The sequence below is a fragment of the Helianthus annuus genome, chromosome 10, assembly GCF_002127325.2.
Source record: "Helianthus annuus cultivar XRQ/B chromosome 10, HanXRQr2.0-SUNRISE, whole genome shotgun sequence".
NCBI lineage: Eukaryota > Viridiplantae > Streptophyta > Magnoliopsida > Asterales > Asteraceae > Helianthus > Helianthus annuus.
Window position 1 is genome coordinate 23,323,537 of NC_035442.2, and position 72,089 is coordinate 23,395,625.

Consider the following 72,089-nt stretch of genomic DNA (forward strand, 5'->3'; position numbering starts at 1 on the left):
CTGCATCCCATACTTTACTGTATGCCATGATCTTTCAAGACATTGAATGGATACAACAACAATAACCATACCCAGTAAATCTCACAAATAGCAGAGCTACTTATAGGGTCTGGGGAGGGTGGGATGTAGACAGACCTTGCCTCTATCCCTAGGGATAGAGAGGCTGCTTCCAGAGAGACCCTCGGCTCCAAAACGAACAACATGCCAACACATCAAGTCAAACAATATAGAAATAGCATACAACATCATTTGGACATAATTTAATGTAAATAGGAAGCCACCAATACCAAAAAAGTGATCAGAGTGACACAATATAATGTAAATCATGTATAATAGCATACAACATCATATGGACATAAACACCAGAGTGACACAATTCAATGTCTCTTTCAAGACATTGAATGGATGCTGTTACTTATCAAATCACAATATCCACGATGAAAAAAAAATCCTTTCGATGACGGATAAAACAAGCAAAATCGGACATTTAAGCATGAACATTAATGGTGAAGTAAACGTCGATTCTATAGTTGGAGTAAGCTAACATTTGAACAAACAAGTAAATCCTGTGTATGGGTCAAGAGAGTGCAGCAGAATTGAAGCAAATATAACCTTGGTTTAAAAAAGCGCGCCTTAAGCGCGCTTAAGCGCAAAGCGCATCTAGGCGCAAATCCCATCGCCTTGTGTGACATAAGGCGCACGATATACAAGAAGCACAACTAAGGTGCGCTTTTTTAGGGTGAAAATCGACCTAAGGCGCAGCTGAGGCACACACTTTTTGTACATGGGGTGTTTCTAAGCTTCTGAGTGTTGTACAACAGGCTTTTTATGTTGTACATTTATGTTTTTTTTTCATTTTAAAACATATATAAAGCTTAATTATAGCTAAATCATAGGTATTGGATGCTAAACACTTATGAGATATATAAAATAAATTATACAATCACTTTGCGCTTTGCGTACGAAAAGCTCACCGCTTTTGCGCTTCGCTTTTTAAAAATCAGTTTTAGACCTCATTGTTGGTGCACTGAATGTCTGTTTACTACGTCTTAATCGAGTCTTAGGTCTAGATAGGTTGATTAGGGTTGGAAAACAAGAAAAGTGGTTTATACATGTTATTCTGCTTGAAATGACATGTTTGTCATTTCAAGCGAAATCAGATAAACATGTGATTCCGCTCCAAAATGTAACTTGGTTATTCCGCTCGAACTCACACTTAGGTATTCCGCTTGAGAGTGTTTCAAGCGGAATCAGGGTTCTATAAATAGGTCTCGCTTGAGTTCATTTGTAACGTCTGGAGCGGAATCAGGTCATGTTGTAAGAGTCAAGGTGCTGCCAAAATTCAGTCAGAAACACGTGTAAAGATTCAGAATTCAGTAATAGAGAAGAAAATTAAAAGGAACAAGCTGTGTGACATTGTTTACTTTGATTCCGCCTTAGTAAGTGATGATGAACTGCCTTTACTGACTGTTTAGGGTCACGGAACCGATCCAACAAGTGGTATCAGATCTCAGGACGAGGAGTTCATACCATTACAGCTTGAAATCATCGGATTCTCACTCTTCTACTCTTTCTTTTCTGATTTGAACATATTTCAGCAGTTGAAATGGCCTGAATTTGACATATATCAAGCAAAACACAGTGTTAACTAATCCCTGAGAGAATTGGACCGTAAATCGATCAAAATCAATCATATCAATCTGATTCCGCTTGAATATTAAGTTTGAAAGTTTGATTCCGCTTGAAATACTCGTATATTCTCAAGCGAAATCAGATCAATATCATATTCCGCTTGAAAGTTTGGTTCTTATTCCGCTCGAAAGCTGATCTCACTTGAAAATTTCTTGTGATTCCGCTTGAAGCTGATTTCGCTTCAAACTGATTTCGCTTGAAATTTCTGATTTTCAAAATTTAAAGAAATTTTCTAAGTGTTTGCTGATTTTTCAGGTACGTGCAAGATGGATGATCTATTCATGAATCCGTTTAGCGATATGTATGCCTTTGCTGGAAATTCTGGAGATGATACTTCTTCTAGCAACACCAATGAGAACACGCCGAGTACGAAGAAAAGCTTATCGGATGCCTTGGGAGTTGAAAGTACTTTTGGAACATATAACAAACCCCCGAAGTTGATGGCTATCGAAGAGTACAGTCGGTGGGCAAAGAAGTTTGAAGAATGGTTGAAGGCCTTTGCTTATCCCAGCTGGAAGAGTCTAAAGAATGGATACATTGATGGAGGCAAAACTGGTGAAGGCTTAACATCATCTGATGAAATAAAATCGTTTGTTGCTGAGCAAAAATGGATCGCACTGCTATTTCAATCTGTCCGAGAAGACATAATATCCTTGATTGAGTACAAAAATTCTACAGATCTCTGGCAAAAGTTGAAAGTTAAATGTTTGGGAAGTGTAGAAATAGTGAAAAGTAAAAAGAAATTGCTAAGAAAAGAGTTTGATTTATTTGGTTGTTTAAAGAATGAATCAGTTTGTAAAATGATTGAGAGGTTTGGGCACCTGAAGCTGGAGCTGGCGAGACATGAAATTTTCTATTCTCAAGAAGAGCTAGTCGATAAATTGTTTGACTCATTGCCAGATGAGATGGATTGGCAATATTATGCGTTGATGTTGAAGAATACGATCAAGTCTGAACAGCTCACAGTGGATTCGTTGATTGAGAGACTAGAGAGTCACGAGCTGGAGTTAAGGAAAACACACAAAGTCAATCACTCATCATACCAGCAGAACTTGGATTTGTATTATCCAAAAAGCATGATGCCAAAGAATACATCTCCCAAGACAACTTTTTCTGCTGAAAATTCCAACACTTCATGCAAAGAGAGTCAAAGCAGTGGTTTTCACAGTGGTTCTTCGTCACATTCAAACCAATCAGATGCAAAGAACCTATTTCAATGCAACATCGCTGTAGACTTAAAGAACGCTCAAAATTTCAGTGAGGAGTCGGCAAAGCGGCAGATGGTTTTCTTAACTTCTGTGCTAGAGTCGTATGAAAGCTTAGTGGCAGGCAAGATAGGCAACACCAACCTGACAAAGGAAGATTACGATCGGATTGATCCTGAGGAGATGGAATTGATTGACATAAGGTGGTGTATGGCCAGTGTAGTTCGTCGGGCACAGCGTTTCATGGAGATAATTGGGAGAAAGTCAATTGGTGGAACTTCTACCAAGTTAGGTTTTGACAAGTCTAAAGTGACATGCTTTAAGTGCAAACAGAAAGGTCACTTTAAGCGTGAATGCCGAAATGCTTATGCTGATGAGTCTGAGAACCCATTCAGAGAAGATTACTACAAGAAAGCGATTTATCAGAACCGCCAAGAATGAAGCAGCTTGAGGATAACAAAGAGAAATCTAGAGCTCTTGCTGTGATTCATGACGATGAAGGTTTTGACTGGAGCGAGTTGTTACCTGAGGAGGATGTGGTTGGTTTTGTTTTCATGGAAAAATCTGCTGAACCTGTTCCTTTTAAAGACAACAGATCTGAAGAACAAAAGTATGCCTACAGAAAGATGATAGCTCAGAACAAAATGATCAGAATATCTGGTATCTATTCTGAAGAAAAAAGAGCATGGAGATGGGATCCATACAGAGAATGTTATCTTGACCCCATGGGAAACATTGCCATTGACCATAACACTCTTGATCTTGAAACCATAATTAAAGAAATGGATGAAGAAGATGAGTATTGGCAAAGAAAATGGTGGGGAAGCGGAGAAGAGAAAGAAGAGAAAGAAAAAGAAGAAAAGCCAAAGAAGATTGATGATGGGATCATTGACACGACACAGGAGTTGAATGCTAAAAACTTGGGAAAGATGGCTGACAAGGTGCTGGCTGCTAAGACACTTGAGGTAGACTCTAAATCCGTCTCTGAGTCTAAAAGCCAAGTCAGTTCAAACGCGTCAACGACCGAGTCAGGTAAGAAAGTCAATGGTGAGGTTGACTGCAAAAATTGCATCAAAGAATGCAAAGTTTGTAGTACAATCACCTATCTCAATGGTAAGAAGGTTGATGATCTGACTGCAAGAGTCAGAAGTGTTGAGGATCAGATCCTTGACTGTGATAAAATGTTGAAAGCTTCAACTGACAGATTAAAAGAATTAACTAACAAAATTGAAAATGATAAAATTGACCAAGAAAAGGTTAGGAAAGAAAATGAGAAGTTAGTTCTTGAAAATCGTCAGATCACTGAAAAATTTGAGAAGCTTAAAAGCACGGTTAAAGATAATGATGAAAGAAACAGTAAGACATATAAGGAAAATGTTCATTTGTCGGCAGTGCTTCGGATAAAAGAAGAATTAATCAATCAACAACTGGATGAAATTGCAAAGTTGAAGCTTAAATTTCAAGAAGCTGAAATTGAAAATGAGCGAATCCAGTTAAAGCTAAAATATTACAACTCCGCAAGCTTTGTTTTGTAACACATTGTTCCAAAACCTATAGGCAAAAACAAAGCTGGCGAAGATGTCTTTTCGGATGGAACCGGGGTGGGTTATCATCAAGTTCCACCACCAGTTCTAGACAATTATTCGAAAAAGCAATCTCGGTTGGTTAATCTTGAAGATGAGAATGAAGTGAAACTTCCTGATACGATTGATGTCACCTTTACATCTTCCGATGACGATAGTGTCCAAACTGAAGTGGTAAAAAGTGTAGTTGAGAATGTTTTAAAATCGGACAGTGACACTACTGAGGAAAATGGATGTTTCTTGGACAAATACATTCCAAAACAAAAGTCCAAAAACAACTTAAATGATGAACCTACTCTTGTCATGCACAAGATGTCGGGATCGGATAAGTTGTATTCGGATTCTGAGTTTCCTCTGGAGAATGTAAATGTTGCCAAGTTAACAAATGTGTTCAAAATGGTTGAAATCGAGTTGTCTGAAGTAAAAAGTTTAAAACAAACAAAAAGGCAAATGAATTTTAAAAAAGATAAAGCTTACTACCAGAAACCTGTTGTTCCACCGCGTTTTTATAACAACCCTCGAAACAATTGGTCGGGTGGTTATCAGGGTGGTAAGAGGTTTCAAAAAAGAAATGTTCAAAACAAGAAGTTTGTTGAGAAGAAAATGTTTGTGAACAGTTCAAGTTCACTTTCTGATGAAGAGAAAAAGATTTTTTCGAAATCAAATGAAGAGTTCTTTGAGAATAAAGCTTCACAGTCTCAGTCTGAAGGCACAAGTCGAGTAGTTGACACTCGAACATGCTTTAAATGCAATCAAGTTGGACATATTGCACGAAAGTGTACCAACTTGAAGCCTAAGACTGAAGTTGTTGAAGTTCAGAAGAAGAAAGTTGATGTGAAAGGAAAAGCTCCATTGATTGTTGAGAAAAAGATTTTGAAAAATGAAAATATCAAAGTCAAAACTGAACCCGTAAAGAATGTGGTAACTAAAAGTGACAAGTTTTACAAACGGGTTGCGTCACCTCAACAAATTTGGAAGCCTAAAACAGAGAAACAAACTTAAACTTCACAAGTGAAAAAGGTGGTGAATTCAGTCCCAATTGTGGATGATGCAAATTTTCCACCACTTCAAGTTAAAAATTTTAAGAAACAAAATGGAAAAGTAGAAGATAACAAGGTATTACCCAAGGCTGGTCAGGCTTGGGTGGATATTTTCTTCATTTGAAAAACCTAACTTGCCGGAGCTTCCTTGATCGTGAAGCATGAATCGGCATCTTTATTGAAATGTGTTTTTAAATCAATTTGTGATATGTGCAGGAACTTCCAAGATCCGTTTTGCGATGGATTATGGATAGTGGAGCGTCTCGACACATGACAGGGAAGACTGCATTGTTGTACGATGTTAGAAATTTCAATGGAGGTTACGTAGGATTCGCAGGAAATCAAGGAGGTAGAATTATTGGTGAAGGAACGTTATCCAATGGGATTGTTACGTTTGAACGAGTTAATTATATTGCTGAGCTGGAGAATAATCTGCTGAGTATCTCGAAGATCTGTGACAGGATGTATACCACTCACTTTACTGACAAAGAATGTTTGATCTTGAAGCCAGGATTTGTTATCCCTGAAGAATGGATTATCATGAGGGCACCAAGAGTTAATGATCTGTACGTGTTGGACATGAGCGTAGCTACTACAACAACGGGTCAGGCTCATTGTTTTGTGTCTAGAGCAACGGAAAAAGAATCAAGATTGTGGCACCGGAGGATGGGTCATATACATCTTAGAAAAATGAATCACTTGGTGCACAATGATTTGGTTACTGGAGTTCATGTAAAAGGTTTTCATCTGGAAGGGGAGTGCATTAGCTGCATCAAAGGCAAGCAGAAGAAAAAGTCACACCCTAAAAAGCAAGTCAATTCAGTCTCAAGACCTTTGGAGAGACTTCACATGGATTTGTTTGGTCCTGTGAATGTCAAAAGTATTACAGGAGATCGTTACTGTCTTGTGGTTACTGATGATTATTCCAGATTTTTGTGGGTATCATTCTTAAAGTCGAAAGATGAAACGTTTGACAGTTTGATGGCGTTGTTCAAGAAAATTGAAAATCTGTACCAAAGGCGTATCAAAAGAATCAAAAGTGATAATGGTACTGAATTCAAGAACAGCAAGATGGAAGAATTTTGTGATGAAAGAGGTATATTGCATGAGTTTAGTGCTCCGTATACTCCGCAGCAGAATGGAGTCGCAGAACGCAAAAACAGGATGCTAATCGAAACAGCTAGAACAATGCTTGCTGATTCAAAGCTTCCGATAAATTTTTGGGCAGAAGCAGTTTCCGCATGCTATACGCTCAACAGAGTTCTCACTGTCAAGAAATTCAACAAAACCTGCTTTGAGTTGATCAATAACCGCAAACCAAATCTGAAATATCTTGAACCGTTTGGGTCACCCTGTACTGTTCTAGAGCCTTTTGGAAAGTTTGGTCCGAAGAGTATTGAAGGGATATTCATAGGTTATGCAAGTCCATTACGACGTGTCTTCGTTCCAAGCTTGAAGCGGATTATTGAAGCTCCAAATGTTGAATGCCAAGGTTATACAATGCCGCCGCAGAATCCAGGAGATTCATGGCGTTATCATTACGACAAGTTGTGGTATTCGTTTGACATGATGGAAGAACAAGAGAAGAAGAAGATTTCTTTGATGAGTTGGATATTTTGTGAGAATATGAGTCTTCGCAGGAAAGGTTCCCAGCTGAGTATTCAATGCGACCACGACAAACTTCAAACGACGATGAAGCAGGTCCAAGCAATGCTGGTGAACATGATGATGTCCAACAAGATGAAGTTGCTCAAGATAATCGGATGACAGAGAATGATAATCAAGAATCTGAGAACATGCCAGTATTTGATCATAGTGATTCAGATTCTGAGGGGGAGCAAATTCAGCTTTCAAGTCAAACAAACCCAGTCGGTGAACATGGTGCAAATCAGAATGTTACTAATCTGGAAGGCGAAGTAGATGTTCCAGGCGAAGTAATGCCACGAACTCTTTCATACCATCCAGAGGAGCTGATCATAGGAGAACTACAATCAGGCGTTCGCACTAGACGTCAAATTGACCAAGGACTTACATGTTTTTATTCTACAGTAGCACCTTTACAAACTGAATTTTCATTGAGTTGTTTTATTTCGCAGATCGAACCGCGAACTTACAAAGAGGCGCTAACTGAAGATTCTTGGGTCAATGCTATGCAAGAAGAATTGAGTCAGTTTGAAAAGTTAGGAGTGTGGAAGTTGGTAGATTTACCTGAAGGTCACAGGAAGATCAACACAAAATGGGTGTTCAAGTGTAAGAGAGATGATCGAGGAGTAGTTGTGCGAAACAAGGCTCGACTCGTAGTCCAGGGTTTTAGTCAACAAGAGGGGATAGATTTCACTGAAGTGTATGCTCCTGTAGCTCGACTAGAAGCAATCAGAATCTTCCTGGCATTTGCATCTTGGAAAAACTTCAAAGTATATCAGCTAGATGTAAAATCGGCGTTTCTCTATGGGAAGGTTAAAGAGGAGGTTTATGTCGGACAGCCACCGGGCTTCACCGATCCAATCCACAAAAAACAAGGTTTATTTGCTGGACAAAGCGCTGTATGGTTTACACCAGGCCCCGAGAGCTTGGTACGAGACTTTGTCTCAACACCTACTAGCCAACAGCTTTATCCGAGGAAAAGTGGATGCCACTCTCTTCACCAAAGAAGTCGACGGACATCTTCTGATAGTGCAGATATACGTGGACGACATAATATTTGGGTCAACAAATGAGAATTTGTGCAAAGATTTTGAGTCTGTTATGAAGCAAAAGTTCGAAATGTCATCGATGGGGGAGATGAAATTCTTCTTGGGATTACAAGTTGATCAACTACCTGAGGGAATTTTCATTCATCAGACGAAGTACGTTCATGATATTCTAGAGAAATTTAGGATGTCAGGTTCTACTCCAGCGTCAACCCCGTTAGCGACGAATCATGGGATACACCCAGATCTCACCGGAGACAGGGTAGATGAGACACTTTATCGTTCCATGATCGGGTCGTTGATGTACTTAACTGCTTCAAGACCTGATATCATGTACCCAACATGCCTCGCAACAAGATTTCAATCTAACCCGAGAGCTTCGCACATGGTTATTGTAAAAAGGATATTACGCTACCTGTGACAACTCGAATTTCCAAGATTCTATTTCGCATTTATTGCACGTCCTTGTATTATTTAGTTGTTACTCGCACAATTGATTGTCATGGAATCTTATATGTTTTAATTGTGTGATTGTGCATGATTGTTTGTTAATGGTGAAATTGGTAAATATATGAACATGGTGGTGGAATTGTGAAATTGTTAGGGGATGGTGTACTTGTGTAAAATATAGAAATTGAGGGTGTATAGTGTAGTTAGTGAAAACTAAACCATACTTAACCCTAATCTCTTTTACTAATCATTCACTAATCATCACAAGAATCAAAAACACGTACCCACATTCCCTAATCCCCTCTACAACCATCTTCTTATCATTCTTGGAATCCAAAGTCTTTTGCACCAAGGTTGATTGCAAATTCATCTAGGATCGAATCAAGGTAATTGTTTAATCATTGTGTGATGTTAAATTGTTGATTGATTGATTGGTGTCAAAACCCTAGTTTCTCATATGATAATCTCTGCATGATTGATTGTTTCTGATTCATGAAAATGATTTGGGTTGTGGTGGAATCATTGTTTGATGATTTAGAAGCAAGATAGGTTGAATGATAGATTGATGATTGATCATTGCACTGTACAAACGTATGAATTTAGGGTTTTCATGTTCGTATGATAGCAAAACGTAACTGTTCTGATCATATTGATTCTGTGCAAATTGAAGTTCACGCATGTAACTGTCTGAGTTTAATGTTATATCATATGTCTGAGTTTATTTGAGAACATGGTCCGAGTATAATGTGCTTGATGTTGTCCGAATATAATGCCTTATAATTGGACCGAGTTAAATGATTTGCCTTGGACCGAGTTTATTAAAATGTCATTGGGTCCGAGTATGTTAATGAAAAGTTGCCCGAGTTTAATGGATTGGATGTTACCCGAGTTTAATGGGTTGGATGTTGTCCGAGTTTAATGGATTGGATGTTGTCCGAGTTTGATAAATATACTTGGTCCGAGTTTAATGATTTGATAGTGGACCGAGTTTAATGACCCTATGTTGGACCGAGTTTAATAAATTGTTAATGGTCCGAGTTTAGTGTATCATCTTTGGACCGAGTTTGTTGATCTTGTAAATGGTCCGAGTTTAATGATTAAATGGTTGGGCCGAGTTTAATGGATCCTCTTTGGTCCGAATATAATGTTTGATATTGGTCCGACTTTAATGGATTATATACTGATGGACTATCTATTGGACCGAGTTTAATATGATTGACCATGTCTGAGTTTGTATGCTGATTATATGTCCGAGGTGGTATGATTACATGTGCTATCCGAGTTTTGAACAGGGGAGACCCCCCCCCCATACTTGTCTGAGTTTTGAGAGGTGTATGATCCTGTAAATGTTCATATGAATTACGTGAATTGTATGAATGGGTTAACTGTTACGTGATACATGATTGATACATGATATTGGCTATCAAGCACTATGTGACATTAGATTACATGCGTATCATTTCGAACATGAACTGATTTGTTATACGTGCATGCAATAGGACTTGATTAATTACTTGTGAGTGCATAACCTAGCATACCGAGCAAACCAAGGTGAGTTCACACCCTTACTAAGGCATGGGATTCCCAGGGCACGGGAATTGGGATTGAAGGATTGAGATTGAATAGAACTGTACTTATACTGTTACTAGACTACCATACCACTGTCCTCGGTTGTGCAGGACACATACTATACCATACCACTGTCCTCGGTTGTGCAGGACACATACCTACCCTCTACGTAGACTTATACTTAATGCTATCCTCGGATGTGAAGGATACCTATATTCATTACTATCCTCGGATGTGAAGGATACTTATACTCATTACTATCCTCGGATGTGAAGGATACTTATGCTAATTACTATCCTCGGTTGTGAAGGATACCCATGGTTACGAGTAGTCTAGTGGTTATACAACGTGGGAAGCCCCCACCAATAGAACGTACTAACGGCCCAGTAGAGCCACCTGTTACAAACGAACTTACTATTACGCATTTACTTTCTGTGAACTCGCTCAACTAGTTGTTGACCCTCTGTTACATGCCTTGCAGGACGTTAGGTATATGGAGCTTGCACACGGAGGAGCTGGTCGTTGTGGGGCTTGGATCTTGATTATCTTGTTAAACACTTTTGATAATTGATACTTATTTGCTATGGGCATTACAATAATTCGCTTCCGCTAAACGATGTTAACTTACTTATGTTTTGGAAACACCTTTCATATGGAATTGGTTTGGATTATATTGCATTTACTTTTACTTTATACAATGTTCTGTATGATTGGTGGCTTGATCCTGGTCAGTCACGCTCCCAAGCGGTGATACTCCGCAGGTGGATTTTGGGGGTGTGACAGATTGGTATCAGAGCCATTGGTTATAGAGAACTTGGTTTTAATATGGGAAAACGTTTTTATTAAAACCAGACTATAACCAGAACAGTGCTCTCAACGATCCACAACGACGCTTCGCTCCACGTGCAAGACTCGACATTTTAGGTAATAAGGTTTATGTTTATTACCTGCTTGCTAGAAATGCATAGAACTTTGCTCGTAGTATGCTTACATTACTTTGCTCACTACATGTTAATGCTTGAGAACACATATGTGCTTACACTCTTCTGTCATCGCACTATTCGCGAACCTTTCTCACTTATGTTGCCTTTGATGTGAAGATCAATGGCCGGAAGAATCAACATGACTCAAGCCCAGCTAGAGGCTCTTGTTCAGGCTCAAGTTGCTGCGGCACTTGCAGCTGCTCAAGCAGGTAGTATACCCTGCAGATTAGACTCACACTAGGATCTTTAGATCCTACATTAATTCTCGTATTTAACTTTGTCCTATTCGTACACAATAGGTCAACACGCGCAGCAGCCTGTCTGCACTTTCAAGAATTTCATGGATTGCCGTCCTAGCACGTTCAGTGGCACTGAAGGAGCGGTTGGACTCCTCCACTGGTTTGAAAAGCTCGAGTCTGTGTTCGAGATGTGTGAATGCCCTGAGGCACGCAGGGTTAAGTTTGCCACTGGTACTTTGGAAGGGATCGCGTTGACTTGGTGGAACGCGCAAGTGCAGATCCTAGGGTTGGCAGCTGCTAACGCCACCCCTTGGAATGACTTTAAGGAATTGATTAAGTGTGAATACTGCACTCGGGAAGACATCCACAAGCTGGAGGATGAGTTTTATCATTTGAAGATGACTGGGTCAGAAATCGAGGCTTATACAAAGAGATCGAACGAGTTGGCTGTGTTGTGTCCAACCATGGTAGACCCTCCATACAAGCGTATTGAGTTATATCTCAAGGGTTTGGCGCCAGAAATTCAGAGCCATGTAACATCGGCTAATCTCGACAACATTCAGGCTATTCAGCGCCTCGCTCACCGCATTACGGATCAGGCAGTGGATCAGAACAGACTGCCAAAGCGTATCAGTGCTACTGCTACCGCTACTGCTTCTACTACACTTGCTACTCCCAGTGAAAGTAAGAGAAAATGGGATGGGGATTCTAGCAAGGGGTCAGCTTCAGTGCAGTCACAAGCTCAGCAGCGAAAGACAGACAGTTACCAGAGTCCCAGTCAGCACTCCTCAGGCAGCCACAGACAGGGGGGATATCGAGGGAACCTCCCGAAGTGTAACACCTGCAACAAGCACCATAGTGGTCAGTGTAATAAGGGTCGCTGTCAAAGATGCCTCAAGATGGGTCACGAGGCCAAAGATTGTAGAAGCCCTCGACCTGCGAACCAGAATCAGCAGCAGCCTCAAGCACAGCAGAACCAGCAGCAGGGTAACAAAGGGTGTTTTCATTGCGGTGCAGAGGGTCACTTCAAACGGCACTGCCCTCAGCTGAACAGGAACCAGAACAACAACAACAACCATAACAACAACCAGGGCAACGGGAACAACAACAACAACGGGGGAAACAACAACAATGGCAATGATGCAAGGGGCCGTGTGTTTGTGTTGGGGCAGGGTGATGCCAGAAATGATCCCAACGTCGTTATGGGTAAGTTTCTTCTCGACGACATCTATGTTACTGTTTTATTTGATTCGGGTGCGGATACGAGTTATATGTCTTTGAAAATGAGTAAATTGTTAAAACGTACACCAACACCCCTAAACACCAAGCATGTCGTAGAACTAGCAAACGGTAAAAGTGTAGAAGCCACACAGATAGTTAAGGGTTGTAGCATTGTCTTAGCTGGTCAGACCTTCTCCATCGACCTTATTCCTATAGTTCTGGGTAGTTTCGACATCGTCATCGGCATGGATTGGTTATCCAAGCAGCAGGCAGAGATTCTATGTAAGGAGAAGATCATTCGTATTCCTCGTTCGGGAAAGGAACCTCTCGAGGTTCAAGGCGACAAGAGTGGTGCTGTGGTTGGCATCATCTCTTTCCTGAAGGCTCAGAAATGTTTACGAAAGGGGCATACTGCTATCTTGGCATTGGTTACTGATGCAGCTTCGAAAGAGAAAAGGATAGAGGATATTCCAGTTGTACGAGAATTTCCTCAGGTGTTTCCAGAAGATTTACCTGGCCTACCGCCTCATCGTCAGGTCGAATTTCAAGTCGAACTAGCTCCAGGAGCCGCACCTATAGCTCGCGCACCGTATCGTTTAGCCCCAACGGAATTGGAAGAACTGTCAAAGCAACTGCAAGAGCTCTTGGAGAAGGGCTTCATTCGTCCAAGCTCTTCGCCTTGGGGAGCTCCAGTACTATTCGTGAAAAAGAAGGATGGCACTTTCAGAATGTGCATTGATTATCGCGAACTGAACAAGGTCACGGTGAAGAACCGCTATCCTCTTCCTCGTATTGACGACTTATTCGACCAGTTGCAAGGGTCGAGTTACTACTCCAAGATTGATCTAAGGTCAGGTTATCATCAGTTGAGAGTCCGGGATGAGGACGTCTCCAAGACAGCATTCAGAACTCGCTACGGCCATTACGAGTTTCTGGTCATGCCATTCGGGCTTACAAACGCGCCTGCAGTCTTCATGGATCTTATGGACAGGGTGTGCAAACCTTATCTTGACAAGTTCGTCATTGTCTTCATCGACGACATTCTGATCTACTCCAAGTGTCAGGAGGAGCACGAGCAGCACTTACGTCTTATCTTGGAACTTCTTCGAAAGGAGCAACTGTACGCAAAGTTTTCAAAATGCGACTTCTGGCTTCGTGAAGTGCACTTCTTAGGCCATGTGGTAAACAAGGATGGGATTCATGTCGATCCATCCAAGGTAGATTCGATCAGGAATTGGCCAGCACCGCGTACACCAACAGAAATACGCCAATTCTTGGGTTTGGCGGGGTATTACAGACGGTTTATCAAAGACTTCTCCAAGATCGCGCAGCCGCTCACTATGCTGACGCAGAAAGGTGTCGTTTACAGATGGGGTAATACGCAGGAAACTGCTTTTCAGTACTTGAAGGATAGATTATGCAGCGCACCTATCCTCTCATTGCCCGAGGGCACGGATGACTTCGTGGTTTATTGTGACGCATCGATACAGGGGCTTGGTTGTGTATTGATGCAGCGGGATAAAGTTATTGCCTACGCCTCTCGTCAACTCAAGGTTCATGAACGGAACTACACGACGCACGATTTAGAGCTGGGAGCTGTTGTTTTTGCGCTTAAGATATGGCGACACTACCTGTACGGTACCAAGTGCACAATTTACACTGATCACAGGAGTCTCGAGCATATCTTCAAGCAGAAGGAATTGAATATGCGTCAACGACGATGGGTCGAACTGCTTAATGATTACGAATGCGCTATCAAGTACCATCCAGGCAAGGCCAATGTTGTGGCTGACGCCCTCAGTCGGAAAGACACCCTACCTAAGCGCGTGCGAGCGCTACAGCTTACTATTCAGTCTAGTCTTCCTTCCCAGATACGAGCTGCTCAGATGGAAGCTCTGAAACCCGAAAACGTCACAGCTGAAGCCTTACGCGGTTCAAGGCAGCAAATGGAACAAAAGGAAGACGGCGCCTACTATGTAACGGGGCGTATTTGGGTCCCACTTTATGGCGGTTTACGCGAACTTGTGATGGACGAAGCGCACAAGTCTCGCTACTCGGTACATCCAGGTGCGGATAAAATGTACCACGATATCAAAACAACATACTGGTGGCCAAGTATGAAAGCCCACATCGCCACCTATGTTGGCAAGTGCTTGACCTGTGCGAGAGTCAAGGTTGAATATCAGAAACCAGCAGGTCTACTGCAACAACCCAAGATACCACAGTGGAAATGGGAAGAAATTTCCATGGATTTCGTTACGGGCTTACCTAGATCCCAGCGTGGGAATGACACTATCTGGGTGATCGTTGATCGACTCACAAAGTCTGCTCACTTCTTGGCTATCAAAGAAACGGATAAGTTCTCCACTCTCGCAGACATTTATCTTAAAGAAGTTGTTTCGAGGCACGGAGTGCCCACATCCATTATTTCGGATCGGGATGCACGATTCACGTCAGAGTTATGGCAAGCGATGCACAAAGCGTTTGGCTCTCGTTTAGACATGAGCACAGCATATCACCCTCAGACGGATGGGCAGTCTGAGCGCACGATTCAAACTCTAGAAGACATGCTTAGAGCGTGTGTTATCGATTTCGGCAACGGCTGGGAAAAGCACCTCCCTTTAGTGGAGTTTTCATACAATAACAGCTACCACACCAGCATTCAAGCCGCTCCATTCGAGGCATTGTACGGACGTAAATGCCGGTCACCTCTCTGTTGGGCAGAGGTGGGGGATAGTCAGATTACGGGTCCAGAGATTGTAGTGGACGCCACAGAAAAGATTGCGCAGATACGGCAACGCATGGCGGCAGCTCGCGACCGTCAGAAAGCTTACGCGGATAAGCGTAAGAGGCCGTTGGAATTTCAGGTCGGGGACCGGGTTTTACTTAAAGTCTCACCCTGGAAGGGTGTGGTTCGATTTGGTAAACGAGGCAAACTCAATCCGCGGTATGTCGGACCGTTCGAGATCATTGAGAAAATTGGCAAAGTGGCCTACAAACTGAACCTACCAGCTGAACTCGGTGCAGTTCACAATGTATTTCACGTGTCGAATCTGAAGAAATGCCTATCAGATGAGACCCTCATAGTTCCTTTTAAGGAACTCACTATCGATGAGCGGTTGCAGTTCGTTGAGGAGCCAGTTGAAATCACGGACCGAGATGTTAAGGTCCTCAAGCACAAGAGAATCCCTCTTGTTCGAGTTCGTTGGAACTCCAGACGTGGCCCAGAGTACACCTGGGAACGCGAAGACCAAATGAAAGAAAAGTACCCCCAGTTATTCGAAACCAATGCAACCACTACTGAGGCTGAAGCTACCACTGCTGAATTTCGGGACGAAATTCCAAATCAACGGGGGGATGATGTGACACCCCAGGAAAACCAGTGAACGATGTAACTTACCTAGCTTCCTCAGTGAGTGCGTACCAAATTTCGGGACGAAATTTCTTTTAAGTTGGGGATAATGTGACAACTCGAATTTCCAAGATTCTATTTCGCATTTATTGCACGTCCTTGTATTATTTAGTTGTTACTCGCACAATTGATTGTCATGGAATCTTATATGTTTTAATTGTGTGATTGTGCATGATTGTTTGTTAATGGTGAAATTGGTAAATATATGAACATGGTGGTGGAATTGTGAAATTGTTAGGGGATGGTGTACTTGTGTAAAATATAGAAATTGAGGGTGTATAGTGTAGTTAGTGAAAACTAAACCATACTTAACCCTAATCTCTTTTACTAATCATTCACTAATCATCACAAGAATCAAAAACACGTACCCACATTCCCTAATCCCCTCTACAACCATCTTCTTATCATTCTTGGAATCACAAGTCTTTTGCACCAAGGTTGATTGCAAATTCATCTAGGATCGAATCAAGGTAATTGTTTAATCATTGTGTGATGTTAAATTGTTGATTGATTGATTGGTGTCAAAACCCTAGTTTCTCATATGATAATCTCTGCATGATTGATTGTTTCTGATTCATGAAAATGATTTGGGTTGTGGTGGAATCATTGTTTGATGATTTAGAAGCAAGATAGGTTGAATGATAGATTGATGATTGATCATTGCACTGTACAAACGTATGAATTTAGGGTTTTCATGTTCGTATGATAGCAAAACGTAACTGTTCTGATCATATTGATTCTGTGCAAATTGAAGTTCACGCATGTAACTGTCTGAGTTTAATGTTATATCATATGTCTGAGTTTATTTGAGAACATGGTCCGAGTATAATGTGCTTGATGTTGTCCGAATATAATGCCTTATAATTGGACCGAGTTAAATGATTTGCCTTGGACCGAGTTTATTAAAATGTCATTGGGTCCGAGTATGTTAATGAAAAGTTGCCCGAGTTTAATGGATTGGATGTTACCCGAGTTTAATGGGTTGGATGTTGTCTGAGTTTAATGGATTGGATGTTGTCCGAGTTTGATAAATATACTTGGTCCGAGTTTAATGATTTGATAGTGGACCGAGTTTAATGACCCTATGTTGGACCGAGTTTAATAAATTGTTAATGGTCCGAGTTTAGTGTATCATCTTTGGACCGAGTTTGTTGATCTTGTAAATGGTCCGAGTTTAATGATTAAATGGTTGGGCCGAGTTTAATGGATCCTCTTTGGTCCGAATATAATGTTTGATATTGGTCCGACTTTAATGGATTATATACTGATGGACTATCTATTGGACCGAGTTTAATATGATTGACCATGTCTGAGTTTGTATGCTGATTATATGTCCGAGGTGGTATGATTACATGTGCTATCCGAGTTTTGAACAGGGGAGACCCCCCCCCATACTTGTCTGAGTTTTGAGAGGTGTATGATCCTGTAAATGTTCATATGAATTACGTGAATTGTATGAATGGGTTAACTGTTACGTGATACATGATTGATACATGATATTGGCTATCAAGCACTATGTGACATTAGATTACATGCGTATCATTTCGAACATGAACTGATTTGTTATACGTGCATGCAATAGGACTTGATTAATTACTTGTGAGTGCATAACCTAGCATACCGAGCAAACCAAGGTGAGTTCACACCCTTACTAAGGCATGGGATTCCCAGGGCACGGGAATTGGGATTGAAGGATTGAGATTGAATAGAACTGTACTTATACTGTTACTAGACTACCATACCACTGTCCTCGGTTGTGCAGGACACATACTATACCATACCACTGTCCTCGGTTGTGCAGGACACATACCTACCCTCTACGTAGACTTATACTTAGTGCTATCCTCGGATGTGAAGGATACCTATATTCATTACTATCCTCGGATGTGAAGGATACTTATACTCATTACTATCCTCGGATGTGAAGGATACTTATGCTAATTACTATCCTCGGTTGTGAAGGATACCCATGGTTACGAGTAGTCTAGTGGTTATACAACGTGGGAAGCCCCCACCAATAGAACGTACTAACGGCCCAGTAGAGCCACCTGTTACAAACGAACTTACTATTACGCATTTACTTTCTGTGAACTCGCTCAACTAGTTGTTGACCCTCTGTTACATGCCTTGCAGGACGTTAGGTATATGGAGCTTGCACACGGAGGAGCTGGTCGTTGTGGGGCTTGGATCTTGATTATCTTGTTAAACACTTTTGATAATTGATACTTATTTGCTATGGGCATTACAATAATTCGCTTCCGCTAAACGATGTTAACTTACTTGTGTTTTGGAAACACCTTTCATATGGAATTGGTTTGGATTATATTGCATTTACTTTTACTTTATACAATGTTCTGTATGATTGGTGGCTTGATCCTGGTCAGTCACGCTCCCAAGCGGTGATACTCCGCAGGTGGATTTTGGGGGTGTGACACTACCTGAAGGGAACTCCAACATTGGGGTTGTGGTATCCAAGAAAAGGCGATTTCATGCTCGAAGGGTATTCCGATTCAGATTTCGGATGCTGCAAAGTCAATGCAAAATCAACAACAGCGGGTTGTCAGTTCTTTGGACCTCGTTTGGTCACCTGGCAGTGCAAAAAGCAAACCTCTGTGGCTCTATCCACATGTGAAGCGGAGTATGTATCTGCTAGCAGTTGCTGCTCTCAGATCTTGTGGATCCAGCAACAAATGCGTGACTACGATTTGCAATATCTAAACACCCCTCTCTTTGTTGATAATGAGGCCGCAATAAATATAACGAAAAATCCAGTACATCACGCTAAAACTAAACATATAGAAATTCGTCATCACTTCATCCGAGATTGCTTCGAGAAGAAGTTGATACGAATTGAGAAAATCCACACTGACAATCAGAAAGCTGATTTACATACCAAAGCTTTTGACAAAACACGTTTTAAATTTCTTTTAAAACTGAATGGTATGATGCTTTTCTCGGTGTCGGATGCAATTAATGGCGTTGATGAAGGTACTGTTGTAGATGATGATGAGAAACAATCTGCAATGGTTTGTCGATTTTTTACTTGTTTTGGTATTTAGGAGGAGTAAATATTTTCAGAAAATACAAAAACAGTAAAAAATTCAAAAATCCAAAAACATGAGAAAATTTCAAAATCCAAAAACAATAGAAAACTGAAAAAGAGTTTGTGAGAAAAAGGGAAAATGATAGTACATCAGTTTGACAGTTACTGTACGCTAAAGATTTGTAAAGATTAAAAGCGTTAAACAGTCTCACTAATGATGTGTCGATAGGTTTTTACACATTTAGTAAGTTTGTTCGGGATATAAACTTTAAAATTTTTACTTACTTATTTCGTGGGGAACACTACTTGGATATATAGGTAACCCCTAAAATCTTGTTTGAAAGGTCCCTCTTTCTGAAATACTAGGTCTTTATACTCAGTGATATCTGGGGTATTATTCCGGGAGTTCTGCTGAATGGAAGTTCTGCCCAGTCCTCGAATAATACTTTCCGCATTGCTTGAAACATAGCATCGCCTTCAGCAAATTGATGAAACAATAAAATTGATAATCATTGCTGTTGTAAAAAAAAGATCCTCTAAAGGGGACACATCGAAAGTCGAACCGTCATCTCTCTGCTGAACGGAAGTTCTGACCTGAGCTCTCACGGTTTCGCATCTAACCCGTTACAGATATCATCTGTGGTATACTCACCTGTAAGACTGAATATTGGGATCTGGATACGGGAGTATATTCAAGAGGTGGGACACATGAATGAGTTTAAGTTCTTAATTCACCTAATGCGTATCCTGATCAGATTGAAAATTGTGTGAAATTTTAAGTGGATCAGTATATCGACAATCTAAGTGAATTGTTTAATTCTGAGTATGAATTAAAAGCTTAACGGTACTAGTGACTTGTCTGATAACTGATATGATTCCCTAACACGCTCATCAAAAATATGTTTGTAAATAGTTTACTTTCTTTACATTCTGCAATTTAAGTTTCTGTATTTCATTTCTAGTTTAGAAACTGTATTGAAAATTTAAAAAGATTTTTCTTTTCTACTATATTTTCCGACAAACCAGAGTAGAAAGTTGATTGTCTGATTCTCAAAGTTGAAGCAGAAGCAGGAAGTTTCTGGACTGGAGGATGAGGAGAGCTTATCTTGATAAAATCTAATTGATGAAAAGTCAAAATCAAGTTCATTAATTTGAAACTTGTTATTTTTATGAAATTGATTAAAAATTCTTGAACTAAATCAGTTTGATTTGTCTGAAATCAACCAAGGTCATTAAGTTGGACTTGGTAGAGTAATCGAGTAATCAGGGTCATTAACTTGGACCTGAATACTTGAGTGGATTTCTAAAACTGATAGATAATGTGATTTATTGTTAAAAATCAATAGATTGTAATGTTATATGTTTGAGAAACAGGTTGTGGATTTCAAAATCCCCACGGTATCAAAACGTTAAAGTTTGAACCAGAATTCAAGTCCCAGCATTCCGAGAGGGGGGGTCTGTGAAAGGGGGAGTCAGAATTCTGGATCAACAGTCAAAGGGGAGATTGAAGATAGAGATAGGATGAGATCGTGAACCTGTAAAGAGAGAGTTTTACAATGAGAAGGCAAAGTTGGAAAGAGATAAAGATTGAAGACTCGACGCCGAAGACTTCGTCAACATCCAATGGGGAGTCTGTTGGTGCACTGAATGTCTGTTTACTACATCTTAATCGAGTCTTAGGTATAGATAGGTTGATTAGGGTTGGAAAACAAGAAAAGTGGATTATACATGTTATTCCGCTTGAAATGACATGTTTGTCATTTCAAGCGAAATCAGATAAACATGTGATTCCGCTCCAAAATGTAACTTGGTTATTCCGCTCGAACTCACACTTAGGTATTCCGCTTGAGAGTGTTTCAAGCGGAATCAGGGTTCTATAAATAGGTCTCGCTTGAGTTCATTTGTAACGTCTGGAGCGGAATCAGGTCATGTTGTAAGAGTCAAGGTGCTGCCAAAATTCAGTCAGAAACACGTGTAAAGACTCAGAATTCAGTAATAGAGAAGAAAATTAAAAGGAACAAGCTGTGTGACATTGTTTACTTTGATTCCGCCTTAGTAAATGATGATGAACTGCCTTTACTGACTGTTTAGGGTCAAGGAACCGATCCAACACTCATCGCTTTTGTGCGCCCCCAACTTAAGTAATAGTTATAAGTATTTTATTGCCTCCTTTGCATAGATATTAGATTTTATCAAGATGAAAAAAATTTACAAAATTTGTATAAGACTAAACAACTATTTTAAAACCAGCAAATCTATAATTACAATTATGCATTTATTTTGAAAATTTCCATTTTCAGTTCCTTCTAAATGGGCTTTTCATATGTTGATGAATGCTCATTCATAAGTTATTGCTATGAATACATTGCTTGCATGTTTTGTTGCTTCAGTACCCCCAAGTCAATGTTGTTCATTCATGTGTATTGTTCCTGATCATTCAGTTCCCAAGAAATCGACTATCAACGTGTCCCTACCAGCACCGCGCCCTGACACGCTTCTTCCTATACCCGTATCACCTATACCATGAATCAAATCCGAGTTACTATTTCTTCTATCTCCATGCTCCATATTCATCAATCCAAGACTATGATCTGCACCCTTTAAAATATCACTATAAACTCCTATATTATTCAAAACAGGATCAGCATCCAAAACAGGTTTGGGCCCAAGCCCAGGCTCAGGCCCAGGCCCAAATGTACCTTGCAGGATGGGATTTGGCAAGGCATTGTTTTCTTCAGGTTGTGTCTGGAAGTTGTGGAATGGGCCTTGGAAATGACAGTATGATGGACTGGGCCTTGGTCCATCAGAATTGGGCTGGTCTGGGCCTGCCATGCTAGTGACATAGCTCTTTTGGATAATCGGAGAATTTACGATATTACTCGCCGTTGCACCTATTTCAGCTGCTTTTTGAAGCAAGGCTGTCGCAGACATATGGGCAGAAAGCAGGCCTTCGGTTTGTTGGAAGTTCACGTAGCCCACTGGCCCATTTGAAGAGCTGAGCTCTAGACCGATACTAGAAGATGATTCAACTATTGGGTTGTTAATTAAGGTACCTGAACTGGTTGAGAACAAACCCGCTGATATATTCATCGGCCTATAAAGCATTGGGATCTCTTGAGGGTGCAATTTGAGCGGGCTTTTCGGGTTGTAGTTATTGAATTGAGGGAGTCCCATTGACATACTATTTCTGGTGTTCATGTAATCATCCGACATTTGTTGTGATTGTAACATTTCTTGATTCATCTTGTTGTTTTCTTCTGTTAATGCATCGCAAAATGCTCTGTGAGTGATGAAACTATCTTTTCTGCATACGAACATGGTAAAAGTCGAAAGTCTAAGACAATAGTTATAACGAACCAAACAAATCAGACCCGTTTTTGCCCCCCACTGTTAAGAAATCTTGGATCCGTCATTATTCGTTCTTTTAACATTAATTAACAAAACAAACGGACACAAACAATTAAACCTAAACGAACATAGTTTCTTGTGCATGGTCGTTCTTTAACAAAGTGAATATATTCATGTTTATTTATGTTCGCTCATTAATATTCTAGACGAACATAAACAAACACAAAGAAAATAAATTAACAAACACCAATCTAAAAGTTAACAACGATAGGGGTTGCACCGCAGGTTGTAAAATGAGCTGGACACAACTTTTTTGGATGACTACGTAAATGAACAGACATAAACATACCTTAATGTACCAACATAAACGAATGTAAATGAACAAACATAAAGTAACATCCCCAAATTTAAATGAAGGAACGAGGCACATGTTGCATATTCGTTTGTTTATTAAGCTTTTGGAAAATTTGTTTTTAATAAACCAACCTTTGTCCCGTTGGTAAATAATAATCTTACTTGCGTAATTGCTATACAATAATCCTACCTATCAATATGTTGGTTCTTAATGAACTTCCGTTAATTATTTTTAACTGAAGTTAGTTTTTAAGTTTTATTTATTACACAAACAGTCCTGTAGTTGTAATTTACTAGTTTTAACTATTTTGTAAAACAAAAAGAAAAACGTCAAGGGCCATGTAATTAAATTTTATAAAATAGTTAAAACTAGTAAATTACAACTACAGGGACTGTTTGTGTAATAAATAAAACTTAAAAACTAACATCAGTTAAAAAAATTAACGAAAGTTCATTGAGTACCAACATGTTGATAGGTAGGATTATTGTATACCAATTACGTAGGTAAGATTATTACTTACCAACAGGACAAAGGTTGGTTTATTAGAAACCAATTTTCCTTAAGCTTTTTGTTCATGTTCCCACCGAATGGTTAGTTAGTTGAACATTATATTCGTTAATAACTAAGAATCGATCTAACCTTGAAAAGATGGTGCCACAATCACACTTGTATTCACGAGTGCCACACGTCTTTAAATGAGCTTTCCAATCGGACTGAACCGCATATTTCTTCAAACACCTATCACACTTCCATTTCTTCTCACCATGTTTTCTACTATAATGTTTCTTGATCCCAGTGAGATCACCAAGTGCTCGAGCTGGATTGTGATGAACACATGACAACTCGGGGCATATGTATACACGTTTTCGAGCATCACTACTCGTTCTTTGCTTAAGCTTCCATGGAAGATTATGACCTCTTCGATGCAACTGAAGATTTTGGTCTCTTTGGAACCCTTTGCTGCAAATCTCACATACAAATCTGTTGGTCGCTGTTAACGACGATGGTGATAGAGCAATAACTTCTGCTGTAGGATCTGCATGCATGCATGCATCAAATGTGAAAAAAAAAACTATGATTTAGTTACCACTTTATTATTTTTATCTTTTAGGTGGTCCAGTAAAATGATAAATGTTTTTAGAAGGTTGTTGGAAGTGTTTTGTTTTCTAGGGAGTTTGGTACACAAGGTAGCAAGCTCTAAAAAATGGAACTTATCGGGTATACTTACACGACAAAACTAAGAAAAATGAGTCTGTTCCTTTGACTAGCGGACTCTTGTTGAGCATGTTGTTTTGACTAGCAGACTACTCCCTATAAACCAAAACAAGTTCAAAAACCACCTAGAAGGGCTTATGATTTTGGTAGATCAGCTAGAAATTAGTAAAATTCTCTATCTGTGGAATGTTTGTTTTGGATTTCTAGATTTTTTTTGAACGGTAGATCAACTGGATTTCCAGCTTACTCCAAAGGGCCATCATATGCTGTTAAAACCCCTCACCCCAAGTTCGAATCCCTACCAGAGGTGTTATCCCATATTTACATAATTTTGCACTTAGTAGGAATCGAACCTGAGACCTCCCCAGGAGGAAACCACTTAGTGGAAAACCGCCTGGCCAATTGGGCTATACCATATTGGCTTTTGGATTTCTAGATGGTCTAGCAAAATGATAAGTGTTTCTAAGACAAGACTCGATACAAGACGAAGTCGACAGACACATGCACTAACAATCTGATACAAGATATTCACATGGCATGCGAACTCATCGGATACATTGACATGCAAAACTCAAAAAGATGAGTCTGCCTACTTGACTAGCAGACTACGATCGAGTCTGCTCTTTCGACTAGCAGACTCCCTATAAACTAAAACAAGTTAAAAAACAACATAAAAACGCTTATGATTTTGCTAGACCATCTAAAAAAACTAAGTAGAACATTGAGATAACTATGTAAGAACAAGTACCTGGTGTTCCTGGTAAGTTTCTTTTTTTCTTAGTAGGAGGGAGTGAGGTATTGTCTCCAGTGTTCCCTGAAGAGAAAGTGCCATCATCTCTGGTGAGATTAGACATAAACCTAACAGATTATGTGTTCTTTTGAATAGATGATATGTGGATTATTAGAATAGAAAATGAAGCAAAGTTGGGGGTTTATGAGGAAGACAAAGAGGGAATTTCCAAGGTTTGTGTGTTTTGATTGATGAAATAGGAGTTGATGGTGTATGTATGTGGTGACATTTGGCTTATATAATTGTTGGATTCAGTTTGGCATTAAATTAGTGAGTTATATTAATTCTTTATTAATGAGTTAATTTGATTTAAATGTATATAAAGGTGGTTTAAAATTATTATTATAAATAAGAAGTGACAAGAAATTCAATATATTTTGAGTGCTATAAAAAGTACAACATTTTTTAGTAATAAGTTGAAACTGTCATCTCTACAATCAATTTAAAAAGCTTACAACAATATTGTATGTATGCAATAACCTAGTTTGTATGTAAAATGATTTACTAGTGACCAAAAATACAAATTTACTTGTTTTTCTTAACGGTGAAAAAATGATGTATATAAAAAACTAGCAAGAAACTGGAAACAAGAATACAAACAAAATACCCTTACAAAGAGTAGTTTTATGAAACGTTAAAGAGTCACTTGTCAATTGCAATCTTTCACAAAATCATAACGATTGGCTATGAAATTTTGGGTCGCTAACCAGGTGTCCGTCAAACAAAAACAATAGTTGGTACATATAGTTCAAAAACATCTCTTCACTATGTGTTGTTGCATGAGTGATCTAACCACCTGCCTCAAAATTATAAAGCTATATATCAAGACTAGTGGCTCAAACTTCATAAGATAAGCTTAATATTGATTTATCTTATCTGTTTTGAAAATTTCCAAACTTGATAAACAAGTTAATTTTAAAAGTTTTAGGAAGGCTAAATTAAAAATATTGATCAACTTAATTATAGACAAATGAAATATCATAACTTATTTTCTTTGTTAAATTTTTATCATAAATATGGACTAAAGAGAAGTAAATACTCTTTTTAAATAATTTCTGGTAAATAGCCATCTTTTAAATGTTATGTTATTATAATTTACTCGTTTTAAAGGATATCGATATATTTATTAAAAGCATACTTAGTAGAGTTTTTTAGGGAAAAGATCAAATAGAAAGTTAATTTTCGCTAGGAAGGATAGGAAGCCATATGAATATGACATGTGGCAGATTTTAAAATAAAGAGAAAGGGTATTTTAGTCAATCCAACTCCTTCTTCTTCCTTTTTCAAAACCCAGTAACTTCAAAACCCACCATTTTCAAAACCCACCATCTTCAACTATTTCTTCACTTTCTATCTCAATAATCACTACATTATAGTGCGATTTTCATCACCAATCAATGATTCAAAACCCGATCAACGTGTTCTTCAGCTTTTTTTTTGAAGAAAACGTAGTTTCATTTCATAAAAAATCTCGTTTTTCCGGTGATTTTGGAGATAATCACTCGATTCGTTCGATTCGAGCGTTGATAAGTGTTTTTATCATTCAAATTTCGTCAATTGATGAATAAATCGACTTCGATCCATGTAAGAAATTCTTTAATTTCATATTCATGATCTGGGTTTTTGATTTAGTCATTGCGTTTTACGATCTTTGCGGGGTCCCAGAGGCGGCAGCCCCTGGCGGGGTCCAAGGGGCAGAGCCCCTGGCTGGGGTTGAGCTGTACTAAAAACGCATCAGAAAAATTAATTTTCCATAAATTGGCTCATTTACGTAAAACACATTTTTTAGGTGTTTTCAGTCTATTGCGTTTTAGAATGAGTCATTTTTAAGTATTTTCTGGCCATTGCGTTTTACATATAAGACATTTCTTTGTGTTTTTGGTGCATTGCGTTTTAGGTAAAACACTTTTTATGTGTTTTCTAGCCATTGCGTTTTACAAATAAGACATTTATGTGTGTATTCTGGCCATTGCGTTTTACATATAAGACATTTCTTTGTGTTTTTGGTGCATTGCGTTTTAGGTAAAACACTTTTTTATGTGTTTTCTAGCCATTGCGTTTTACAAATAAGACATTTCTGTGTGTATTCTGGCCATTGCGTTTTACAAATAAGTCATTTCTTTGTGTTTTTTGTGCATTGCGTTTTAGGTAAAACACATTTTTATGTGTTTTCTGGCCATTGCGTTTTACAAATAAGACATTTCTGTGTGTTTTCTGGCCATTGCGTTTTACAAATAAGTCATTTCTTTGTGTTTTTGGGCATTTTAGAAAAATGTCATTTTTTAGGTTTTTTTTTCATTGCGTTTTACGTAACTGGTGGTTTTCTATTGCGTTTTACGCAACTGGGTTTTAAATTTTCTTTTTTTAAAATATAGCAATAGTATACTCGTTTTAAAGATAAAAAACGCTCGTTTTTTGGGTGCAATTTTTATAAAAAAATAATGTCGTATGAAAGAGTTATTAACGTTTAAAAAATGGGGGGAGAGGAATTGGAGGAGAGAGAAACTATTGGCTTGGATTGACTAGAATGCCCTTGAACAAACTCACGCGCCTCTTTTCTTCCTTTCAATTTCCCTGATTTAATCTTAGCCCTTGATTAACTTAATGGATGGTCAAGATCACTTCCTATCCTTCCTAGCCAAATAAACTTTCTATTGTATCTCCACCCGAGTTTTTTATATACAATGCACTACCAATATTTGTGTGTTATAAACTTAAGTTGAATAGGGCAAAAATAAGACATTCTTCTTAAATGATACCTACTTTTGTATGTTTGCTTGTTTCATATATTAATAGTAATTGTTAAGATATGGCTGACAAGACAAAAAAAAGAATATATATAGTAATCGTGTTTTGTACTCAACTCAATATAATTAAAATGAAAGATTAACCATGGTTTTCATCGTATATTGTCGATATGTCTAATGAAGAATCGACTAGCCAAGCATGTAATGACAAATACACATTTCCTTTTAGGGGATTTCATTTATCAAAATATTATTATTATTATTCAAAGAAAGCTTGCATAGAAACAAATTAGAGGCTATGGGAGTGGGACAAAAGTTAAGAATAAGCGGTATAGTCGTCATCCTCATGTCATATCAGCCAAAAAGAGTTAATAGTGCCCCCTCTATCATACCCCATGCGTTGTCATGGGGGTACTATTGGTGGGTTGTGGTTGCAATGGCGAGATGTATGTGTGTGAAGTAGAGGGGGCACTATTGATGGGTTGGGGCTTTTTCTCATACTCTCAATGTTAGGGTGTGTGTGTGTGGGGGGGGGGGGTGACACAATTGATGAGGTGAAACTGAGATGACACAATAGAAGCCCTAGGGGTTCTGTTTCATACCCTCCAGCCTAATCTAATCGACGTAAATAAACAAAGTGAATGAGAATAATAGTAGAATCAACCAACAAGGCGGCAAGGTTATCCTTTTTTATTTTGAATTTACAAGAATGAAATTGGATGCACATTTGACATGCATCAATAAGGGAACCACGGGGATGCACATTAATGTTAGTTAATAGACAATTATGTAATTTAGGAAACAATATTTGTTATATTTGTCATGTAAATATCTCCTCTAGGATAGGAGATTGATTGTACTCTATATATTCTGTGAATATCAATGAGAAGGGCAACTTTACATTCCTTCATGGTATCATACCTAAAACCCTAGCCGATCCTACTTCTCCCACCTTCCTTCTTGCGCCGATTCCCCCTTCTCAACCATGTCTTCCTCATCTTCTTCTGTCAACCCTGCAGTTACTGTCACTTCTATTAAAAATCTCATCCCCGTTACCCTTGACATTGAAACCGACCACTATACCACGTGGTCCGAGATGTTCAAAATCCAATGTAAAGCTCATCTCGTATTCGACCACTTACAACCCAAACCGGCTACGGCTACGTCTTCATCATCCGGCCCGAACAAAGAAAAGGAGGAAGAAAAGTCTGCGACGACCGAGACATGGGAACGTCTCGATTCCATTGTCTTACAATGGATTTATAGCACCATCTCCACCGATCTCCTGCACACGGTTCTCAAACCCGATACCACTGCATACGATGCCTGGACCACAATCACCAACATCTTTCAAGATAACAAAGCTACCTGCACGATCGACCTCAACAAGAAGTTCGCCAACACCCACTTGGATCAATTTCCGAATATGTCGGCGTACTGTCAAGCCCTCAAAGTAATTTTTGACCAGCTATCCAACCTGGATTCTCTTGTTAGGATGAACAACTTGTGTTATAACTCCTCTCGGGTCTTACCGAACAATATGAAAACACTGCTTCAGTCATATAACAAATGAAACCACTTCCGGACTTCTATGACACCCGTTCGCGGCTGTGTATGGCACAATCAAGAAAGCTAAGTCAAGCCCGCCATTCGGCTCAGTCGGCTGGAACGGCTCTTACCGCTACAGTCGATCCACAGCAGCGTGACAACAAGGACAGGGCCGAACAGCGGGATCCTTCTGACCGGGGTCGTGGTCGCGGCCGCGGAAGAGGCCGTGGACGAGGAAGAAATGGCGGACGTGGCAAGGGCAGTTATGGCAGCAGCGGTTATGGTGGTCCAGGTGGTAACGACGGCACTTCATCTTTTTGCAGCGGCGGCACATCTTCTTCACAGGCCAACATTCCTTTTGGAGGTTATTACCCGTGGCCATATGTTCCTACTTGGGCCGGCCCACCCAATAGGGCTACTCACCAACCTCAGCGGGCTTCATGGACCCACTTACCACCTTGCCCCTATCCAACTGTGAACAAGCAAAATCATAATGCCGCAGGTATTCTAGGACCTCGTCCGACTCAATCCTTTGCTGCTACTCACACGCCAGCTGACATTGATCAGGCCATGTATGCAATGTCGCTCAATGACCCCTCTTGGGCTATGGATACGGGTGCCACAGGTCATATGACTTCTGACTCTAAACTCTCGTCTTTTTTTAATAATAGCATTATTCGAAACATCATTGTGGGGAATGGTCAAACCATTCCCGTGTATGGACAAGGCGACCTTACCCTCCCCCCTTTAAAATTAAACCAAGTTCTTTACGCACCATCCCTAATTAAAAATTTACTTTCTATTCGTCGTTTTACTACCGATAATCAACTATCTATTGAATTTGACCCGTATGGTTTTTTGGTGAAGGATCTCAAGACTCGGACCCCTATCTTACGATGCAATAGCTCCGGAGATTTATACACCTTTGATCCATCCTAAGTCACCAAGATTACTTTTCCCACCGCTATTTCGCAAGACACATGGCATCAACGTCTCGGTCAACGGGGATCTTCTTTAATATATTATGTGATCTTTGGACTTCCCCAATTCTTAGTACCCGGGGGGGGGGTCACCATTATTACATTCTATTTCTTGATGATTTTACCAATTTTTATGGACTTATCCTCTCACACACAAATCTCAGGTTTTCTCAATTTTCACCACCTTCTATAACATGATTCATACCCAATTTGAACGCAAAATCAAACAATTTCAATGTGATAAAGGTAAAGAATACAACAATCATATGTTCCAACAATTTTGCAAACTCAATGGCATGCATTTTCGTTTCTCCTGCTGATGTGCGTGAAGTGTGTTATATCTTGGATGTATATTTTAAGCCCTTTTTACACTTTTAGCCAAGTTTTAAATTTATAAAACACGATATTTACTAACACTAAACACACATATGGGCAAGTGCACCCATCGTGGACGTAGTATAGTGTTGGTAAGATACCGAGGTCGTCCAAGGACACAAGAGCTTTTAGTACCAGTTTATCCTCAACGTCTAACCAAATCAAAATGTTGGAAAAAGATTTTTAAACTAAGAAAATAAAACTAACTAAATGCTGAAAAATAAAATAAAAATAAAAACAGATAGACAAGATGAATCACTTGGATCCGACTCGTGTATTAGTATAACCTTTGATTATTTTCGCACTTTTGCACTTGTTTAAGAGATTATCTTAGTTATTGTAGTAGGCCCCTCTTTTGAAGGCGACGTTACCCTCAACCCAGTAGTTTGAGTCAGCAAGGATACAATCCTAAAGGGTCGGATTATTGAAAGATAATGAATTAAGTTATTAATGCAAATTATGGTAGGCCCTTCTTTTGGAGGTGATGTTACCCTCGACTAAGTAGTCTGAGTCAGCAGGGATACAGTCCTAAATAGCCGGGTTATAGTATTAATAGTAGTTAACTTATGAGGGGGTCAAAGAGTTTGGATCCCCGCCATCCAATACCTTTGGGTATTGAAGGAGATCCTACTAAATTTGACCCAGGTCCCTTGCAGGACCTCTAAACGCTGAACAAGGGCAAGACCCTTACCAAACCGTTCCCTTAACCCCCGACCAGGTAGCCAACATACCTCCATATAGACCGTGGAGATATGAATGATGAAAATCTTTTATTTTATATAGACAGTAAAATAATGCCAAGACACCACGGACAAACGATAAGGAATAATCACCTTCAACATAAGCAACTAGTTATTAAAGTCATTAATACAAAACCAAATAAAAAGTGCAAAAGATTAAAAATAAAAAGTATTATACTAAACACTTGTCTTCACCAAGTGATGTAAGAGACTTAGGCAAACATGGCCTTGATTGTCAAGAACTCTTACGATCAATCTTGGATCCCGAGACGACTCACACACTCTATGATGGACAATGGATGATGGTGGTGGATGATGGTGTTGTGATGGTGGTGGATGTTGGATGAAGTGCGATGTAGGAACGTTTTTGCGACCTGACGAGTCGATCAGAAGAGTGCTTAGACAGAATCAGAGGTGGAATTCATTGATTCAGTCTTCGTAAAGCTTGATTTCACTACTTAACGTCTCCTTTATTGATTATATGACAAATATACAAGATTCTGGAGACAAACGGACAGGGCTTCGCCGTTACACCTTCACAACACACACTACAGATCCGCTCAAATGACATCCTATATATAGGCATATGGGTTCGCTTATATGGACATGTCCATATAAGCGGACCTATCATCAGTCAGATGAGCGAACCTATATTTGTGACATATAAGCGGACCTCCTGATATGACCTATAAGCGGACCTATCTATTACATGATTACTCGATTTCCGTTCACTATACAATCAGCCCTACCCTAAGACTCGAACGAAGATGTAGTCGACAGACAACTGCACCAACAGACTCCCCCTTGAATGTTGACGGAATCTTCAGTGAGAGTCTTCAATCATTCACAGCTCTTCAATCTTGTTCGATCTTCTTCAGGAACTCTGCCTGGAATCATATCTTTTTCAGGATCTTCATCCTGGAATCATGTGCCTGGATCTTTCTCTGGCTCTAACTTTCATCAGACTCCCCCTATCAACGAGCTGGGATCGCTGTCTGGCATTTGTTATCACCATTGAAATCAAATCCTGGCTTTATCAGTTTAAGCTCTCCTCAGGTTCTGCTATACCTCCTGGCTTTCCGTAGCCACAGGATCAGAAACCTGCAACCCTCAAACACTCTATTACAAACCAAAATAATTGTGATTCAACTTAATGAATCAACTAAGCATTTGAGACAATTTACATTTAAACCCTGATCACAAATTTGAAACATTCCAATTTCTGATTCAACCTAATGAATCATTTTAAACATTTCAAATCACTTAACCAACCTAATATTTTTGTGAGTTTGTGCAAGAGGATCATATCAGTTTTTGAGACACATCACAAGCACCGTTAAGCTTCTAATCGTTTTAAGTTCTAAACGATTCACATAGATTGACGATATAGCTGTCCTCTTAAATTTTCATACAATTTTCAATCTATTCAGGATACTATTTAAGTGTTTTATGAACTTAGTTCAATTCATGTGTCCCACCTCTTGAATATACTCCCGTATCCAAAATCCCAATATTCAGTCTTACAGGTATGAATACTACAATGATATCTGTACATAAATTAGGGAAAAAATGCGAGAACTGAGGGATCTCAGGTCAGAACTTCCGTTCAGCAGAGAGATATCAGCTTCGACTTAGCAGTGTGTCCCCTTTAGAGGATCTTTTTAGCTACAACAGATGATTATCAATTTTATCGTCTAATCAGCTGAGGGCTTTATGCTATGTTTCAAGCATTTTGGATAAAGTATTAGCCAAGGACTAGGTCAGAACTACCATTCAGCAGAAGTCCCGGAATAATACCCCAGACATCATAGAGTATTAACACCTAGTATATCAGAATACGAGACCTTTCAAACGAGATTTCAGGGGTTACCTATATATCCAAGTAGTGTTCCCCACAAATTTCACAAGTTTGAAATTTTAGGTTTATATCCCGAATAAATCTACTAAATGTATAAAAACCTATCGTTACATCATCAGTGAGACCGTTTATCACATTTGGCATTACATTTCTTTAGCGTGCTGTGATAGTCCAACTGATTTACTATCATTTCCTCTTGTTTCGCAACAAAACTCATTTTTACAATTTTTCAATGTTTTTGACATTTTCAAATTTTCTAATTTTTTAAAATTTTACTCCCCCTAAAATCAAAATATGTTTCAATTTTGATTTTCTGGGAAAATTTGAAACAAACTGTACAAACATGACAACTTGATGAGAATCACTTCAATTCTCCATCCACTTGGCATAAACAATCAGAACTCCCCCTCACAACAAACTATTTTCCCATTGTGATCTCAAAACACTTAAGTTTGTTTTAATCAAAATGGTATTTTCGGAAAATATAAGTTTGTTTACCAAACATTTTAGGTACGGGGTTACTTCATCATCTTGTTTTTCGATCAGATGTAGGAAAATCCAAGTACAAGTTAATGTCCTTGATTTACCATTTGCAGTTCAGAATCCTCAGTACCACTTGCAAAACATAAACTCGTCTAATACCTCTTGTAAGAAAAACACATACAAATCTTTTTTACCGTTTGTATGATTGACGTTACCGAATAGTTTTTGAGAAATATGCCGATTCATGAACCACGATACCATCTTGGGATCTCCGGCAATTCCTGCAAAATCTTAAACACTGATTTAGAAAGATGCCGATTCATGCTCCACGCTTACAAACCTGGGAGCTCCGGCAAGTCAGGATTTTTCATTTAAACAGATTCACCCAAGCCTGACCATCCTTGGGTGATTTCGAATTCTTGTTCAACAATGGTGGAAAATTTGCATCATCCATTGTTAAACTAGAACTCTCCTTTTTTACCTCAACCAATGGCTCCTCTGGCTTTGACAAACCAGAATCATTGCCTGCAGGTGGCTTGTCTGACTTTGACCTGTCAGATTCATCGCCGACCATTTTCTTCTTCTTCTTTTCCTCTTTCTGTTCTGTCCTCAGATTTGTATCTGATGAATTCGTCTTGCTAGACTTTTCAGTCGAAGGAATCAATTCATCAGAACTCTTATTTTTCCCAACGGATGAACCCGAGGACAAAATCCTTTCAAGATACTCTCTCGCCTTCTTCCTCTTCTTCCTCAGTCTGTCTTTCTGCCCCTGTGAAAGTTTAACTTTCTTTTCCTGAATTGACCGTTCTTGAACTTTAGGTTTCAGAACCTTCTGTTCCTGGGGCTTGACTTTGACTGGAATCTTTGTCGATTTCTGAGAATTAGCCCTCAATCTTTCATTCGATCTCCTTGGGCAATCTCTGGCAATGTGACCTTTGATATGACAATTGTAGCATCTTCTGGTCTCATAACTCCAATTCCGGCAGTTAACAGCAATGTGTCCTTGACAACCACATCGGTAACACACTCTGTTATCGTACCGTATACCACCTTCACACCAAATGCTCAGATCATAGCATTGTCTGGCTTGGTGATATTCCTTCCTCAAGTTTGCTGGATTTGGCTTTTGAGCACTGTGGTCCGACCTGCACCACTTATTACCAACATTTTTTGAGTTTTCATTTTTTACTTTTTGTAATTTTTCATTTCGATTGGATGCTCGATCTGATGAACTTTTATTAACTTTTTGTTTCTGTTCCACTTTCTTCTTCAAAGGTTTTTGCTTAGAGCATTCTCCCTTTTCAGTCGATTCCAGAACAGTTTTCTGAAATTTTTCTTTTGATTTCAAAAATAATTTTTGTTTTTCAGATTTTTTATTTTCAACATCAGATTTCACACCACAATCTTTAACTTTGACATTATCAAAGTTTGTGACATTGTCACTTATTGGAACTGAATTGATTGGTTTTGGACAGGGAAACTTCAAACCGTCTGATGCAGTCACAAAACCTATCAATTTCTTTTCAAGTTCATCAATCTTGATTCTTGAATTCTCAGCTTCTTTTTCAAGCTGAGAAATTCGTTCAAGATGAGACTTGATAGATTTTTCATTCTCATTCTTCATGTTTTCAAGAACAGATTTTTCATTTTCCAAAACTTTTATCTGTTCTTGAAATTTTGTCTCATTAGCTTTCAAATTTTTGTTCTCAAGTTTTATCCAGAAATCGTCATTTTCTGATGATTTCTGTTTGTTTTCAAAAACCTTTACATTTTCTTTCAAACCTTTGTTTTCAAATGTCAAACTGTTCAACCCATCCAACAGTTTGTCATTTTCAGCTTTCAGTTTCTCACAATTTTCCTTCAAAGCTAGAATCTGTTTTTCATCAACTTGCTTCTCGTCTTCCAACTTCTTGACTTTTGATGTCAAACTTTCGGCATCCTTCAAGAGTTTGTCATTATCAGTCTTGAAGTTGTCATATTCAAAGCATACTGATGCAGAACTTGAAGATTCATTCTTCACAGATTCTTCAACTTTTCTTATCACACTATGTTTGATTTGCTTTTCTTTTGTTGCTGCTTTTACTTCTTTCTCAGCTCTGATCTTTTCTTTCAATTTTTCAATTTTATCGACATAATATAAATTTGAACAACGTTGATCAGGTTGAAGATGTTGTCGAAGATATTCAAGTCTCTGGATTTCTTTTTCATAATGATCACTTTCCTCATCAGATGAGTGATCAAAAACCGGAACTTTATCAACTACTTCTTTTGCTGAGATTATTACTTCTTCATCAAACACCATCGCCATTTTCACAAAATCGAGACAGATAACGATCACAAAAACGAACTGGATTGTTCACTCGAGTGGACCTACTTGGTCAAATAAGCGGAACTAATGTTGTCCAAATGAGCGGAACTTGTCTGTTCACAAAAGCGAACCACCAAGGATGATAGAAAAGCGGTCCAGAATGTAATCCCTGGAGCGGACCTTTCGAGCGAACCTGACAATTACCCTTCGAGCGAACCACAAAAGCGATACAACTCTGGTACACAAAAGCGAACCAACTGGTGTTCAAATAAGCGAACCAGTGTTAGTCCAATGAGCGAACCAGATCAAACCACAACAGCGAACCTATACACAAAATGTCCTTAAACGCGAACCACTTGAGCGAACCTAGGTGTAATTTTGGAGCGGATCTACTAAAATGTGTCCGAATAAGCGAACCTAACTCGGTCACAAAAGCGAATCTACTCAAAAGTCCGAAAAAGCGAACCTGTGTTCGAAGCTGTTTTGACCCATTTTTAGTCCATAATTTGGTCCGAAACTTTCAAGGGTTTGTCTATGTCCAATAATACACAATCTGTGAAATTTTGGTTCAATTTTGACCAGTAAAACTTCCTGGACTGATAAAAGAAGGTGTAGAAATCAGAATTTTTGAGCGAAAACGAGCTAAACGGTAAGAACTCTTCCTCCTGAGCTCTGATACCACTTGTAGGAACGTTTTTGCGACCTGACGAGTCGATCAGAAGAGTGCTTAGACAGAATCAGAGGCGGAATTCATTGATTCAGTCTTCATAAAGCTTGATTTCACTACTTAACGTCTCCTTTATTGATTATATGACAAATATACAAGATTCTGGAGACAAACGGACAGGGCTTCGCCGTTACACCTTCATAACACACACTACAGATCCGCTCGAATGACATCCTATATATAGGCATATGGGTTCGCTTCTATGGACATGTCCATATAAGCGGACCTATCATCAGTCAGATGAGCGAACCTATATTTGTGACATATAAGCGGACCTCCTGATATGACCTATAAGCGGACCTATCTATTACATGATTACTCGATTTCCGTTCACTATACAATCAGCCCTACCCTAAGACTCGAACGAAGATGTAGTCGACAGACAACTGCACCAACATGTGAGAGAGGTGGTGTGCCAAGGGATGAGTTGTAATGAAACCAAGCACTCCTATTATAGGCTGAACAGAAGCCTGGGCACGGCCCCGTGTCCGCTGGGAACGGCCCCGTGCCTGTCTGACAATCTCTCTCCTCATTAATTGTAATTCGCAATTACAATTAATGCGCCTGCCGTACTTTCGCCACGCCCCCGTGTTCACTGGGCACGGCCCCGTGGTGGGCAATAGAAGCTTCTATAGGTTTGTCTTAACTGCTGCTTCTTGGGCACGGCCCCGTGCTCACTGAGCACGGGGCGTGTTCAGTCTTCTGCCCTTTCTGTTTTGCTTGGGAGGATGCTGTCGAGGGGTCGGGCAATCCACTTATGTTCCTTTTCTTGTATTTATGTTAGATTTAGCTTCCTTTTTGCTTCTTTTGTTAATTTGAGCTCATTTAATCCTGAAAATATAAAAGGAAGACAAAAACACTCTTTTTCCAACATTAGTACTTAAAAAGGGTTACTTTTATGCCTCATTTGATGTAATTTATATGTTGCATTTTACACACATCACCTGCCCATATACCTCATCTCAAAACGGTAAAGCCGAACGTAAAATACGTTCCATTAATAACATCATCCGCACTCTCTTAGCCCACTCATCCTTGCCAAACACATATTGGCATCATGCCTTGGAAGTAGCAACATATCTTTAAAATATTCTCCTTACCAAAATTCTTCGCAACCTTTCTCCCACCCAAAAGCTATATCATCGAATACCATCGTACTCACTTCTACGAGTCTTTGGTTGCCTATGTTACCCTCTCATTCCTCACACTAACATCCACAAACTTCAGTATCGCTCCATGCCATGCGTTTTTCTTGGCTATCCCTCCAACCATCGAGGTTATAAATGTCTCGATCTTAACACCCGTCAAATCCTAATCAACCGTCAAGTTATCTTTGACGAGACAACCTTTCCTTTTGCAAATAATCCGAAGCCGTCCCCACAATCTTATGATTTTCTTTCGGATACACTACACCCAATACATATACACCATCTTGCATCTCACCCGCTCACTCCTTCCACCAATGCCCCAACCCAAACTGATATCCCTGCCCCACCTAATTCGATCCATGTTAACAGCCTACCCTCCACTATATTGACCCTGCCCCCACCTCACAGCCCACTACCAACTCCTACGAGCCCACCATCTCTCGGCCCATCCCCCAATCCTACATCCTTACCCTTTCACGGCCCACCCTCCAACACTTACAGCCCACCTGTTAACTTCCTTTTCAGCCCACAGTCAACTCCCAATAACCTGCCACCCCACTCCATATCCGGCCCACCATCACCCACTCACTTAAACTTATCTTCTCAGTCCAGTACCACATCACCATCACCTTCGCCTCCCCCCACCCCCTACTCGAACCATCTGCACCCCATCTATGGATGGAATCGTTAAACTGAAACACCTTTTTAATCTTCACTCCTCGACCGTCACTCCTATTCCCAAAAACCCAAAGGACGCCTTGTCTAGCACGGAATGGCATAATGCCATGACCACCGAATTCAATGCTCTTATTAAAAATAATACTTGGGTTCTAGTTCCGAGGCAACCAAATATGAATGTGTTACGTAGCATGTGGCTTTTGCGACACAAATTTCGGTCGGATGGTACATTGGAACGATATAAAGCACGTCTTGTATGTGATGGAAGCAATCAGCAAATTGGGGTGGACTGTGGTGAAACGTTTAGTCCTGTTGTGAAGCCCACCACTATTCGTACTGTGTTATCACTTACGTTGTCACAATCGTGGCCGATTCATCAACTGGATGTTACTAATGCGTTCCTTCATGGCAACCTCAACGAGACAGTGTATATGTATCAACCTATGGGCTTTCGTCATCAACATTATCCAGACCATGTGTGCTTACTTAAGAAATCGCTCTATGGTTTCAAACAGGCTCCTTGGGCGTGGTGCCAAAGATTTACAGACTTCATTCTCTCTTTGGGATTCCAAAAGAGTAAATGTGATAACTCTCTTTTCACCTTTCGTTAAAATGGAACCACTGCGTATCTTCTCATTTACGTTGATGACATCATTCTAACGACATCGACATACGCTCTTCGTGTGCACCTTATGTCCCGTCTTGCCGCTGAGTTTGCAATGAAAGATCTTGGTCCGCTAAGTCATTTTTTGGGTATTCATGTTCAACGGAAAGGTGACAAAATGTTTCTCTCTCAACAGGTCTATGCGAAAGAAATCATTGATCGAGCTGGCATGTCTTCGTGTAAACCCGTTGCCACACCAATCGATACCAAAACAAAGTTTGGTTCAAACTCGGGTTCTGATTTCGATGATTCGACATTATACCGTAGTCTTGCGGGTGCCTTTCAATATTTAACGTTCACACGTCCCGATATTTGCTACGCGGTTCAGCAGGTTTGCATGCACATGCTTGCACCCAAAGTAGATCATTGGAACGCGCTTAAACGTATCATCCGATACCTTCAAGGTACCTCTTCGAATGGCCTAACTATTAGTGCATCCGTGGATTTCTATTTACGTGCGTATACCGATGCCGACTGGGCAGGGTGTCTGGATACGCGCCGTTCTACTTCTGGTTATTGTATCTATCTAGGCCCCAATATTATCTCATGGTCCTCTAAACGTCAGTCTGTCTTCTCTCGATCTAGTGCTGAAGTCGAGTACAGGGGTGTTGAAAATGTGGTCGGTGAAATCTGTTGGCTATGCAATTTACTTTTGGAATTACACAAACCGTTGACCACTGCTAGTCTTGTGTACTGTGACAATATTAGTGCTATTTACTTGTCCGGGAATCCTGTTCAGCATCAACTTACTAAACATATTGAACTGGACATTCATTTTGTTCGTGATTTGGTTCAATGCGGGTGTATTCGTGTGCTTCACATTCCTACGAGATTTCAGGTGGCTGAGATATTCACGAAAGGGCTACCTAAAGTTTTATTTGATGATTTCCGGTCCAGTCTCAGCATTCGTCCTCCTCTCGCTTCGACTGCAGGGGGGTAATAAACAATTATGTAATTTAGGAAACAATATTTGTTATATTTTTCATGTAAATATCTCCTCTAGGATAGGAGATTGATTGTACTCTATATATTCTGTGAATATCAATGAGAAGGGCAAACACTTTACATTCCTTCATTAGTTATAGGAGCGGGAAAGGCTTTTGCAACATATTTCAGTTATTAATACCATTTAGTTCGAATCTGGTTCTTGAATTGAGTTTATGTTATGTGGAGTTGTTCTTAAACTCCAAGTTAATTGAATTCCAGAAGAAATATCAACTAGTAGTTGTCTTTAACAACTGTAGTGATGATCCAGTCATCGATAAATAGCAAAGGTGAAGCGAATACTAACAAAAGTGATGCGCAGAACCAAATCAACACGCAAACAACACGGACAAATTCGCACGGAAACAAAAAAATAAAGAACACAAGAATTTTAACGTGGTTTCGTCTCAGTGAGAGATCTATATCCACGGGCTGCAACTAGGGTTTTTCTTTATTAGCTGAGCTGAAGATTAGAATTACATTAATAGAGTATTTATAGATAATAACTAGGGTTTAAGAGTGATGGACCAAAAAACAAATAAATGGGCTTCTATTAATGGTCCCCTTAATAGAAGGTTAAGAAACCATCCACCCTTATACCTTCTTCTCTACCGAACGAAGCCCACAAAAGGCTTTACAAAACCCAACAATCTCCCACTTGAAGCCTTTACTCAGTCCACAAATGCTATCCAAGTAAACCCTTTATCCAGTAACTCCGATAATCTTCAAAACAATTCTTCCAAGCGTCAGTTCCCAAGAACGAGCTAAGACTTCAACCCAATCCTCTAGTTGTAGTGACCCTCTTCATCAGTTTTGAAAGGCCCATTGAAGCTCCCGAGAGCTCCAAACACCCCAGTCATTTAGGATCCAACCCTAATTGAAATTGCCACTGACACATCCTTTGTCTCAACCAACTTGCACACTCTATCGGATCCAGAGATACACCGAGAACTATCAACACTCTCCAAATTCAACATACAATCCCAGGGAGATTTTAACACTTGGATCCTGGTCCTTCAAAACCCAACGACATTTTGAAACTGTACCGAGAACACGCCCTGTGCTCTCAATGTTTCCAAAGCCATATTAGGCTTACACCTCTGAACACATACGATTGACATGTCACACCCCCAAAATACCACATGCGGAAACACCGCAGGACGTGTGACGTACCAGGATCTAACCACCAATCACATTGAACTATAATAAGTATTTAAGTAAACCATTTCATTCATTTCGTAATATAATTCCAGTACATATGTTAAAATCAAAGTAAACGTTCAGCGGAAGCATATTGTAAATCATTAATCATCTTTTCAAAACAAGTGTTCACAACCAATGAAACGTGTATCCAAGAGTCTCGACCAATGACCACTCCAGCACACCCAGATAGCAAGTTCCAACCATGAATCTAATGACCTGCAAGCATGCAGACAAGTGTGTCAGACGACGTTGGTGAGTTCAAAGTTTGTTTACACATTTTAGTTACCAGATATGAGTATAAAACATTTCAATGATTTGATGTTGTTATTAACTCGATTACCGCAGATGGCTCTAGATTTATTTGCCCAAACCCCAATGCTCTATCATACATGGGTCAAGTGGTTAAGGTAATTAGTTCACGACCGTCCTCCCCGGTACGGTGTGAGGGTGCCAAACCTAATAGCGTTATCAACTAATAACCCCGTTGCCTCCCCGGCAACCAATTGGTATATGTAAGGGGACTTAATGATAGAAATGAGTGTAATAACCAACATCCCAATAACCCGACGTTCCTCCCCGGAACGATTACCAGATGTCCCTCCCCGGGATGCATGCTTGGGAAAAGAGCAGTGAACTCACCTTAGATTTGCTCGGTATGTTACGTTACATTACCCGTTCCCAGTTGGTCAACCAAACCCTACTGTGATTACTACAGATAATCAGTTTCGTGAACATATATCCAAATCACGTATTCATTGTACACGTTATCCAAATAGCATACAAGTACAACACACATTCTTACACGAATCGTAACTGTTAAGCATGCAATCCATTGATCCCTAACGTTTGTCGTAAAAATCACATAACAAGTGCACGGGTTTCGTATGCAAATCAATAACTTACTGTACACGTACTTTCACAGACTGCATTCATCACAAAGGTCACCGTGTAACATATAGTCAATACCCAAATCTCATACAAGTTCACGTCTCTCGTGCATGTCACATTACAACAGTTAACAGGTGGTTTGCTATTCACAAGAACCCAATCAAGTTTCTTATTCTCAGTTAATATTATTAACATGCATCAAAAGGATTCTATTAGCATACTCATCATGAATTACTGTTCTGTCCGTTTACTAACAGTATCTCCACGAAATACCATACGGCGAAATACCATATGGCGAAACACCCTGGCAGTTTTTCGTCGAGCTAAGTTTTTCGTGGGGGAAGGTCTTTCGTCACCCTATCAATAGTCGGTTACATTGACAGTTTGTTAACAACTAAATTCCATGATTACAGGCAATCAATTCCCAATTACACCATAATTCGATCAAGACAGTTACCCAGTTCAAAGATTATGAACCTAATCATACGATCAATATCACCCACATTATCATCATCCTTCGATTAGATCCCTGATGTGCGTGAAGTGTGTTATATTTTTGATGTATATTTTAAGCCCTTTTTACACTTTTAGCCAAGTTTTAAATTTATAAAACACGATATTTACTAACACTAAACACACATATGGGCAAGTGCACCCATCGTGGACGTAGTATAGTGTTGGTAAGATACCGAGGTCGTCCAAGGACACAAGAGCTTTTAGTACCGGTTTATCCTCAATGTCTAATCAAATCAAAATGTTAGAAAAGGTTTTTAAACTAAGAAAATAAAAACTAACTAAATGCTGAAAAATAAAAATAAAATAAAGACAGATAGACAAGATGAATCACTTGGATCCGACTCGTGTATTAGTATAACCTTTGATTATTTTCGCACTTTTGCACTTGTTTAAGAGATTATCTTAGTTATTGTAGTAGGCCCCTCTTTTGAAGGCGACGTTACCCTCAACCCAGTAGTTTGAGTCAGCAAGGATACAATCCTAAAGGGTTGGATTATTGGAAGATAATGAATTAAGTTATTAATGCAAATTGTGGTAGGCCCCGCTTTTGGCGGTGACGTTACCCTCGGCTAAGTAGTCTGAGTCAGCAGGGATACAGTCCTAAATAGCCGGGTTATAGTATTAATAGTAGTTAACTTATGAGGGGGTCAAAGAGTTTGGATCCCCGCCATCCAATACCTATGGGCATTGAAGGAGATCCTACTAAATTTGACCTAGGTCCCTTGCAGGACCTCTAAACGCTGAACAAGGGCAAGACCCTTACCAAACCGCTCCCTTAACCCCCGACCAGGTAGCCAACATACCTCCATATAGACCGTGGAGATATGAATGGTGAAAATCTTTTATTTTATATAGACAGTAAAATAATGCCAAGACACCACGGGCAAATGATAAGGAAAGATCACCTTCAACATAAGCAACTAGTTATTAAAGTCATTAATACAAAACCAAATAAAAAGTGCAAAAGATTAAAAATAAAAAGTATTATACTATACACTTGTCTTCACCAAGTGATGTAAGAGACTTAGGCAAACATGGCCTTGATTGTCAAGAACTCTTACTATCAATCTTGGATCCCGAGACGACTCACACACTCTACGATGGACAATGGATGATGGTGGTGGATGATGGTGTTATGGTGGTGGTGGGTGGTGGATGAAGTGTGAGAGAGGTGGTGTGCCAAGGGATGAGTTGAAATGAAACCAAGCACTCCTATTTATAGGCTGAACAGAAGGCTGGGCACGGCCCCGTGTCCGCTGGACACGCCCCCGTGCCCGTCTGACACTCTCTCTCTTCATTAATTGTAATTCGCAATTACAATTAATGCGCCTGCTGTACTTTCGCCACGCCCCCGTGCTCATTGGACACGGCCCCGTGGTGGGCAATGAAAGCTTCTATAGGTTTGTCTTTTCTGCTGCTTCTTGGGCACGGCCCCGTGCTGGCTGAGCACGGGGCGTGTTCAGTCTTCTGACTTTTCTTCTTTGCTTGGGAGGATGCCGTTGAGGGGTCGGGCAATCCACTTTTGTTCCTTTTCTTGTATTTATGTTAGAATTAGCTGTCTTTTTGCTTCTTTTGTGAATTTAAGCTCATTTCATCCTGAAAATACAAAAGGAAGACAAAAACACTCTTTTTCCAACATTAGTACTTATAAAGGGTTAGTTTTATGCCTCATTTGATGTAATTTATATGTTGCATTTTACACACATCAAATACCCCCACACTTGAACTTTTGCTTGTCCTCAAGCAAAACTCTTTAAATATGTGGCTTACACTCCCAAATGGAATGGGTAGAAGAGAAGGTTTTTGGCTTGTCATAGAGTGTCGGGAATCCAAGATCTTTTTGGGTTTTATTTTTATTTATTTACAATCCTATTCGTTATGATTTATTTAGAACGTTTCGTAAGAGAAATTACTTATTTAGGCTTAGCATGCCTTTTTTTAAAATTTCATTTATATACAAGTTCACATACCTCACGGGAGAAATCACTCAACACTCGGCCGAAGGTGTAATTTTTTTAGTGAATTACTCGAGAGCGGCATGGAACTTATTCCTACCATAAGATTGCCAAGCAATCAATCCTCCTCCTTTTTAACTATATACCTTTGTAAATATCAAGAGGACTTTTTGGGTGAAGGGTTAGGCTTGGGCTAAAGGTGGGTGGTTGGGTTAGTGGTTAGTAAAAGGGCGAAAAGCGTAAAAAGCGTCGGTTTTCGTAGAACACTTTGTTTTTAGTGACTTTTTATTTTGAAGTATTTCTCCAAACAAGCTTTTGTTTTCATAGCTTTGTTTGTTTGTTTTTTAACTTCATCATCCATCATTTTTTTTTGTCACACGAAAAAAAACCGAGCTTACGAAAAACCGAGCTTGTTACTAAAATAAAGGGTAAAAATAAAAAGGGTTTTTGTGGGTAAAAAGAGTTTTAGGGTAAAGAAATGAAAGGTTTAGGCTCAAAGGGGTTAACTAGGGGGATTTTGGGATAGGTGGTAAAAAAAAATGAAAAATAATGGTGTGGAAAGAAAAATGGTTAGTCCTAATGCCTCCATCATTTACTTACTTGGGTTTAAGTTGGTAAGGACCGGGAATGAATCGTCGTGGCAAGTTCTAGAGTTGTAAGAACCAAGCGGCTATTCACACAAGAAACGAAAAATGAGCATTGAGTCTTAAGATGTGAACTTGTATGCTCAATAAAGGCTCAAAACTCACTTTTGTGGGAATGGGTTTTTATGTGATCGAGCATATATAACCAAATTTTAACTAAGCTTGTTATGCCGTTTCATAATTTTCTTATGTTGGTTCTTGTTATCACGACGCTCTCGGTTGTAAAATTGTAAAAATATAACCTTATTAATCTTAGGATTCCTAACTTAAACTTTAGACAAGTAAAAAAAAAAGAAATTTTTTTTTGAAAAAAATTGGGGTGTTTAGCGGTTCCAATAGAGTTTTGTGTAAGGCTTGTTGTTAGGACTTGCAAAATTTCAAGGTTTTAGCTTCCCCCCACGCTTAAATTACACATTGTCCTCAATGTGTCCCAAAAATAAATTTTTAGGTTGATTGGATGTGTAATGTGGTGTTAAAAAGCAAAGATTTATGTTACTGGCAGTCTGGACACGGCCCCGTGTCCGCTGGACACGACCCCGTGGTAACGAAAACTTACAGAAGGTGAACACGGGGGCGTGTTGGTTAGACACGGCCCCGTGTCTGGCAAATATTTGCAGGACAGTAACCAAACAGCAGGTCTGGGAGGTGAACACGGGGGCGTGTCGGCTGGACACGTCCCCGTGTGGACAGTCTGTAAGCCTGAAAAACAGGTTTCTTCCCCCGGTTTCTCCATTTTGGGCCTATAAGTGCTAAGGTTTAGCACTCCAACCCTTGGTTTGTACCTGTTTCATCACTTAATACCACACCAAGCAACATAAACATCCTACATTACCATAGTTAATTGTCTTCAAACATAAAGAAAAATAAAACGGGAATTAAAAGTAGTCAAGGAAAGTAAATTGTTCAACATTTGGCACGCAGGCCATAAATTGTTCGATAGAAAAGGGTACTTAAACCTGTGGGCTCACCATCAACCCGCTCCTTGTTCCTTCAAACCTCCTACTCCATGTCTTCATCGCTATCATCACCTCCACCCCCATGCCCTGCTATATACTCCCGGATGCTACCGATATCATCTTGTATATCGTTGATGTTGCGTTCAATAGCTCCGACCCGGTGGTATGTGTTGTTGGCGAGATTGTAGGTGTTCCTTGTACACATGAGGTTTTCCTGCAAAAGATCATGTAAGCTTTGAAAGTTAGGAAAACCGCCTCCTTGTGAGGAGGATTGACCCGGATCGCCATGGGGTTGGTACTGGTATTGGGGAGGTGGTGCATGAAGAACTAGGGCCTCCTGTGGGTTCCATGCATAGCCTTGTGCTCTTTGGAAGCTCACCGTCCCATCTTCCGCCTCATAAAGTAAGTTCATGGCTCGGCAAATGTGGTAATCAACTCGTCCCGACCATGGACTTCTTTCAAAGGACCTCGGAATGTTCGTGAAATGCTTGAAAAGACGGTACACCCATCCCCCAAAGAAGATAGGTGTTGGAGCGCGAGCAAGGCGATTGAGATGCATGTTTCGTAACAGGAGATATGGAACATCGAGAGGCTTCCGGTTGTGGATGCAGTGAAGGACAACCAAATCTTTCAACCCTACAACGCCACTAGTGTCGTGACGCTGGTTTAGCGAGTAGGTGAGGAGCCTGTGAATGTAGCGGTATAGCGGGTCCCTCAGTTTGGTACTCTTGGTGCTGCTAGGGTTGTAGATTCCTTCACCGATTTGGGCCTATGCGGCTTGACGTTCATTCTCATCCAAGTCTCGTAATCCCCCGGTGTTTTCCTCATTTCCCGATTCCTCTTCACCGTACAGTCCTATTATGGCTCCAAACTGTGCCATGGAGATCGAGTACTTTGTCCCGCCACACCGAAATGCGACCCCTTCATTGTCAAACGGGTCACACCTCGAATTGAAAGCGAAAGTACTGTAAAACTCCATGGTGCATTGATGCACCGACCGAAGCCGAGTGTTCAATGCAACTGCTAGTGGCCCTGTCACGATGTTGTTGAATCGGTCTAGCTGGTTCACCATGGTTAACAGATCCGTACATGCTCGCCTAGGGTACTCCTCGGGTCTTGTTTGAAGTATTTCATATCTCGCCCTAGCATCGAGTTCGCTTGCATTGAACCTTGTGAACTTTGCCATCTGAAAGAATACACCAAAAGTTAGTATGAAACAAAGAAATTTTTAAAGAAGCTGCAAACAGTAGGCTGGACACGGCCCCGTGTCCAGGCGTCTGTAACCCAAAAACTTCATTTTTCCTCCCGGTTCCGAAAACCTGAAAATTTTTAGCCAAGTAGTTGCGGTTTCCCCCGAAAATGAAACCCTAAGTGTCGTTTTTCCCAAACAAACCATTTACCCTTCCAATTTCGTCTTTTTCGGTTCAAAAACAAGGGTTTGAGGTTTTAGTCAGAAATCGGATGAATCTATCAACAATACATGTATATTTACTTCCTACTACACTAATCTAAACTACTACTAACAGATTGCATCAAAAATTTGAAGTTCGATCCGGATGAACATGAAGATCCCTAGATTTTTCCCCAATTTTTGATGTTTTAACTACATGCAAGTAACTAATCTAACTACTAAAGATGATAGAATCATACCTTGATGTTGTTAAACGTGGGAGTGACGTCGAAAATCTGCGGAAAATCGCCTGGAACCAGAGCGTTTTCGGCAAAACGGGGCGTGTGGAATGAGGCAACTGTTATGAAAAGAGGGTTTTATCCCGACACGGCCCCGTGTCCAGCGGACACGGCCTCGTGCCGAGCAAATTTTTTTTTTGTGCTCGTGTGCATGCCCCTTTTTTTTTTTCCGAAAATGGTTAGAAGACTTACCGGTTTTTGATGTACACTCGCCTGTTCGTAACATGTCGGGTAAGATGTTGATTTTATTCGTTAACCGTTTGAAGCGAGATCTCCTCTTCCTCATCCTCAATGGATCCTCGGTAGAGTTTTAGCCGTTGGCCATTGACTTTAAATGGTATCCCATTTCGAGCTATAATTTCTACTGCACCGTGAGGAAAAACATGGGTGACGGAAAAAGGTCCTGACCACCTAGATTTTAGTTTTCCAGGAAATAATCGAAGTCGTGAATTAAACAATAGAACTTGATCTCCTACCCGAAATTCATTAGACTTAATATATTTATCATGTAAATTTTTCATTCTTTCTTTATAAATTTCGGAGTTAGAATATGCATAGTTCCTTAATTCGTCTAATTCATTCATTTGACAAAATCGATTTTTACCGGCAGTTTCTAAGTCTAAGTTTACATTTTTTATTGCCCAGTAGGCTCTGTGAGCTATTTCTACCGGCAAGTGACAGCTTTTTCCATAGACGAGCTTATATGGGGTTGTGCCTATAGTGGTTTTATAAGCAGTTCGAAAGGCCCATAAAGCATCGTCTAATTTGTCAGCCCATTCCTTTTTATTTAGTCCTACGGTTTTTTCAAGTATTCGTTTTAAACCTCGGTTAGTCACTTCGGCTTGCCCATTTGTTTGAGGGTGATACGCTGTTGAGACCCGGTGATAGACCCCACACCTTGTTAATATTTTTTCGAGTTGATGATTGCAAAAATGGGTACCTCTATCACTTATCAAAGCTTTTGGTGATCCGAAACGAGAAAATATTTTTTTCAGAAATTTTACCACTACTCTTCCATCATTTGTTGGAAGAGCTTCGGCCTCCGCCCATTTAGACAAATAATCGATTGCCACAAGTATATATTTGTTTCCTTTTGACGGTGGGAAAGGTCCCATGAAATCGAGTCCCCACACATCAAAGATTTCACAAACGAGAATGCCATTTTGAGGCATTTCGTTTTTGGAAGAAATATTACCTGATCTTTGGCAAGCATCACATGTTTTCACAAGGTTTTGTGCATCCTTGTAAATGGTTGGCCAATAAAATCCTGAATCAAATACCTTTCGTGCGGTACTCGTGGCACCATGATGTCCTCCGTATGGACTTTCATGACAGTGACGGAGAATTCTTCGTGCTTCATTACCATGGACACACCTTCGAATGAGCTGGTCGGCACACATTTTGAAAAGATAAGGGTCTTCCCAAAAGTAATGCTTTACATCAGCAAAGAATTTCTTTCTTTGGTGATGCGGCCATCCTTTGGTGACTATACCGCTAGCTAAATAATTAGCATATATTCGGTATACCATGGTTCTTGTCTACTCTCCATCATCTCCAAGGATTCTGTGGGAAATTTTTCGTTGATTTGCTCGTCCCTGGTCGCTTCCAAAGCTGGGTTTTCTAGGCGTGAAAAATGATCTGCAGCAGTGTTTTCTGCTCCTCTTTTGTGTTTGATTTCGATGTCGAACTCTTGGAGGAGTAGAATCCATCTGATCAAACGGGGTTTTGCGTCTTGTTTCTTGAAGAGGTACCTGATAGCTGCATGGTCCGTATAGACTACAGTTTTAGAAAGAACAAGGTAAGAACGGAATTTATCAAAAGCAAACACCACGGCTAGTAATTCTTTTTCTGTAGTTGTGTAATTCTCTTGTGCATCGTTAAGCGTTTTACTAGCATAATAAATTGGGTGGAAATGCTTTTCTTTTCTTTGTCCCAAGACTGCTCCAACGGCAAAGTCACTTGCATCACACATGATTTCGAAAGGGAATTTCCAATCGGGTGCTATCATGATAGGTGCATTGACTAGCATTTCCTTGAGGGTTAGAAATGCTTGATTGCATTCCTTGTCAAAGATGAAAGGTGCATCTTTTTCAAGTAATTTTTTAGAGGTCTTGAAATTTTTGAAAAGTCCTTGATAAATCTTCTATAAAATCCGGCATGCCCTAAGAAACTTCTTATTGCTCTAACGGAGGATGGTGGAGGTAAGCGAGAAATAGTTTCTATTTTTGCTCGATCGACTTCCATTCCTTCGCTTGAGATTTTATGACCGAGTACTATTCCCTCCGTTACCATGAAATGGCATTTTTCCTAGTTAAGGGCGAGGTTAGTTTCCTCACATCGGGATAGCATTCGTTCAAGATTATCGAGGCATTGGTCATATGAGTCTCCAAAGATAGAAAAGTCGTCCATGAAGACTTCCATTGTCTTTTCTATCATATCATGGAAAATGGCTACCATATAACGTTGGAATGTTGCAGGTGCATTACATAGACCCAATGGCATGCGTCGATATGCGAAGGTTCCGTAGGGGCATGTGAAAGTTGTTTTCTCTTGGTCTTCTGGTGCTATCGGTATTTGAAAGTAACCTGAAAAACCATCTAAGAAACAATAAAATTTTTGGCCGGATAGTCGTTCTAACATTTGATCAATGAAAGGCAAAGGAAAGTGGTCTTTCCTTGTTGCTTCATTTAATCGTCTATAGTCTATACAAACTCTCCATCCTGTGACGGTCCTTGTTGGTATTAGTTCATTTTTCTCATTAGTTATTACCGTCATACCTCCTTTCTTTGGAACTACTTGGACGGGACTCACCCACGGACTATCGGAGATATGGTAGATCAGTCCGGCGTCAAGTAGCTTGATGACTTCATTTTTGACCACTTCTTGTACATTGGGATTTACTCTTCGTTGTGGTTGAATTACTGTTTTGTAGTCATCATTCATTAAAATTTTGTGCGTGCACATGGAAGGACTTATTCCTTTAATATCTACAAGCTTCCAAGCGATCGCGTTTTTGTGTTTTTTAAGAAGATTAACTAATTTCTCTTTTTCTATGTTACTTAATTTAGAAGAAATAATTACAGGTAAACTACCATCTTTGTCTAGAAAAGCATATTCCAAACCTTTAGGAAGTTCTTTGAGCTCAATGGGTGGGTCTTTAGAAGACACCTTATTTTGTGGCTCATCTAGATCAAGAACCTTAAAGGTTTGTTCTATGGCGATTTCTTCTTCAACAAAGTGGTCATCTTCTTTAGTTGTATCGGGTGGTTCAGCTCCATCTTCAATTAGGGGGTCATTATTGCCAAAAGGATATTTCATTGAACGCTCAAGATCTATGCTCCTTTTGAATGCCCCTAATTGAAGAGGTAGATTGTTGAATTTCCGGTTTTTTAAAGCTTTATGAGTTTGTACAAAAGGTTTTCCCAAGACTAAAGGAGCGTCATCGAGGATGACAAAGTCGGTTGGGATTACCATTTGATTTGTTTGAACCAAAACATCTTCAACTACACCGATTGATTTTATCACTTTTCGATCGGATAGAAAAATGGGTATTTGAAGTGGAGTAAAGTCACTAATACTTAATTTTTCAAAAATGTAGTTAGGCATTATGTTAACACAAAGATCTTTATCAATGGTGATATTACTAATAAAGGAATTTTGAAAGAAACATGGAACCGGTGTAATGTTAATTTCAAAAGGATCTTCTTTTATTAGCGAGGTTTGATCATTAGTTAACTTAACACTCACTATTTCTTTGATTTTAGCACTAGTGTTTAACTCTTTTAAAAACTTGGCATGAGGGGTTACTAAACAATGATTTTCGAAAGTAGGTGACAAGAGATTAATCTCTTCAAAATTAGACTCTTCTTGAATTTTAACATTATCGGCCTCACCTTTTTCGTTGTTTAACTCATGTGTCGGTTTTTCACTTTCTTGTTCTTCCATTTTTACATTTTCAACTATCTCTACGTTATTATTACAATTTAATTCTTCTCTTGCGCGGGATTCCTCTTCCCTTGCGCGAGATTCTTTTATGCAACGTTCGATAGATTTAATGTGTTCTAATATCCTATTGGTCACTTCGGTGAGAGAAAAAGAATTGGGATCCTCAAAGCTTGAATCCGGTTGTTCGATCCTTGGCTCCTCATAGTACTCATATGAAGTAGATGGTTTACACCATTGTTCTTCATTGTAAGCATATGATGGATAAGGGTCGAAACTTTGTTCTTCATAGTACTCATATGAGGTGGGTTGTTCACGCCATGGTTCCTCATAATAAGAGTATGAAGGTGGTAGTTCATATCTTGAGTCCTCAAAGTATGAATATGAAGGTTCATACCTTGGTTCATCAAAATACGAGTATGAGGGAGGAGGTTCATACCTTTGGTCTTCATAGGATGTGTATGAAGTGGATGGTTGATATGAGTTATTATATTGAACCGAGCGTGTGTTACGACAATTAGTGCAATAATTACCCCTATAATCATCCTCATCATAGGTGTAGTTGTAACCTACTGAGTATTGATCCATAAGAATCACTCAGCAGACCACAACTGAGTCTCGGGACCAGAAAACAAAAATAAAAACGAAAACAAAAGCTGGACACGGCCCCGTGTTCAGTGAACACGGCCCCATGGTCAGGGTATGTATCTGGGCGTTTTAATTAAAGTTACTGGTCACGTTGAGCACGGGGGCGTGTTTAGTGAGCACGACCCCGTGTTCAGAGTCTGTATCTGGGTATCTAACTAAAAATATGCAGCACGGGGGCGTGTTATATTTTTTATGTATATTTTAAGCCCTTTTTACACTTTTAGCCAAGTTTTAAATTTATAAAACACGATATTTACTAACACTAAACACACATATGGGCAAGTGCACCCATCATGGACGTAGTATAGTGTTGGTAAGATACCGAGGTCGTCCAAAGACACAAGAGCTTTTAGTACCGGTTTATCCTCAACGTCTAATCAGATCAAAATGATAGAAAAGGTTTTTAAACTAAGAAAATAAAAACTAACTAAATGCTGAAAAATAAAAATAAAATAAAGACAGATAGACAAGATGAATCACTTGGATCCGACTCGTGTATTAGTATAACCTTTGATTATTTTCGCACTTTTGCACTTGTTTAAGAGATTATCTTAGTTATTGTAGTAGGCCCCTCTTTTGAAGGCGACGTTACCCTCAACCCAGTAGTTTGAGTCAGCAAGGATACAATCCTAAAGGGTTGGATTATTGGAAGATAATGAATTAAGTTATTAATGCAAATTGTGGTAGGCCCCGCTTTTGGCGGTGACGTTACCCTCGGCTAAGTAGTCTGAGTCAGCAGGGATACAGTCCTAAATAGCCGGGTTATAGTATTAATAGTAGTTAACTTATGAGGGGGTCAAAGAGTTTGGATCCCCGCCATCCAATACCTATGGGCATTGAAGGAGATCCTACTAAATTTGACCCAGGTCCCTTGCAGGACCTCTAAACGCTGAACAAGGGCAAGACCCTTACCAAACCGTTCCCTTAACCCCCGACCAGGTAGCCAACATACCTCCATATAGACCGTGGAGATATGAATGGTGAAAATCTTTTATTTTATATAGACAGTAAAATAATGTCAAGACACCACAGACAAATGATAAGGAAAGATCACCTTCAACATAAGCAACTAGTTATTAAAGTCATTAATACAAAACCAAATAAAAAGTGCAAAAGATTAAAAATAAAAAGTATTATACTAAACACTTGTCTTCACCAAGTGATGTAAGAGACTTAGGCAAACATGGCCTTGATTGTCAAGAACTCTTACTATCAATCTTGGATCCCGAGACGACTCACACACTCTACGATGGACAATGGATGATGGTGGTGGATGATGGTGTTATGGTGGTGGTGGGTGGTGGATGAAGTGTGAGAGAGGTGGTGTGCCAAGGGATGAGTTGAAATGAAACCAAGCACTCCTATTTATAGGCTGAACAGAAGGCTGGGCACGGCCCCGTGTTCGCTGGACACGCCCCCGTGCCCGTCTGACACTCTCTCTCTTCATTAATTGTAATTCGCAATTACAATTAATGCGCCTGCTGTACTTTCGCCACGCCCCCGTGCTCACTGGACACGGCCCCGTGGTGGGCAATGGAAGCTTCTATAGGTTTGTCTTTTCTGTTGCTTCTTGGGCACGGCCCCGTGCTGCTAAGCACGGGGCGTGTTCAGTCTTCTGACTTCTCTTCTTTGCTTGGGAGGATGCCGTTGAGGGGTCGGGCAATCCACTTTCGTTCCTTTTCTTGTATTTATGTTAGAATTAGCTGTCTTTTTGCTTCTTTTGTGAATTTGAGCTCATTTCATCCTGAAAATACAAAAGGAAGACAAAAACACTCTTTTTTCCAACATTAGTACTTAAAAAGGGTTAGTTTTATGCCTCATTTGATGTAATTTATATGTTGCATTTTACACACATCAAATACCCCCACTACTCTGCATGGCATGAAATAACGTTCCATAATCCATAACACTAGAGTCGTCATGTAACATCCTGTTATATATATATATATATTATATAGGGTAGAGTTCATACGAGAACTAGCTTTATGGAGAGAACTTCAGAACTAGTGTGAACACAAACAAAATAAACCCAAAACAAACAATGAACCCCTGAGAAGTATTTACATATTATTGCAATATAAAAGACAAATTAACATAATTAGGTGTGCATCTAGAGTTCCTTAAATGGATATGGATGTAAGAAAAGTTGACATAACACAACAAATTTGATTGCCATGTTTTGTTGTTTGATACGTCATGTTGTTTTGTTTTTGTTTAGCCATGAATACAGGGATATATATATATATATATATATATATATATATATATATATATATATATATATATATATATATATATATATATATATATATATATAAGATTAGGTTCAAAAGTGAATGTTGGTGCACTACGTCTATTGACTTCGTCTTGTATCATGTAATAGGATAGAATATGTTAGAATAACCAGTGCACAAGGTTCGAGAACAGAAAAGTGTTGGTTAAACAAGGAGATCTGCTTACATGTACATGGTACATATAAGCGAACCACACACACTTGACAGATTCGCTTATTTGGTTGTTCACATACGCGAATCAGAAAGGTTCGCTTATATGGATGTCCTTTGGAGCGAACCCATCTCACTATATATTGGTGCATGGTTAGTTCATTTGGTAACGGCTCGGAACTTGTAATGAAGTGCTGCCGATTTGCTTCCAGGTTGTAAACATTGTCAGAATTAATACAAGAAGCATTATATTTAGTTTGAGCGTCTGATTCATCGATTCCGCCTTTGAATTAGATAAACGACTCTTCTGATCGACTCATTCAGGGTCAACGACGATCCAACAAGTGGTATCAGAGCTCAGGAGGAAGAGTTCAGCTCAAATTTGATCCATTTTCTGTCTTCTACACCTTCTTTTTCGAATTAGACAAGTTTCCACGGTTAAAATCGGACGAATTTTTCACAGGACATGTATTAGTGGACAATAACAAACCCTTGAAAGTTTCGAGTTAAAATTCGGATTAAAAATGGTTAAAATTGGTTAAAAACTGAGGTCCGCTTTTACGGTTAATCGGAGATCTGTTCAAAATAACATGCTCGGTTCGCTCTTGTGACCTAGATCCGCTCCAAAACAGCCTAGATCCGCTCGTTCGGACTGCTTTTCAGTCAGGTCCGCTCGAACGAACAAGTGATAGATTCGCTTATTCGGATTGTTTCTGGTCCGCTCGTATAGACATTTCAGGTTCGCTCGAACGAACTCAACCGGTTCGCTCATTTAGGCATAAATTTGGTCCGCTCATTTGTCAACAAGGCATTCGCTTATTTGGTCCAATCAAGTTCGCTTATTCAGTCAAGCTATTGATCCGCTCTTTTGGTCAAAGTTGCTGGTTCGCTTATCTGTTCAACCAGTTTCGCTTATTAGTCCAAATTGGTTTTCGCTCATACGATCAATCTGATTTCGTCTAAGTGTCAAGATCATTTCACGACATCGAGTGTTAGTATATTTCAAATTACTTGATATTGTTTGAACTGATTAAGTTTGTTTGTTTGCTTCCAGGTTATTGATTGTTAGGTGATCAAAAATGTCGAACAACGGTGAAGAATTCTACAATACATTCTACAATGCGTTCACTTCCGAATCGTCAGATAGAAGATCTGAGTTGAAAGAATTTTCAAAAGAGATTTTAGATAATCTGAAGTTCGAAAACATGTATGGAAGCGAACAGAAGCCACCAAAGTTGATGAAAGTCGAAGATTATAATTGGTGGAAAAACAGATTTGAAGGATGGGTGAAAGCTTTCGCTCCTGAGAGCTGGTTAAAGTTAGTAACTGAATATCAAGCACCAGAGAAAGCAGGGGGAGAGTTAATCGAGGAGAAAGATTTTTCAGAAAAAGATGTAAAGAATGTTGTTGCTGAATGCAGAATGATAACGTTGATCAAACAGTCAGTGAGAGAGGATATTATTTCATTGCTTGAACAAGAAAAAACCTCAAAGAAATTGTGGGAAGCATTGGAGAGAAAGTGTATTGGGAGTAACGAGATTGTCAAAAACAAGAAGAAATTGTTGCGTAAAGAGTTTGAAGTGTTCAATTGCATGAAAAATGAATCTGTTTGTAAGATGTTAGAGAGATTTGGACATCTGAAAATGGAGTTGGTTAGATATAACATTGACTATTCTGAAGAATTGATGGTGGATAAATTGTTTGATGCATTGCCCAATGATCAAGATTGGCAATATTTTGCTCTTATGCTGAAGAATACAATTAAGCCAGATGATATAAAGGTTGACTTGCTGATTGAGAGGCTTGAAAGCCATGAATTGGAGTTAAAGAGATCTAAAGTCAACAGTCCAGCATATCAGCTGTGGAGATTTATTACAGAGGAAATGCACCAAATGCTGGTTCTCCAAACACAGCATTTTCTGCAGAAAGTTCGAACTCAGTCAACAATGAAAGTCTTCACAGTGGTTTTCACAGTGGTTCTTCTTCAAACACTTCAGACCAATCTGCTTCAAAGAATGTATTTCAGTGTAATATCGCAATAGATTTGAAGAATGGGCAGAACTTCAGTGAAGAATCAGCAAAACAACAGATGGTTTTCTTAGCATCTGTACTGGAATCGTATGAAGGCCTCGTCGCAGGGAAGATTGGAAATACCAATTTGACAAAAGAAGAGTATGATCAAATAGACCCCGAGGAGATGGAACTGATGGATATCAGATGGTGCATGGCCAGTGCAGTTCGTCGAGCACAGCGGTTCATGGAGATTACGGGGAGGAAGTCAATTGGAGGGCCATCTACCAAACTGGGTTTTGATAAATCCAAAGTGACATGTTTCAAATGCAAACAAAAAGGTCTCAAGCGCGAGTGCAGAAATTCATATGTTGCTGATGATTCTGAAAACCCGTTCAGCGAAGATTATTACAAGAAAGCGATTTACCATCAAAATAAGTCTGAACCACCAAGGTTGAAACAGCAGGAAGAAAAATCAAGGGCTCTTGCAGTCATTTATGATGATGAAGGTTATGACTGGAGCAAAGAAGTTCTTCCAGAACAAGATGCTGTTGGTTATGCATTTGTTGCAAAAGATGATCATGATACCTGGTGGAGAAGAGACAGTGCAAGATGGGAGATTGGCAAACTGTATGAACCATTTCAAGAAGCACAGAGAGCCAAGAGATGGAATGAAGAGTTGGAGTGTTACTTGGATCCACAGGGTAATCCAGTGGTAGATCCGTCAAAAGTTGATTTTGATGCTGTAACCAATGTGTTTCCAAGTGAGCGTACTTTCAACACAAAAAGGCTTTCTGATAAAAGCTATTTGCCAGAGTTGATGAACAAGTTGAGAGAAGTCTTTGAAGCAAGTCTACCGAAAGTGGTAGATGTCACAGCCCCCGACCCGGTTTGACCCGTTTCAGGAGCCGCGGGACAGAAATCCTGCGGTATTTAATTTAGGCGACAGCGGAAGTCTTTTTAAAACAGGATCCTTCAATAATTTAAACTGCTCGTTTTATAACTGAGGGATAAAATCCCATAATTTACAATAATATGATTTCTCCGGGAAATCATTTATTTTCAAAACATGTTTCTTTTAATTATTTACACTGAGCCACTTTTCTAAGCTGGAAGTGCTTCACGGCACTTTTCTTTCTTTGCTCACATCATATCACCTGAAACATGTTTGAAAAAGGTTTTGTCAGCGGGGAAATACTGAGTGAATCATTCATTTTACTAAAACGACACATTAGTTATAATTCACAGTATTAAGAGCGATTACAATGTTTCTGATTATCAAACCAACTACCCACGGTACTTTACCACTCGACCCACTGGCCCACCTGTCCAGTGGTGTCTGTGATTATGGTCATATCACCCATTGGCTGCCCCAATGTTGAAGATTATCAAGTAATGTATACAAAACCCCACATACCGGCTGTAACTTGGTGATTACAAAGACTTAATCCCTGTAATTATAACTTTGAAAATAATTTGGTGTTTTGTAAAACAGTTGATAAAAAGAGAATGACTCACATTGCAGATTTACGAGCAGAGTATAAGCTTTACTGATTAGCCTGCTAACCTAATTTAAATAAAAATGCACACACAAACGGGATTAGTAACTAATTCAGCAGTTACGTCAATTCACGAGATTAAACCCTCACAACTATTATCAAGTGCGATACTTAATAATCCAATGGATTCACAATGAATGACAGAGCATAGTCTGAATTCGAACAGCACTCAAACATTCAAGTTGAAATCACAATGAATAACAAAGTACAAGCTCAATTTGAGCAGCACTCGGACAATTGTTGGATAGTTATAATCGATCGGATGTTGAATCGTAATAGCGATCGAGTTATTACCCTGATTGCGGCAGCACCTCGTGATCTGTGTGTGTTTAATTGTAGTGTAACAGCTATAACTCGACGTAAAGATGGAATCTGTGCAACGTTTGAGCAACAGAAGCTAAGTGCCAATGTTGGCTATTTATAGTGATTTTTGAGACTCGCTTACGGACCGTATGCCTAACCCTCTTACGGTCCGTAAGCTAAGCAGTCTAATTCATAGGCTGCCTAGCTCGGGTATAGCTTAGGTGACTCAAAAATCCAGCCAATCAGAACATAGCTACATTTTATTTTAGATAATTATCAACTAGGGTTTGCCCCCCTCGAGTTTTAGGGGTCCTGATCCTAATTCCGATTGTTCTGAAAATTTTAGGGCTAGTGCAGAATTAATTGGGTGTCTCAATTAGGGTTTTCTTATTGACTAATTATCGTCCTAATTATTGATTTTAGTGGCAGTTGTTACATCCTCCCCACCTTGAGAAAAATCTCGTCCTCGAGATTTACTGAAATAGATGAGGGTATTTTCGCTTCATCTCTGATTCCAGTTCCCAGGTGTACTCTGGTCCTCTCCTGGATTCCCATTTGAGTTTTACTAGCACTAGTCGTTTGTGTTTGAGAAACTTGATCTTCCGGACTTCTATTTGTAAGGGTTTCTCTACGAATTTCAGCTTTTCATTTACCTCTATATCTTGAAGAGGTACTACCAGGGATTCGTCTGATAAACATTTCTTGAGATTGGATACATGAAACACATCATGTACTCCAGTTAATTCTTCTGGTAGTTGTAACCGATAAGCTACTGGTCCGATTCGTTGGATCACGGAAAATGGTCCAACATATCTTGGACTCAGTTTTCCTTTCTTACCAAATCGTACTACTCCTTTCCAAGGAGATACTTTTAATAGTACTTTGTCCCCGACTTGGAATTCTAATGGCTTGCGACGATTGTCTGCATAGCTCTTCTGACGATCTCTAGCTGTCTTCAATCTTTCCTTGATTTGTGTTATTTTGTCAGTGGTTTCTTGTACAATCTCTGGTCCTGATAATTGACTTTCTCCTATTTCTGCCCAACAAACGGGAGTTCTGCACTTGCGTCCATACAGTGCTTCGAATGGAGCAGCTTCGATGCTCGAATGATAACTATTGTTATAGGAGAATTCAATTAATGGTAAATGGCTATCCCAATTACCACCAAAGTCAATTACACATGCTCGGAGCATGTCTTCCAGGGTTTGTATTGTCCTTTCACTTTGTCCGTCCGTTTGAGGATGATATGCAGTACTTAAATTAAGTCGAGTTCCCATTGCCTCTTGGAAACTTGTCCAGAAACGGGAAATGAAACGACTATCTCTATCCGATACAATGGAGAGTGGGACTCCATGTAAGGATACTACTTCATCTACATACAACTTGGCTAACCTTTCCATGCTAAAGGTTTCCTTCATTGGTAGAAAATGAGCTGATTTGGTTAATCGATCCACAATTACCCAAATAGCATCATTACCTTTTCTGGTTTTGGGTAACTTAGTAACAAAATCCATTGTTATGAGTTCCCATTTCCATACAGGCATTTCTAACTGTTGTAGTAGTCCTGAAGGTTTCTGATGTTTGGCTTTAACTTGTGAACAGGTTAGACACTTAGATACGTATTCGGCTATATCCTTTTTCATTCCTATCCACCAAAAATTATTTCTTAAATCTTGGTACATCTTATTATTTCCTGGATGTACAGTATACCTAGATTTATGAGATTCTTCTAAAATCTTATTTCTTAATTCTCCTTGCTTAGGTACCCAAATTCGTTTCTTGTGGAATCTCCAAATTCCATCTTTTCCTTGTTCTAATTCCTTTAGGTAACCTTTCATTCCTTCGGCATCGTCCTTGATTACCGTTCCCTGAATTTTCTTCAATTGTTCCATTAAATCTAATTGTAGATTTAACCTAAGAGCACGGACTCGCTTTTGCTTTTCATGATACTTACGACTTAAGGCGTCTGCGACTACGTTTGCCTTTCCTTTGTGATATTGAATATCACAGTCGTAATCACTTAGGATTTCCATCCACCTTCTTTGCCTCATGTTTAACTCTTTTTGCCCAAATATATACCTTAAACTCTTATGGTCTGTATAGATAGTAAACTTACTTCCATATAGATAATGTCTCCAAATTTTAAGGGCAAAAATTATGGCTTCTAACTCTAGGTCGTGAGTTGTGTAATTCTCTTCGTGCTTTTTCAATTGCCTAGAGGCATACGCAATTACCTTTTTGCGTTGCATCAACACACATCCATATCCTAATTTTGAAGCATCACAGTATACTTCAAAATCTTCGGTTCCTTCGGGTAAAGCTAAGATTGGAGCATTTGTCAATTTGTGCTTTAGAATCCTAAAAGCTTCCTCTTGTCTAGATCCCCATTCAAACTTAACGGCTTTACAGGTTAGTTTAGTTAAAGGTACAGCTATCTTAGAGAAATCTTTAATAAATCGTCTATAGTATCCAGCTAAGCCTAGAAAACTTCTAACTTCCATAACTGTTTGCGGAACCTTCCAATTTGTGATTGCTTCTATTTTAGAAGGATCTACGTGAATTCCTTCGCGATTCACCATATGACCTAAAAATTGCACTTCTTGTAGCCAGAATTCACACTTCGAGAATTTGGCATAAAGCTTTTCCTTTCTTAACAAAGTTAAGAGTGCATGCAAGTGCTCACAATGTTCTTCCTGACTTTTGGAATAAATAAGTATATCGTCAATGAAAACGATCACAAATTTATCCAAGTAGGGTTTACAGATCCTATTTATCATGTCCATAAATGCGGCTGGAGCATTTGTTAATCCAAAGGGCATGACTGTAAACTCATAATGACCATACCTAGTTCTGAAAGCAGTTTTAGGTATGTCCTCTTCTTGCACTTTCAGCTGGTGATATCCTGATCTTAAGTCTATCTTAGAGAAATACCTAGCTCCTTGCAATTGATCAAAAAGATCATCAATCCTAGGTAATGGGTATCGATTCTTAATTGTAACTTTATTCAATTCCCTATAATCGATACACATTCTCATTGATCCATCTTTCTTCTTCACAAACAACACTGGTGCACCCCAAGGGGATGAACTAGGTTGTATAAATCCTTTGCTTAGTAATTCATCTAACTGCTTTTTCAATTCTAGCATTTCGGTAGGTGCTAATCAATAAGGTGTCTTAGCTATTGGTGTAGTACCTGGAATTAAATGAATTCTAAACTCTACTTCCCTATCAGGTGGTAAACCAGGTAATTCTTCAGGAAAAACATCTGGGTATTCTGAAACTATAGGGATGTCCTAGAGTTCCTTACTTTTAGTGTTGATGATTACAGAAATCATATACACCATTTCTTGTTTCCTTGAATAACTAGCCAATTTCATTACTGAAATGAATTTTAGTGGCTTCCGAGGTCTATCTCCTGAAATTGATATTACTTCTCCTGTGGGGGTACGAATTTCTACGGAATTCTTATCACACAGGATTCGAGCATGGTTGGTGACTAACCAATCCATTCCTAATACTACATTAAATCCGGCTAAATTCATAGGTAATAGGTTTGCAGAAAACTTATGACCTAACAATTCTATCTCTCCTTCTTGCAAAACCTTGTCTATATTGACAGAATTTCCATCTGCCGTTTCAACAGTAAAGATCTGCCTAAGGGTAGTTAGAGGTAAGTTAAGAGCTTGGCAGAATGCAGTATTAATGAAACTTTGGTTTGCACCAGAGTCAAATAATACTTTTGCATAGACGTTGTGTACTAAGAACGTACCCGCTATCACGTCTGGAATAAGTTCGGCTTCTTGAGTGGTCAATTGGAATGCACACGCATTTTTCTTAGTTGCCCCTTCAGCTTGCTGGCCTTTATTATCTGCGGCTTTAACCCATTTAGGGCATTCTGTTTTGTAATGTCCGGTTTCTCCACAGTTATAGCAGACTATGGCTTTCTTTTTGCAGTTATCTTCATTATGTCCTATCGATTTGCAAAAATTGCAAGTTATGTTGCATCTTCCAAAATGCTTTCTTTTGCAATTTCTGCAGAATGGCGGGGTTGAGGATTGCCCTGTTCCTCTTCTTTTAAAGCGGTTATTATTACCCGTACGAAATCCTTGGGTAATCTTCTGAGCCAATTCCTTCTTACGGTCTTCTTCTCTTGTGCGGACTAGTTCATCGGTTAAGGTATTAGCTAATTTCACATCATCGTCAATAGTGCATGGTCTCGCAGCTTTAACGATGTTACGGATTTCTCCGATTAATCCCCAAATATAACGGGAAATGAGTACCGTTTCTGGCGAAGCCAGGTTAGGTACCACTCTCGCTTATTCGAAGAATGTCGAAGTATACCCTCGACAGTCTACTCCTATCATACGATGGCTCAGGAACTTGTTTGCCATTTGTTCCTTCTCGTATTCGGGACAGAATTTTCTTTCGACAAGACTCTTAAATTCTTCCCAATTCATCGCATAGGCCACCCTTCTTCCTTTTGCTTGTAGCACCGTGTTCCACCATTCTAGCGCCCCTTCTTTGAACAAATTTGACGCATACATCACTTGATCTTCTTCAGTACATTTGCTTATTGCAATTACTGCTTCGGTTTTCTCTAACCAACGCAGTGTTGCAGTTGCCCCTTCATTACCTGCAAATTCTGCGGGTTTACAGGCAAGAAATTCTTTGTAAGTGCAACCAGGTGTTGCAGCTTTCATTCTCTTAGGGAGTGGGGCCTGTTGCGGATCATGATCGTCATGATTGCCGCCTCCATTTATGTTGTTACTTCCGTTATCTTCCGGAGTACGTTTACTAGGAATTAATTGTGGTTCGGCAGGTTTCTGAACAGCAGCCACAATTTCTTGAATAGCATTGGCTATCCCTTGAGCAATAAAGTGCTCAATATCTTGTCTAGTTATATATTGATCTTCCTGATTTTGCTCAGACTGATTTACTTCATTAACTGGTTCACTATTAGCATTTTCCATCTGCTAATTAGTATTAATAGAAATTATTAGTGTCTAAGTATTGATAACAAAATTACAGATAAACACATAGATCAGTATAACATGCAAGCATAGCCAAAATTGTCGATGCCTCGACTTCTGTTTTGTTTTATATATTATACATGCTTCAATACACACTGGTTATCTTACATTGTTTTATTGCTCATTTTACAAAGTCAGTTTTACTATATTAGTTATAATACAAACAAACTTTTCCAAACCCATCCTATCTTTTGGTTCACTGGCAGTTTCAGTAACGACGCTCCCTCTTGTCGTACTTCCAAGAGATCTGCTCCCCCATTTCCCGGATCCTATTCCCGGTGCCTATCAGTTCTTCACAAAACTGACGCAGTTCAGCTAAATTTTCATAGCTCATTGGCGGATTAAGGATAGGTTCTGGATCAAACTGTGGGAGAAAACTATAGGGACTATTGACTATATTTTGGAATTGCCAGTCATTGGTCCACCATTCCTCCATTTGGCCTAATGGTCGGGTGTGAACTAGTGGGTCTGGAATAGCTGGTCCTAGGTTTATTGGGAATTGGGCTGTAGCAGGATAAGAAAAGAGATTATCGTTGATAGGCTCTAGTATATCACAATTATCCAGTAGGCGGTCTATTTCGTCCTGGAATGTGATTTCCTCAGGCTGTTTAGAGCTTTCTCCGATCTCTATTCCCTTTTGCTTTAGGTCTATCCCTATTTTGCTGGTTTGGAACTTTCTCCGGTTTCTATTTCTTTTCCCTTTCTCACACTCACATGATTTTCTATTTTAGGGAGTCTCCTAGGTTTCCTTCTACGCACCTTCGCCACCCTACATATCTTCTCCTATTTTTAGGTTTTGCTTTTTCCAGCGGTGGAGCTTGGAATTCCAGAGGTTCCTCTATGTCAGCAATGTAACCAGTGAAGTTGTGGGAGACTTCAATTGGCACAGGATAGAGGTTGAGGTTCTGAAACGCCTCGGATAGCTCACTCATGCTGTGTAGCATATATGCAAAATGCACAAAAATGCCAAGTTAAAACTTTGGAACAAAGCTTAACAAATAAACATTTTTATTGCACACCAATTTGTACAACATAACAGCAAACGGAACACACTCAGATTTATTTATTTATTTATTTACTAGGAAGTACTTATTCCTAGATTCAGAGTTTAAAGATTTGCATTTTCTGCTACAGTAGCGAGCAGATACAGATTTGCCCATTTTTCTTCTAAGTTATTTTCCCCTGGTGGATTACTGTTAATTTCCTGAATTTCCGGGTTAAACCTCACTCTCTTGGTTTGAGGTTTCTTTTTCTCTTGACCCTTCCTAATAATCAAATTCCTTTTTTTCCGGTGTAAGTGGGTTTTCATAATTTGCCTTACGGACAAAGATTCCTTCCTCTAACTTGACAGGAGATTTGGAGGAAGAGGTTCCCTGTTCTTTGGGTGTACTATCTAATTTACGGTAGATAGCAGAAATCTTTTGTTTACCCTTACTGTAATTTTAACAATTAGTCAGTTAATAAGCATATATTCACAGAATGACAAATAAAATTTTCCTAATTGTTTTTCAATAGTCTTAAATTAATTAGAACAGTGAGCTTAATCAGTAAGCTTAAAACAGTGGCTCTGATACCACCTTTTCCTGTCACGGCCCCCGACCCGGTTTGACCCGTTTCAGGAGCCGCGGGACAGAAATCCTGCGGTATTTAATTTAGGCGACAACGGAAGTCTTTTTAAAACAGGATCCTTCAATAATTTAAACTGCTCGTTTTATAACTGAGGGATAAAATCCCATAATTTACAATAATATGATTTCTCCGGGAAATCATTTATTTTCAAAACATGTTTCTTTTATTTATTTACACTGAGCCACTTTTCTAAGCTGGGAGTGCTTCACGGCACTTTTCTTTCTTTGCTTACATCATATCACCTGAAACATGTTTGAAAAAGGTTTTGTCTACGGGGAAATACTGAGTGAATCATTCATTTTACTAAAACGACACATTAGTTATAATTCACAGTATTAAGAGCGATTACAATGTATCTGATTATCAAACCAACTACCCACGGTACTTTACCACTCGACCCACTGGCCCACCTGTCCAGTGGTGTCTGTGATTATGGTCATATCACCCATTGGCTGCCCCAATGTTGAAGATTATCAAGTAATGTATACAAAACCCCACATACCGGCTGTAACTTGGTGATTACAAAGACTTAATCCCTGTAATTATAACTTTGAAAATAATTTGGAGTTTTGTAAAACAGTTGATAAAAAGAGAATGACTCACATTGCAGATTTACGAGCAGAGTATAAGCTTTACTGATTAGCCTGCTAACCTAATTTAAATGACAATGCACACACAAACGGGATTAGTAACTAATTCAGCAGTTACGTCAATTCACGAGATTAAACCCTCACAACTATTATCAAGTGCGATACTTAATAATCCAATGGATTCACAACGAATGACAGAGCATAGTCCGAATTCGAACATCACTCAAACATTCAAGTTGAAATCACAAAGAATAACAAAGTACAAGCTCAATTTGAGCAGCACTCGGACAATTGTTGGATAGTTATAATCGATCGGATGTTGAATCGTAATAGCGATCGAGTTATTACCCTGATTGCGGCAGCACCTCGTGATCGTGTGTGTGTTTAATTGTAGTGTAACAGCTATAACTCGACGTACATACGGAATCTGTGCGACGTTTGAGCAACAGAAGCTAAGTGCCAATGTTGGCTATTTATAGTGATTTTTGAGACTCGCTTACGGACCGTATGCCTAACCCCCTTACGGTCCGTAAGCTAAGCAGTCTAATTCATAGGCTGCCTAGCTCAGGTATAGCTTAGGTGACTCAAAAATCCAGCCAATCAGAACATAGCTACATTTTATTTTAGATAATTATCAACTAGGGTTTGCCCCCCTCGAGTTTTAGGGGTCCTGATCCTAATTCCGATTGTTCTGAAAATTTTAGGGCTAGTGCAGAATTAATTGGGTGTCCCAATTAGGGTTTTCTTATTGACTAATTATCGTCCTAATTATTGATTTTAGTGGCAGTTGTTACAGTCGAGATGAAGAAGAGAAAATAAGAAGAGTTGAAGAAGATGATTGAAGAGGTAAAGACTGTTGCAAAGCTTGCTGGTGAAGAGAATCAAAAAGCTGAGGAAGAGTAGAAGCCAAAAGAGATGGAAGAAAAAGCTGAGAAGATACAGGAGATAAAGGCAGCTGAGCACGCCGAGGTGTCAATCACTGAGGTAATAAAATCTTCTGAATTATCAAATGTTGAAATGGTTGTAGAAAAGGAAAACAAGTGTAGGAATTGCATTGAAAAGTGCAAAGCCTGTACTGAAAAAGAAGAAATAATAAAAACAAAAGACAATGAAATGAACAAACTTGAAAATGCTTTAAAACTGAAATGTAAAGAAAGGATTGACACAGAGCAAAGTTTAAAATTAAAAGTTGAGAAATTAACACAGAAATGTCATGATTTTGAAAAAGAAAATAAGGTTTTGAAAGAAAAATGTGAAACAAAATGTGTTGATTGCATTGAGAAAGAATCTAAGTTTCTAGAGTTACAAAAACAGTATGATTCTTTAAAATGGTCAAGTCAGAGAGTACAAGAAGCTTATGATACTTTGAAGAGCCAAGTCAAAAGTTTTGATCAAAGATTGTCTGAAACTTTAACAACCAAAGAAATGTATGAAAGACAGTTTAAAGAAAAGCAAATTGAATTAAACAAGCGTGTTGATGAAATTGCTAATCTTAAACAAGTCTTGGCTGAAAAAGAAAAGATTGTTACAAAACTTCAAAGTTATCATAACTCTTCGTACATTCTCGAACGTATTTTCAATATCACACCAGATGACAAAGATACTAATGATTGTAAAAAGGGTATTGGTTCAGAATATCATCAGGTACCACCACCATTGAGAGACAATTATACTTTTTATGATGAGGAAAAGGTGGCAAAGGGTTTGAACATAGCTGACCAATTACCTGAAAGTATCGATGTGATTTACACCAAAACTGATGATGCTAATGATTCAGAGGTGGTGAGTAAGGTGGTTGATAATGTTTTGAAAGATGAGTCTACAAAAGGTAAGTCTAAATCACAGGATGAAGATGAAGGAAATCTTTATGATGGATATCTGAAAGAGACAAAATCCGAGAAGAATTTGAATGATGATTCAAAAGGATTGGTTTATACCATGATTGGATCGGACAAACTCTTCTTAGATGTTGTTTTCCCGATTCAGAATGTGATTTCAGAGAAAATTGACAAAGTTTTCAAGATGGTTGAAATTGAGAAGTCTGAAATGTTGAAGTTTGCTGGTAAAGGTTTCAAAGGGTCTTATAACAAACCTGGTTCTAAGAAGAAAAACATGAAGTCTGGTTTTGGGGTATAAGAAGAAACATAATCAAAACAGAACTAAAAGGTCCAATTTTCAGACAAAAATGACTTTTGTTCAAGGAAAAAGCTTCACCGAAGAAGAAAAACTCAAAATTGGAAAACAATCTAATGCAGAGTTTGAGGTCATGAAAAAGAAACAACAACAGCCAAAAGATGTGTCAAAGAAAGTTTGTTTTAAATGTGATCAAATTGGACATGTTGCACGAAAGTGTCAAAATTCAAAGTCTGTTGATGTTGAAAAACAGAAATCTGGGAATGAGAAACCAAGGTCAACCAGATTTGATTCGAGACAAACTTGGAAGTTTAACACAAACAAGTTTGCTTCAAATCAAAATTGGAAATCAAACCCGAACAGGTTTGATTCTAGACAGACCTGGAACTCTCACACACCCAGATTGAGAACGACACAGAGTCAGAGAACATCGGTTGGTGTGACAAAACTTCAAGAGATTTGGAAACTTAAAAATGTTGTTCAAACTCAAAAGGTTCAGAAAGAAACAAATTTTTACAAAAGAGGTACTCTGGAAGGTCAAGTGTGGTCGGTTAAGAAACGTGTTGATTTGATAAAAGATGAGAAACAGAAACAAATTTGGAAACCAAAAACTGAAACAATAAGTTCAACTTCTGAGGTGAAAACGTCTGAGGATTCAGTTTTGGTTGCCTATGATGCAAATTTTCCACCGCTCAAGGCTGAAAACTTTAAAATTCAGGTTGCTAGAATCAAGGTTACACCTAAGGCTGCTGAGGCCTGGGTGGACACCATGTTTGATTAAGCGGTTGGAATTGCCGGAGCTTCCTTTATCGCGAAGCATGAATCGGCATCTTTATTGATTGAATTTTTTTATGTCAAATTGTTTGAGTATTTGATAAAGTTTGAATGTGCAGCTGCTAAATGCTGATGAAGATTGTGAGAGTGTTGCACAGGCAGAGGTTGAAGATCCCTGGTTTTGGTCAGACAGGGAGTTTGTTTGTTGTTTTGTATAAATTTGATTTGTGTTTGATGATTGTTGTTTGTTTGTTTGTTGTTTGTTTGTTTGGTTGATGATTGTGATGTTTGATGTTAGTTTACTTTGAATAAGTGGTGATGGACTACGCCGAAACCCTCACGGCTGAACAAGCATGATTACTGTCACAGGTTGAAGAACGGTTTTCTAACTGTCAAAATCAATGGGTTGTAAATCATGGGGTTACTTGATGTTATATTTTCTGCACAACGGAGCATGAGATGCAGAAAATGGATGGCGAGACAAAGCTATCAGTATCGGTTTGTCAAATTTCTTTAATGATTTTGCATTTTAGGGGGAGAAAAATTGTCAGAAAATACAAAAACATTAGTAAATTTGAAAAAGCCAAAAACATAGTAAAATTCAAAAATTTGAGTTTTGCGTAAAAAGAGGAAATGATAGTACATCAGTAGACAGTTACTGTATGCTAAAGAATTGTAATGATTAAATAGCGTTAAACAGTCTCACTGATGATATGCCGATAGGTTTTTGTACATTTAGTAAACTTTTTCGGGATATAAACCTAAAATTCAAACTTGCTTATTTCATGGGGAACACTACTTGAATATATAGGTAACCCCTGAAATCTCGTTTGAAAGGTTCCATATTCTGAGATACTAGGTCTTTATACTCAGTGATATCTGGGGTATTATTCCGGGACTTCTGCTGTATGGAAGTACTGACCTAGTCCCCGAATAATACTTTCTGCAAAATGCTTGAAACACAGCATCGCCCTCAGCAAGCTGATGAAACAATAAAATTGATAGTCGCTGCTGTTGTAATCAAAAGATCCTCTAAAGGGGACACACCAAAAGTCGAGCCGTCATCTCTCTGCTGAACGGAAGTTCTGACCTGAGCTCTCACGGTTTCGCATCTAACCCTTACAGATATCATCTGTGGTATACTCACCTGTAAGACTGAATATCTGGGATTTGGATACGGGAGTATATTCAAGAGGTGGGACACATGAATGAGTTTAAGTCTTAAAACATCTAAATCGTATCCTGAATCAGTTGAAATTTGTATGAAAATTTAAATGGATCAGTATATCGACAATCTAAGTGAATTGTTTAATTCTTAATGTGTATCTAAGCTCAACGGTACTTGTGACTTGTCAAAAACTGATATGATCCTCTGACGCATACTCAAACAAAAATATTATTTGTAAATATGTTTGTACATATTTCTTTACTGCTTTATATTTTCAGAAAATACAAAAAGATTTTGATTTCTGCTTTATTTTAGATAAACCGATGTCTGAGTTGCTGAGTTTCAAAATCTAAGTAAGCTGATTGTGTTTCTGAAAATAAAACAAGTTCATTAATTTGAAACTTGAAATTACTAGAAAAAGTTCAAAAACAGTTTGTGATATCTCCAAGGTCATTAATTTGGACTTGGATGATAAACTGCGAGGGAATTGGATTCTTTAATGCTGTCATATCTGTTGAGTTACTTGATAGGGGGAGTGTATTAGAGAATTTGATTGATAATTTTGAAATGTTGTTACTTATACAGTGGTTGAGTGACTGCAGGATTACAGGGAAGATCCAGACTACGATCCCGAGAGCAGAGACTAAGGGGGAGTCTTAAGACGAGCTCAAAGAAAACGAAAGTGTGCAAAGAGTCAGATATCATTTCTGAAAGAGCTTGTAGCTGAAAAGCAAGGTGTCGATCCCTAAAAGCACGGAAGCTTGACGAGAGGGGGAGCCTACTGATGATGAAGTTGTAAAGATGATCAAAGAGAAAGATTGAAAGATACTTATATTGTTACAATCTGAACAAGTTGGCAAAGATGATCAAGACCGAAGAGGTGGCATAACAGAAAATGTTCACTGAAGACTTCGTCAATATCCGAGGGGGAGTCTGTTGGTGCACTACGTCTATTGACTTCGTCTTGTATCATGTAATAGGATAGAATAGGTTAGAATAACCAGTGCACGAGGTTCGAGAACAGAAAAGTGTTGGTTAAACAAGGAGATCCACTTATATGTACATGGTACATATAAGCGAACCACACACACTTGACAGATTCGCTTATTTGGTTGTTCACATAAGCGAACCAGACAGGTTCGCTTATATGGATGTCCTTTGGAGCGAACCCATCTCACTATATATAGGTGCATGGTTAGTTCATTTGGTAACGGCTCGGAACTTGTAACGAAGTGCTGCCGATTTGCTTCCAGGTTGTAAACATTGTCAGAATTAATACAAGAAGCATTATATTTAGTTTGAGCGTCTGATTCATCGATTCCGCCTTTGAATTAGATAAACGACTCTTCTGATCGACTCATTCAGGGTCAACGACGATCCAACAGTGAACACTAGTGTATTTACGAACTGAGCGAACTAATTCTGGCCATACACGTGTGTAAATCAATGGATAAGATTTGATGATTAAATACACTTGTGTATTTTACGATTTGCTAATAAAATCCTAGCCATACACGTGTGTAAATCAATGGTCAAGATTTATTCACTCAGTTCGCAAATACATTAGTGTTCACTCTAGAACCCCATACATACATACATATATATATATATATATATATATATATATATATATATATATATATATATATATATATATATATATATATATATATATATATATAGGAGACTGCTAGAATAAGAACCACCTTGAGTTGTAAGAACCGCGAGAACCACACCGTACGGGGCGTTACTCATTTTGCTGGCAGTCACACATTCCGTACTACAGTCAATTGTTATCGCTTATGTCCCGATTGATTCGTAAGAGTTGGCTCCCATGAGCCGCTGACTAGAGTTAAGAATCCGATTAAAGTCAATTTGCTGGTGTTCGTTGCTGGTAACCAGAGTCGTCCAAATACTGGAGTTGGTAAAGTAC

At 39.2% G+C, this 72,089-nt stretch overlaps 4 protein-coding genes across 4 annotated transcripts; 3 read left to right on the forward strand and 1 right to left on the reverse strand.

Annotated features, from left to right (window-relative positions):
* Positions 1–21,379: 21,379 nt before the first annotated feature.
* On the reverse strand, positions 21,380–24,899 carry LOC110880786 (zinc finger protein GAI-ASSOCIATED FACTOR 1). Its single transcript, XM_022129238.2, has 3 exons — positions 24,794–24,899; positions 23,470–23,866; positions 21,380–22,431 (listed from the first exon to the last, which is right to left on the reverse strand). Exons 1-3 carry the CDS (start codon positions 24,897–24,899, stop codon positions 21,561–21,563), a joined length of 1,374 nt encoding a protein of 457 aa, XP_021984930.1. The 3' UTR covers positions 21,380–21,560.
* Positions 24,900–28,567: 3,668 nt separating this feature from the next.
* On the forward strand, positions 28,568–29,155 carry LOC110880787. Its single transcript, XM_022129239.1, has one exon. The coding sequence runs from the start codon at positions 28,568–28,570 to the stop codon at positions 29,153–29,155; it is 588 nt and encodes a 195-aa protein (XP_021984931.1).
* Positions 29,156–29,196: 41 nt separating this feature from the next.
* LOC110880788 lies at positions 29,197–30,069 on the forward strand. Its single transcript, XM_022129240.1, has one exon. The coding sequence runs from the start codon at positions 29,197–29,199 to the stop codon at positions 30,067–30,069; it is 873 nt and encodes a 290-aa protein (XP_021984932.1).
* A 9,050-nt stretch (positions 30,070–39,119) lies between these two features.
* LOC110880790 (uncharacterized mitochondrial protein AtMg00810-like) lies at positions 39,120–40,031 on the forward strand. Its single transcript, XM_022129243.1, has one exon. It carries the CDS (start codon positions 39,120–39,122, stop codon positions 40,029–40,031), a length of 912 nt encoding a protein of 303 aa, XP_021984935.1.
* The last annotated feature ends 32,058 nt before the right edge of the window (positions 40,032–72,089 follow it).

Excerpts from the sequence above, each read along its gene's own strand:
- LOC110880787 (XM_022129239.1), top strand. The coding sequence starts at position 28,568 with ATGTCTTCCTCATCTTCTTCTGTCAACCCTGCAGTTACTGTCACTTCT.
- LOC110880786 (XM_022129238.2), bottom strand. The coding sequence starts at position 24,899 with ATGTCTAATCTCACCAGAGATGATGGCACTTTCTCTTCAGGGAACACT. Across the intron at positions 23,867-24,793 it reads AAACTTACCAGGAACACCAG|ATCCTACAGCAGAAGTTATT; the intron begins GTACTTGTTCTT and ends GCATGCATGCAG. Across the intron at positions 22,432-23,469 it reads TGTGGCACCATCTTTTCAAG|AAAAGATAGTTTCATCACTC; the intron begins GTTAGATCGATT and ends GTTCGTATGCAG.
- LOC110880790 (XM_022129243.1), top strand. The coding sequence starts at position 39,120 with ATGTCCCGTCTTGCCGCTGAGTTTGCAATGAAAGATCTTGGTCCGCTA.
- LOC110880788 (XM_022129240.1), top strand. The coding sequence starts at position 29,197 with ATGGCACAATCAAGAAAGCTAAGTCAAGCCCGCCATTCGGCTCAGTCG.